The following is a 64,649-nucleotide window of genomic DNA, read 5'->3' as shown; positions in this document are numbered from 1 at the left end:
GACCTCACCACTCTTCAGACCTCATCCACCTGCTGCTACAGAGGCAGACCTCACCACTCTTCAGACCTCATCCACCTGCTGCTACAGAGGCAGACCTCACCACTCTTCCCCAGAGAGATTATCCCAGAGACTTCCCTCCCTAGTCCATTGAGCACTGGAGGGGAGATGTCACGTGCTCCCTATGGCCTGCTGACCTCTATGCTTTCTTGGTCAGAGATCACACCAGATTCTAGGCCTTTTAGCTATAGAACCCACCCTCATGGTCTCATGACTTTGTAAAACTCTATGTAATACACCTTAAGCTTTACGGTGCACTTGGAATTGGACTGATGGTTGCATGAAAACCTTTTCCCAAATTGCACTGTGTTTTCAGTGTCGTGACAGTGATACACTTGGTAGCAGCCTCCCCGAAGTCTGATCCAGGCTGATGACATCAATCTGCACTGGGTTTTCATTCTCATCCTGCAGGGACCCCCACAACAGGTGCCCAATGTGGGACACATGACCCTTGTGTAGGTAAGAAGAGTTTCCTTTAGAAATTAGGGGTCCTGATGGGTCTCATAAAAGTGGCTCAGCTTAATCTTGACTTAAGGTCAGAGAGTTCAAATGTACTATTGCTCTTTCAAGGTTAAACAACAGAATGTTTGGCCTAAGGTGTGGCTATTGTGTATCTTGCCTTGACAACAGGATATCTGGCCTAAAGTGTAACTAACAGATGTCTCATCTTGACAGCAGGATATTTGGTTTAAGGGTGTGGTTGCCAGATGTTTTGGGTGTCTGAGAAGGTAATTACACTTGCTTGTTCTTTGTATCTTGGTAAGGAAGTCTTTGCCCCTTTGGATTGGGGTATATAAGAGCTTCGAATAATAAATTTGGGCTGATTCTGGTATCCACCAGGTAACCTCCCGACTCTATCTCTTGTCTCTTGCTTATTTCTTTCCTCAATCCACACTCCCCTTCTCAGATATAGGCCAGACAAGACAGCTGGACCCAACAGAAAGATGCCCCTCAATGTGGGTTACTACAGGGTCCTGTCACTGATAAGGGGTCATGACCAATAAAAACCTGGGCTCTAGAACAACATTCATTCCCTTGTCTCATTATCCTTTTCACTGACCTGATACATGTATTTGTAGGAGTGAGTGGCACAAATGGTTTTAAGTGTTCAAAGCAATTCTTGATGACTTAGAACAAGGCAAACTGGCCTAATGGGTTGGGTTCTTTGGTGTCAACTTGAAGCATGTTCAAATCATCTGAGAAGAGGGAACCTCAATTGAGAAAATGTCCCTATATAATCTGGTTGTAAGCAGTATTGCCAGGTACTTTCTTAATTAGTTATAGGTGGAAATGGCCTAGTCCATTGTTGGGCCACCTCAAAGCCAGTGGTCCATTGTTGGGCCAACTCAAAGCCAGGTTCTATATGAAAGTAGGCTGTGCCAGCCATGGGGAGCAACACAGTAAGCAGCACCCTCTGTGGCCTCTACATCAGCTCCTGCCTCCAGGTTCCTATCCTGTCTGAGTTCCTGTCCTGACTTCCTTTGAGGATGAACAGTGATATGGAAGTGTGAAACCGAATAAACTGTTTCCTCCCCAACTGGTTTTTGGCATGGTGCTTCCTCGCAGCAAATGGAACCAAAATTATGCCATCTACTTGACACTTTGGTCTAAAAATAAATAAAAAAACATTTGTAGCAAATAAGAAAAACAGTTTTTAATGACTGAGAGACATTGGGGAAGAAAATACAGATTAGAGTAGTGACCTATATGCAAGAATGAAATTTTTAAAAGCAATAATGTGGTATTTTGACTGAGAATAGCCTCCATTAGCCATCAATGAGAGGAGTAGTATTATTAAAGAGGGATTAGGGGGTGTGGTGTTATTGGAGTAGGTGTGGTCTTGATGAAGCAAGTATATCACTAGGGGTAGACTTTGAGGTTTCAAGGGCCCAAGCCAAGCCCAGTGCCTTTCCCTCTACGGGCTATGTGTGGGTCTGGGTGTAGAACTATCAGTTACCATGTCTGCCTAGGTGCTGCTATGCTCCACACCATGATGGGAATAGAATAAAAGTCTCAAACTATAATTAAGTGCCTTCCTTTAAATACTTGCCCTAAGTAGTGGAGAGGCTACCTTAAATGCCCTTCCCCTTTAATGAGATTGGTGACTACCTTAAATGGCATCCTAGAGCCTTCATCCAGTAACTGATGGAAGCAGAAGCAGAGATTCACAGCCAAGCACTGAGCCGAACTCCTGGAATCCTGTTGTAGAGAGGAAGAAGTGATGAGCAAAGGGGTCAAGACCGTGCTGGAGACACCCACAGAAACAGCTGACCTGAGCAAGTGGGAGTTCATGGAACCCAGTATGACAGCTGGGGAACTTCATAAAACTCAACCAGGCCCCTTGAACGTGTGTATCAGCTGGCTTCCACATGGGTGCTGAGAATTGAACCTGGGTCCTCTGGGAAAAGCAGCCATCTTTCCAGAGCCCCTATTTGGATTTTTCAAGACAGGCTCTCTTGATATACCTATTATCATCCTAGAACTTATATCTGGGACAGACTGACCTCGAATTCAGAGAGATTCACCAGCCTCCCTCTCCCAAGTACTGGGATTACAAGAGTACAGCTCTACACACAGGAGTGATGTTATTTAAATGGTGTTTTTGAATCAGACAGTGAAAGAATAACATAAATCAAAACATGAAGCATCATATTTTAATGAACAATACTTCTTGAGATTTTCCAACGTATCCAACTGATAAATTTTATTCTATGTTCTCCATATTTTGGTTAATTTCTTTGCATTGTAAATTTCCTTCCTTTAAAACTTTTTAGGGGCTGGAGAGATGGCTCAGAGGTTAAGAGCACTGACTGCCCTTCCAGAGGTCCTGAGTTCAATTCCCAGCAACCACATGGTGTCTCACAACCATCTGTAATGAGACCTGGTGCCTCTTCTGGTGTGTAGGCAAACACCATGCAGGTAGAACACTGCATACATAATAAATAATAAAATATTTAAAAAAAAAACAAATGCATTTAGCCGGGCGTTGGTGGCGCACGCCTTTAATCCCAGCACTCGGGAGGCAGAGGCAGGCAGATCTCTGTAAATTTGAGACCAGCCTGGACTACCAAGGGAGTTCCAGGACAGCCTCCAAAGCCACAGAGAAACCCTGTCTCGAAAAAAACCAAAAAAAAAAAAAACTTTTTAACTGATGGGGTGTTGATGATGTACACCTTTAATCCCAGCACTTGGGAGGCAGAAGCAGGAATATCTCTTTGAGTTTGAGGTCAGCTTGGTCTACAGAATCACTTCCAGGACAGTCAGAGCTACTCAGTGGAAAAAAATTAATTGTGTGTAAACAACAGTACCTTGGGTTGCATGTGCCAGTCAGAGAACAACTTATAGCTCTCTATTCTCTAATTCCTTTTTCGTTAGTACTAGAGATCAAACGGTGGTAGTCAAGTTTGGCAATAAGTGCCCTTAACTGTTGAGGGAACTCACTGAACCTTATTTCTGTATGTGGTGGTGTGTGGTGTGCATACAAGCCAAGTGTAGTCATCAGAGAAAGACTTCTGTGAATAATGTGAGTCTTCCAGAGAGTGAATGCAGGTCATCCACCTCACAGCAACCACATTTACCCACTGATGAAACTCTTTGGCATTCATTTCAGAGAAAAAGTGAAGAACAAGTATTTAGTCCTCAGAATAAATTAAGATGATCCAAAAGTAGTGGATGACAGCACAGATGTAAATTTCATTTGAAAATACAGTTTACTATTAAAATGATCATGTGTTTCTGTATTCTTGGAATACAATATCTTTACAACTTGAAAAGGAGACAATATTCTACTAATTCTACTCATGCAATGGTGAGATAGCACAGTGGTAAAAATGTATGGACTGCAATGCTCATGTATTAGGTTCATGGGGATATTCATCAGTATGCAAAGACTTTACCACACTTATTACTTTCATTGAGTTTTTTATCAAGTTGTTCTTTCATGACTGTGAATATAATTTTATATGCATTGACTATGTTCATAGGGTTTTCCTACACTTAGAGTTCTTTCATTTATTTGAAGGTGATTGTTACATAAGATGTCTTCACTACATTGATTATATCCATAGTGTCTCTATCCAGTATGACTTCTTTCATGCCTCTGAAAATGACATTTGTATGCAAAGACTTTACCACATTGATTACATCCATAGGCTTCTCTCCAGTATGATTCTTTTATGCCTGTGAAGATGATTTGTTATGTTGCAAGGCTTTACAACATTGACTACATTCATAGGGTTTCTCTTCACTATGACTTCTTTCATGCCTGTGAAGACTGCTCTTGTATGTAAAGGCTTTATCACATTGACTACACTCATAGTGTTTCTCTCCAGTATGACTTCTTGCACGTCTGTGAAGATCACTTTTACATCCAAAGGCTCAACCACATTGATTACATCCATAGGGTTCCTCTCCAGAATTACTTCTTTTATGTATTTGAGGATCACTGGAACATGCAAAGGCCTTATCACATTGATTACATTCATCAAGATCCTGTTCATTACTGGTTGTGTTGTGTGTTTGAAGATACCTGTGAGTGCCCTTTAGTAGATGGCTCACACTTGTATCTTCCCATATGAGTTTTTTCACATCTTTGAAGAGAACTCAAAGTTTTACCACACTGGTTCCATGTATAACATTTTCTTATACTGTGAGACACACTATGTGTGCAAAGTGAACCAGAACAGTCAAATTTCCATAGTCCCTGTCCTCATAAGGCTTTTCTCCATCAAGAGTTCGTTGATTTGTTCCCACTGAAGTTGGAAAACCACTTAACTGTAAATTTGTACCACAGCCATCATGTCTTCTCGTAGTAAGGACTACTACATCCCTTCCAATTGTCCTGAGAGAGACAGAAGTACAATGCTTCTTTCCATATCACTTATGCTCAGATGACTTATATTCAGAGTGACAGATGATATTGTTGTTAAAATGTTTAGGTTTATCCAGTAAGGAGACACAGACCGCGACTCAACGATCCCACGTGGAGTTTATTGGTGGATGGGGAGGGAAAAGGGGTGAGAGGTAACCAACCCATGCAGAGCAGAGAGAGAGAGATAAGAGAGAGAGACAGAGTAAGAGCAAGAGAGGAAGAGAGCAAGAGAGTAAGAGAGCGTAAACGGGCAGGGGTCAGTCCTTTAAAGGGGTCCTTTGCACCTGCCTGGTTCTCACGGAACTCTGGGCTGGCCAGAGTGTTGCCTGAGTGCATCCTGCCAGGTAACAGGGCAGGCCAGCATAATGCCTGAACCTTTCATTCCCACCTTTATTTATGATTAAAAAGAGATGGGGGTGTTAGACGTGGCAGGTTCGGGATCAAGGACTCTGAGTTCTTAAGACTGCTTCCTGCTGACCTGGGGGCATCGAACATCTTTGGGGGAACCTGAGAAAGTTGGGGTGTTGACACGCTGGTTGTTCTATTGTAGTCCAGGCTGTATGGGAATGTCTGGCGCCTCTGTAGATCTGGCAAGATGTTAGCAGAGTAGAGAACAAAGTTAGGTTTAAAATTTTCTTTCTTAGGTCCTGGTATTTGAGGGGAAGATTGTAAGATGAGGGAGGGGGTTCCCGAGGGGTCCCAAGATGAGGGAAGGGAGTTCCAGGACCAGGGAGAGGTTGAATAATATTTGGAGTGAATCTGACCTGTTTGGATGGGTCCAATTTGGCTTTCTGGAACTGACAAGAATCCTTTGAGTTTGTGAAAACATAAGTATTAGACATATCAGCAGCATATTTGTATTAGAAAAGACTTGGCTGAAAGCATTAACATTTTAAAACTGACAGATATTTTTATTTATTTTTTTTTTTTTGGTTTTTTGAGACAGGGTTTCTCTGTATTGTTTTGGAGCCTGTCCTGGAACTCACTCGGTAGACCAGGCTGGTCTCGAACTCACAGTGATCCGCCTGTCTCTGCCTCCCGAGTGCTGGGATTAAAGGCGTGCGCCACCAACGCCCGGCTAAAACTGACAGATATTTTAGCACAATGAAAAGTACCTTAATTTTGAGCTTATAGTTATGATCATATAATGGTATAGTTGTTTAGCACTGTCGGAGTTATCAGAACTTTATTGATTAATGTTAAGACTATGAAAAGTAGTATAATGAAAGAGAGAAACCTGGAACATATTTTTTTAATGTCTCAACTTAATAGTCTTATATAGATAAACCTTAGAATACTCGTTCCTGAAATCTGTTTTATGACAGAGCTTTGCCTTGTCTGTTACTTTAAGTTGGCAAAGCTACCAGCCGTCAAAAGCATCAGAGTTCTTGAGAAGGATAAGATTTTACCTGAGATTGAATAATGAGAGACTTAGTAGCTGACTGCATGGACAACCATCCCCAAGGGCCTCCACAGTTGTTGAAATCAGAGGCTCCAAGAACCCCTGCCTTTTGTTGATAGTGAGACTTGTGGATTGGGACTTTTTAGGAAGACTTTCCTACCATTGACCCAAGCAACATGGAGAAAGTCGATTCCAGTGTCCTCTTGTTCACGGCCTGAAGAGTCCTTTGAAGCAGTTGAGGGGTTGCTCAGTGGCCAGCAATGCCACTTTTGTGGGCAGAGTTTCTTCAGTGTCCACCAGTTTTCTTGGAGGAAATGGGGGGGTGCCAGCAGCTGGCCTGTCTCTGTTATAAAAAGCTTTTAAGTAAAACATTTAAATGCCATGTTCTCTAGATCTCTGAGCATTTTGAGGACCATTTGTCTGTTTAGTATATCTTAGTAGACAGAATTTATCCTTAGTGACTTGTCTTAAGCACATAGATGGCTAGAGAATAGAATAGAAGCTTTACCTTTGTAACCAGCTTACAGGAAGGACTGAAATAGACCCTTATAACTTTAAATGTTTATCATCATTTAAAAGATATAACAATTTAGAAATGCTTGATATTTAGTATAGTTGAATTAAAGTTACCTAATTTTTTACACATATAGATACAGTAAACAGGATTGGGTAAAAGTGTTGACCCAAACTTGTAGTAAACAGATAGATTTAAAGAGACAGTGATGAGAAGGAAGATTTATTGTAGATAGAACAGTGAACCCTGGAAAGGCACAGTATTCCATAAACAAGCCATGTACAACAGGGCCAGTGAAAAATGAAATTAGAGACAAAAGTAAAAGCGCAAAAGGGACAAAAAGTAAATGAATTGTATCTGTCGGCAGGCTTTGCCGGCAGAAGCTGGCTGGTCTGAGTGGGCATGTCTACAGCTAGGTCACGCGGTAAACATGGCGGACTCAGTAAACACGTTTCCAAGCTAGGCCGCATGGTTTAGATCGCCAAGATGGCGGCCTCTATAGGCACATTTCCGTCTATCAGCAGAAGTGACCTTTTTTTCCACAAGTGAGGCAGAAAGATGTGTGACCACCGTAGGTCTAAGAAACAAATGAATGGCCCGTGCCATGGTATAAAACCCGAGAGACCCCTCGTGGGTCCAAGCAGTAAAAAATCCAAACCTCAAACCTCATTTGTGGGGAAAAAAATGAAAAACTCTCAGAATGTCCTGAGCAGACGCTAAACTGGGATCAACAGGAGAGAGGCAAAACAGAACACTCCCAGGTGGAAGGTGGTTCCCACCCCGAGGCAGGTTTAGCCACGATGGGAAGTGGCAGGAAGCCTCTGCGACTGGCGGGAGGTTTAGAATTGCAGGAGAGCACAAATCTCCAAGAAGACTTGTCAACCCGTAAGTTAAAAGATGACAGAAAGCTCACATTCTCACCTATGGCAGTGAGGTTCCAGTAGGTTTCCAGCATCACATCTTTGTTGAGATTCTCCTGGGAAGGATCCAGCAGTGCCCACACGTCATGAGTGAAGTTCACATGCACATCCTCACAGGTCACTGCATCCTAAAGCATCCCATAGATGTACATAATAGTGAGGGCGAGAATGGCGTCAGCAGGTAAGACTCCCATGAGCAAAGTGTTCCACCATCCCCAACACTGCAAGACCCACTGAACCCCCCACCAAAATTCACAGAACCCATCATCCCCCCCTCCCGCCAATCATCGCCCATGGCATCAGAGGCCCCCAGAGGCATAGACTCCACCTGCACCAATTGGAGGAAGAGTTGAGTGATCTCCCAGCTGTATAGCCCTGGTCTCTAGGCCCTAGACCAAGCCCCTCCCTGACCCAGCACAGCCCCAGAAGATAGTCAGCTGGTAAGATTCCTACGGACGGGTTGCTCCACCACCCCCACCAACCAATGGACCCTGTATACTACAAGTCGGACTCCTCCCCTTAAACTCATGGAACCTATCATCCTCCCCCTGGCCAATCATCCCCCGTAGTATCAGCAGCCCCTGGAGGCACAGAAATCACCGGCACTGATTCAAGGAAGAGTGGACCCAGAGGCACAGAACCACCTTCCCCAATCGCAGGAAGAATCAACACCTGTACCAATAATTACCCAAGCCCAGATGTGTAGATGACAGTATAAGAATACAATCAACAACATAAAGAGCAATAAGGCACCATCAGAAACTAGTGCTTCTACAACAGCAAGACCTGAACATCTCAGCGCAGATGTAGCAAAAGAAAACAACCTGGGCTGGAGAGATGGCTCAGGTTAAGAGCACTGGCTGCTCTTCCAGAGGTCCTGAGTTCAATTCCCAGCAACCACATGCTGGCTCACAACCGTCTGTAATGAGATCTGGTGTCCTCTTCTGGCCTGCAGGCATACATGAAGTGCTGTATACATAATAAATAAAATCTTTTTAAAAAAAAGGAAAACAACCTTAAAAATAGCTTTATGAAGATGATAGAGGCCCTTAAAAAGGAAATGAGAAATTCCATTAAAGAAACCAATAAAAACAGAAACAAACAATTGGAAGAAATCAATAAATCCCTTAAAGAAAGTCAAGTGAGGACTGTCCTTACTCGGTTTGATTGTCTAAAGTTTCTTCTGACATTCAATGCAATCTCCTGAGTGTGACATCTTGTAGTATCAGATACAAATTATAACTACCCAACACACAGTGATACAAAATGTACATTTCCCTTTCTTATTATGGAAATATTAGATGTAGGGCAAATGCCAAATCCTACAGCTCTCTGTCAGACACCTGGGGCTTCAGTTTCTAAGAGCTTACCTGGCTCGTTCTCACTGCAACTTCTCACACATTTCTCTCCTTGGCTATGTCTACTTCCTACATGCAGTCTTCCAAGGCAGTTGTTTCAAAGCATGGGAATCTCAATATGTTATTGCCTCAAAATAGAACTGAGGTTTTATCTCGTGACTTCATGCAAGGAAGTCGCAGTCTCTTCACTGGGACCCACAAGCTCTAGACCCAATCTAAGGCTGCAGGTTTCTATTATCATTGAGACAGGGTGTTCTGCTGTGTGACCCATTACCAGGCCCTACTCCTGGCACACCCTCAAGTCCTATTTGAATCTAAACTCACTGCCATCGATTCAGTGACTCTCTTGCATATGACACAGGTGCTCATCCATGACTGTATAGACTTGAAAGACGAAACCAGGTACATGGAAACTGCAGCAGGACCATTAACTGAAAAAGTTAGGACCCACACCACATACCTTAGGCCAGAGAACAGATCAATCTAACCTAGGGTCTCAGGTGGGGAAATGAAAATCTTCCACCACACACACAGACAGTCTCTATGCTTCGACTGTCAGGGATGTCCACAGTATGATCTACAGAGAAAGAGGGACTCTCACCACTGGGAAAAAAAACACTGAAAAATCTTGGCCCTCCTAGAGGTTAAATGGCTTCCCCTACAAATTGCTGTCCTCCACTGCTGGGCTTCTGACTTGGCTGCCCACCAAACCAGTGGGGCCTCTTGAAATTCTGCCAAAAACCAGTGGAGCCTACTGATAATCTGGCTAACACGGGGGGGGAGCAATAGATAAATAGATACTCTGAAAATATACCAGGATCTTCAACTGACGAGAATGTTGGTAACTAACCTTCACATGTGACTCATATGGGATCCACAAAGCTTTCTGAATTGTTAAGACCAAGGTATATTATACCTACACTGGACAGCCTAGCAAGGGATGTGTCAGCCAGATTCCAGGCTTGTACTCAAGCGAATCCAAAACAGAGAGCCTGTACACAGCAAAGTGTCCAAATGACAGAACAAGGCCCCCAGAAACTCTGGAGGAAAAAAATGACTTCATCAAGATCCGCCCTGCTTGCTACTTTTTATAGATACCAGTACTTGCTAGTTTTTTTTCCTTTGAAATACTTTTTTATTATACATTTAAATTAGACACAAGCTTGCTTCCCATGTCAGTCCCAGCTCCCTCTCCCTCCCCTCCATGCCCACTCCCTCCCCCCAATCCCCCCAGGTCCCCACCCAATCCCCACTCCATTCCCCAGGGATGATAAGGCCCTCCATGGGGGATCTCTAGAGTCTGTCATTTTGTTCCGGGGAAGGCCCAGGCCCTCCCCCAAGTGTCCAGATTAAGAGAGCATCCCTCATTGTGGGATGGCTCCCCAAAGTTCATTAGTGTGCCAGGGATAAATACTGATTTACTACCCAAAGCCCCATAGATTGCTTAGGTCTCTTCACTGACACTCACATTCAGGGGGTCTTGATCAGTCCCTTGCTGGCTTCTCAGCCATCAGTCTGGGGTCCAAGATCTCCCCCTTGTTCAGGTCAGCTGTTTCTGTGGGTTTCACCAGCTCAGTCTTGACCCCTTTGCTCATCACTCCTCCCTCTCTGTCACTGGGTTCGAGGAGTTCAGTTCTGGGTTTAGCTGTGGGTGTCTGCCTCTGCTTCTGTCTGTCACTGGATGGAGGTTCTAAGATAGTATATAAGATAGTCGTCAAAATCATTATCAGGGAGGGGCATTTAAGGTCGTCTCTCCACTATTGCATAGTTTGCCAGTTGGTGTCATCCTTGTAGATCTCTGGAAATCTCACTAGTGCCAGATTGCCCCTCAAACCTAGAATGATTTCCTCTATTATGGTATCTCTCATCCTGCTCTCCTCTATTCTTCCCCCAACTCAACCTTCCTGCTCCCCCATGTCCTCCTCTCCCCTCCTCTTCTCCCCCTCTCTTTTTCCTGGTTCCCTCTCCCCTCCCCCTCATGCTCCCAATCTGCTCAGGAGATCTTACCTCATTCCACCTTCTCTGGGGTATCACGCATATCTCTCTTAAGGTCCTTTCTGTTTCCCAGACAATCTGGCAGTGGGATTGAAGGCTGGCACTCCCCTGATTCATGTCTAAAATCCATATATGAGTGAGTACATACCATGTTTCTCTTTTTGTGACTGGGTTACCTCACTCAGGATGGTTTCTTCTAGTGCCATCCATTTACCTGCGAATTTCAAGATTCCATTGTTTTTACGCGTTGAGTAGTACTCCATTGTGTAAATGTACCCCATTTTCTCTATCTACTCTTCAGTTGAGGGACATCTAGGTTGCTTCCAGGTTCTGGCTATTACAAACAGTGCTGCTATAAACATAGTGGAACAGATGTCCTTGTTGTATGAATGTGCATCTTTTTGCCTAACAGTGGAATTCCTGGGTTTTGCAGTAGACTGATTCCCATTTTCCTGAGGAATATCCTACTGATTTCCATAGTGGCTGTACAAGTTGGCACTCCCACCAGCAGTAGAGGAGTGTTCCCCTTTCTCCACATCCTCTCCAGCATAAATTGTCATTGGTGTTTTTGATTTTAGCTATTCTGACAGGAGTAAGATAGTATCTAAGAGTTGTTTTGATTTGCATTTCCCTGATTTCTAGGGATGTTGAGCACTTTCTTAAGCATCTCTCTCAGCCATTTTAGTCTCCTCTATTGAGAATTCTCTATTTAGTTCTGTAGACCACTTTTTAATTGGACCCTTTGGTGCTTTGGAGACTTGCTTCTTGAGTTCTTTGTAAATTTTGGAGATCAGCCCTCTGTCAGATGTGGGATTAATGAGTATCTTTTCCCATTCTGTGGACTGCCTTTTTGTCTTGTTGACTGTGTCCTTTGCCTTGCAGAAGCTTCTCAGTTTCAGGAGCCCATTTATTAATTATCAATCTCAGTGTCTGTGCTACTGGTGTTATGTTCAGGAAGCAATCTCCTGTACCAATTCGTTCAAGGGTGCCTCCCACTTTCTCTTCTAAGAGGTTCAGTGTGGCTGGATTTATGTTGAGGTCTTTAATCCATTGGACTTAAGTTTTGTGCATGGCGATAGACATGGATTGATCTATCTGCAGTCTTCTACATGTCAGCCTCCAGTTATGTCAGCACCATTTGTTGAAGATGCTTTCTTTTTCTATTGTATAATTTTAGCTTCTTTGTCAAAAACCAAGTGTTCATACATGTGTGGGTTAATATCAGGGTTTTCAATTCGATTCCATTGGTCTACCTGTCTATTTTTGTGCCAATACCAAGCTGTTTTCAACACTATAGCTCTATAAAAGAGCTTGAAGTCAGCGATGGTGATACCTTCCAATGTTGCCTTGTTGAACAGGGTTGTTTTGGCTATCCTGGGTCTTTTGTTTTTCTATATGAAGTTGAGATTTGTTCTTTCAAGGTCTATGAAGAATTGTACTTGCTAGATTTTCTAGATACCCATTCCTGGTTAGTAAAACTGCTCCCCACCCAGAGTAAAACATGTCAAGTAGTTGCTTTTAAAGCTCTCCCAGAAACTGGTCACATGATTTGGGCTCCCCCCAGCAATGAGGGCCAACAATGGCCTGGCTTTCATAGCTAAAAATCTCTCAATTAATAGCCAAAGCTTCACATGTCAATTGAAAACTTCATTGTGCATACAGACCTCAGAGTTCTGGCCAGATAAAAGAATAAACAGGACATTTAAAAAAAACGTTAACAAAAGTCTCATTAGAGTCTACCAAAGAATGAATAGGCTTCCTGGCTTGCTTTTACTTCTGCACCTCATATAAGGAGGGATTCACCCATCTATGAGATTATGTTTGAAAAGCTTCCCCACTGCTTCCCAGGCCCAGAGACCAGCAGGTTGCAGAACAGTCTAATCATTGCTTTCTCAAGTCACTCCAGCCCTCCAATATGGCTATTCACTGAACTGTCCCAGAGAACCAGATGACCTCCAAATCCAACAAGACTTTCCCCCTGTTTCAGTCCAATGATACTGTCTGGGTCAAGAGTAACCAAGAGGGCACTGGAAGTACCTTAAAAAGTGATTCTCTCAACTCCTGTGGTCATGAAGAGAGCTGGCATTGCATCATGGACCCACCACATCAGGGCAAGAAAGCAAAAGCCAAAGATGATGCCAAATGGACTATCTCTGGATTAAGGACCCACTAAAATTAGGGTCACTGGATCTCAGAGATTTCCACTCTCCGTCCCTCTACCTCCTCCTGAGTCTTACACTGGGTATGAATATAGAGTCATGCTCCAACCCTCACTGCCCTGACGCCTGGACCGGGGAACCAAGAAAGACAGACAGAGGGAAGGTATTACCTAATGTAACTACATAAAAAACTACTGGCTGTGTAGCCCTGGTTGCCCTGGAACTTGCTCCATAGACCAGGCTGTCCTCGAACTCAGAAATCTGCCTGCCTCTGCATCCCAAGTGCTGGGATTAAGAGCATGCACCACCACCACCAACTTAACTTTTCTAACAAATTGAACTCAAAAGTCTTCAGACAGCAAACATGAAGTCACAAATCTGTCTGATTACAGTCTGGGTCATACTCAATTGGGATAAAATGGGGTCAAGCAACATCTTGTGTTTGGGGACTGAGGACAAGGTGAAAGACATAGATGACAACAATTGGCTTCAACAGTTACAATCAACGTGGTGAACATTTGTGTGGACTCAACGGTCTCTGGTTGGGTCATGGAATTCCTTCCTCTGTTCCTAAGCTGTGTGGGGCCATAGGCACCATCTCCTCCCATATTCATGCGAACCTAATTAGCCTAATTAGAGTGTCTTTTTTAAAAGGGTGTAACAGTGCACATTTAACCTTGGAGAAGTGGGCATCCCACTGGGATTTATGCCTGGCGGAGGATGGACTTGCCCTAGCAGGGAGCTGGACTAACCTTTAGAACGAAAGCAACCATGTGGCCATAGTGACCAGGGCTCTGAGAGCAAATCGGCTTTCCCAGGAGACAGTAAAAACATCGTGTGCGGGCGCCCTGCCCAATGCAAGGATGTTTCCACACAAGCGCTATACCTCCCCATGCTCCGCACAGCGTATCCAGCATAGCGAAGTCATTCGGAGGTCCTGTTTCTGCCTGGGACTTGTAGAGACCTCAGGGGACCAAACTTGGAATCACTCCGGCCACCAAGTCCCCGATTCCCACAGCCCCGGGAGGACCCACACTGGCTCCAGCGGCTCTTCTCCGAGTGGCGGACTGCGAGCTTCCGAGCTCACCATGCTCTCTTCACAGCTCCCAGCAGCGGGTCACAGCGCAGCACACGGAAGGAAGGACGGTTTCCTTCAGGACCGGAGGGGGTGGGTGAGGGACTGTCGCCTGCTGCAGGGTGGACTGACCAGCTGATTGCCTGCAGGCCCTGATTGTCTAGTGACTCCTAAGTGACAGGGGCAGCTCCATTAGGAGCAGAGTACTGTGAAGGGACACAGCCCAGTGCTTCCCAGGCCTGGCGTGCACCCCAGACACAGAACTGCCCCAGGATAGCAGAGATTGGTGGTGCAGCAGAATTTGTGCCTGCGCTGCAGAGTCAGCCCTGCACTTTTCCTGCACTCACTAAACAATTCTGTGTGTTCTCGTGTGTGTTCGCGCACGTCTCAATGGTCCAAACTCAGAATTTTAAAAAGAAAAGTAAATATAATAGATTAAAAAAAGGACCGAAACTAAAGCAATCCAGCAGATTAGCTAACTAGTGTTGCTACAACTACTGACCACAGCAGAACTCCTCCACTGCCCACTGCCCGTGCGACAAAAACAAGCATCTATTCACAGGCCACCTCCCACCACGTTATCAAGGCGTCACTGCACAGCTCCTGGGGGGTGGGGGTCGACACAAGAACAAATGAGCAGGTTTTCACGGAACTTCCTATCTCTTAGGCACTTTCTTTTGGGTTAAACAAATAACTCTAAGTTGGCAAAGAAAAGAGAAACAAAAAAGGACAGAAAGCAAGGAAATTTGTAATGAGTAAGAATCCTGACTGCAGGAAGGGTCGTCCATGCACACCTTAGCAGGGTGCACCATGGGCCGTCTCTGCGGTTTGCACTTTGCCTGGGGCCTGCGCAGGCAGTGCCTACGGGGCGCATGATTGAAAACGGATTCTGTTCTACTGTCGTCTGCTCAGTACTGAGCTCTTTGGTGACAAAATCACACTCTGCTCTGAGGACATTATGCTTCGGCGGGTTGGGTACAAACCATGGAGGGTGAGAGACGGACAAGCCATGCAAGCAGAGCTCATGTGAAGAGTTTGGGGGGGATTTGGAGCGCAGAGCGGCCCTCCTCGGAAGAGAGAGGGAGGAAGCAAGGAGGGGAGAAGGGGAGGGAAGGAGGGACAAGTACAGAAAGGCAGAGCTAGAGGGGGGGGCAGGGGAGAGGAAGAGGAAGAAGAGAGGGAGAAAGGACAGCATCCCGCCTGCCCTTTTAAAGGGACCAGGTGCAATGCGTGTGCACAGAGACCACACTAGAGGTCAGCGTACTGGGCATGTGTGCTCTGCCAGGTCTCCAGGGTCATTCCTTCGCCCCCAAGTCCACAGTCCACGTTGTGACATCCCGGTCTGGAATCTGTGACGGTGCTGAAGCAGCAGCCAGCAGCAGTGGCAATGGGATGAAGAATCCCCGCCCACGGCTTCACTGATGCTCCCCTGCTTTGGGAGGAATGTTGTCCCGTGTCCTGCCTGCAGGCCTTCCACTGAGCATTCTTGAAAGCCACACTCACTCGTGACTGGCGTGCTCAGTCTGCCTCACTCTGTGATTTCTGGCTCGGGTAATGTAGTTTCCCAGGGCTCCTCATTTCTATCTGGACACGGAAAACAGCAGGTGGAGTCACGTGCTAATCCTGATTACAGAATGGCTGGATGTGGGGAGCACAGAGGTCCTGGTACTCACAGAGAAGCAGTAAGAGAACAAGAAATGTTCTGCTCAATGGAAGAGATACTAACCAAATACCCCCATTCCATCCAGAAGGCTGAGAGGATGAAGATATATACCATGGGAGCCTCTTTAAATAAAATAAATCTTTGGATAAATTTCAGCCACTGTGCAATCATATACCATGAAACTCTGCCCATTCACACACGTTAACACCAAGATGCTAAAAAATTTAGATAAGTAACATATGATTGAAATTAGGTATTTTGACAAATAAGATTTGTTTCATAAACAAGGTATATTTGATAGTCAAGATTTATAAACTCCTAAGGTCTACTCCGTTCATAGCAATATTTCTCTAACCCCCTCTTTGCTCACTTTAAGCTTTACCTATTGGGATAAACTGCAAATCAAAATGACTCAGAGATGCCATCTTACACCAGTGAAAATGGCTAAGATCAAAAACGCTGATTGAAAGACCCTTCAGTCTTTCTCTCAGGACCCTCGCCCCAAAGACCACCAGGGAGCCGAAGTTCGTTGCAAAACACAAGAGGATTTTTATTAAGCCAGCACGCCAGGGTTCAGCAGCCTTGGGAAGGAGTGAACCCAGAGCAGAAATTACAGCAAGTTTTTAAAGCCCGAAACCACAAATGGGGTGGTGGGGGTACAAAGGGAGTTTGGAAGTTGGTGTCAGACCTTCATGAATTGCATATGCTTGTGGCTGTCTGGCTGACTGGCTCGTTATCTGTCTTAGGCAACATCTGTGCCCTGGCTGAACTTTGTGACCGACCTGGAACCCTGAGATCTGGGGAAGGTTCCCAAGTCCTTGAGTACTGAGTGAGGTCTGGGAAATATTTTCAAGTCCTTAAGGACCACCAGGGGAGGATGTCTATCTTTAAGTACAGCTGCTCACGTCTGAGGACGGGCCATCTTAGTAATTTTTTCAGCCATTGTGGGGGGCTCTTCATTATGACAGCGTATACTGGAATAAGGCAAACACTCCTCCACTATTGGTGAGAGTGCAAACTTGCACAGAAACTTTGGAAATCAATATGGTGGTATTGCAGGTAATTGGAAATCAATCTACCACAAGACCCAACAATACCACTGCTGGGCATATACACAAAGGATGCACAATCGTACCACAAGGACACATGCTCCACTATGTTCATAGCAGCATTATTTGTAATATCCAGAACCTGGAAACAACCTAGATGCCCCTCAACCAAAGAATGGATAAAGAAAATGTGGTACATCTACACAATGGAGTACTACCCAGCTATAAAAAACAATAACATCATGAAATTCACAGGCAAATGGATGGAACTAGAAAAAACATCCTGAGTGAGGTACCCAGACTCAGAAAGACAAACATGGGATGTACTCACACATAAGTGGACATGAGACCTAGAGAAAAGGATTGCCAGACTACAGTCCACAACCCCAGGGAAGCTAGGGAGGACCCTAAGACAGACACATGGAGGGTCCCAGGAAAAGGAAATAGTTAAGATCTCCTGGGTAAACTGGGAAGGAGAGTAGAAGGGAGGGGATGGGTGATGGGAACATAAGGGTTTGAGATCCCCGAGTTGGAGGAAGGATGGAAAGGGTGAGCAATGAAAGAGACATCTTGATAGAGGAAGCCATTATGGGGTTAGAGAGAAACCAGGCGTTAGGGAAACTCTCAAGAATCCATAGGATGACCCTAACTAAGACTTCTACACATAGTGGAGAGGGTGTCTGAATGGACCTTCCCCTTTAATCAGATTAGTGACCACCCTAACTCCCATCATAGAATCATCATCCAGTAACTGACAGAAGCAGATGCAGTGACCCACAGCCAAGCACTGGGCTGAGCTACTGTAGTTCAGCTGAAGAGAGGGAGGAGGGGTCATATGAGCAAGAGGGGGTCAAGACCGTGATGGGGAAAGTCACAGAGACAGCTGACCCAAGCTAGTGGGAGCTCATGGACCATGGACTGACAGCTGGGGATCGTGCATAAGACCAAACTAAGCCCTCTGAATGTGGATGACAGTTATGTGACTTGATCTTTTGGGAGGTGGGGGGGGGTCTGGCAGTAGGACCAGGACTTATCCTGGGTGTATGAATTGACTTTTTGGAGCCCATTCCCTATGCCTTGCTCAGCCTTGCTCCAGGAGGAAGGGGCTTAGTCCTGCTTCATCTTGATATTCTAGACTTCGTTGACTCCCCAAGAGAGACCCCACCCCCTCTGAGGAATGGATGAAGGATGGAATGGGGCAAGATGGGGAAACAGGAGAAGGAGAGAGAGGGGGCACTAGGGATAATATGTAAAAATTAAATTTTTAAATAAAAAAGACAAAAACGTACTTTTTAAATTTATATTTTTACACCATAACAAAGAACTAATAATAACAACTTAAACAGGCTTAAGGTGGATTTAAAAAATAGGAGTAAAAGGAAATCAAGAAAGTTTTTAAAATATTTCTTCTCAATAATATGATGCCAAAAAATGCAAACACAATTGTATGTGTCTTAAATCTCCTGAGAGGCCAACAAAAGTTAAGCCAAAAAAATTGCAATCAATAAAATAAGATTATTTTTGAAGTTATTCATCAAAACTTAATTTTGTCGACTACACCAGCTCACAAGTGGACAATGGACTGATTTTTAAACAAGTCCCTATGCGTTTGCAACTCCCCAGTGAGGAAATTCATCCCGTTGTCTAATTCCCCTTCTCACTGACCTGTGTTCCTGTATTCTCAACACTGAGAGGCTCAGGCAGTTTTAGGTGTTCAAACAATTCTCAATGGCATATGGCAAGGCAAGTCTGTCTAATGGATTGGGGTTTTGCGTGTCAATTTGATACAAGCTGAAATCATCTAAGATAAGAAAATCATGCCTGTATATAGCCGGGCACGCCTTTAATCTCGGCACTCGGAGGCAGAGGCAGGCGGATCTCTGTGAGTTCGAGGCCAGCCTCCAAAGCCACAGAGAAACCCTGTCTCAACCCCCCCAAAAAAAGTCTGTATATGGTGGGGTTGTAAGCTGAATTGTAAGGCGTTTCATAATTAGTGATCGGTTGGGAAAGGCTCAGTCCATTGTGATTTTGGCCATCCCAGGGCCAGGGGTCCTGGGGTCTATAAGAAAGCAGCTGGGCAGGCCATGGGGAGCGATACAGTAAGCAGCCCCCTCCATGGCCTCTGCACCAGCTCTCTCCTACATGTCCGGGCCCTAGTTGAGTTCCTATTCTGACTTCCTTTGATAAGGAGCAGTAATATGGAGGTATACGCCAAACAAACTGTTTCCTCCCCAGCTTACCATTGGCTACTGGGTTTCATTGCCGCAAAAGAAACCATACTTACAGCTCCCGGCAGTGGGTTGCAGAGCTGCACAGTGAGCCCCAAGAGCCCCCCTCAACCAGAGAGCCCAGACTACAGCATGACAAAACTGCCCTCCACATTCTGACAGTCAGGTCGGACTGGGGGTTCTGATTGGCTAGTGAGGCCTGAGTGACAGGCGCGGCTTCCTTAGAGACTAGAGTGCTGCAAACACACATCGCTTCCCCCCAGGACAGAGCTCTCCCTGACCTGCAGTGGTTGGCGTTGTGCTAGCTCGTGCCCCTGGCCTCCAGAAGGCAGCCCTGCAGTTTTCCTGCACTCAGTGGACACTTCAGCTTCCTCCTCCTGAGTGCACCGTCTCTAGCATGCGCAGGCTACCCACCGGCTTCACAGTGGCAAGGGCACATCCAGTCCTTCCAGGTGAGTATTTCTGTTTCCTTTCTTGTTTTGAGACAAGGTTTCTGTGTGTAACAGCTCTGGCTGTCTAGGAACTCACAGACCTGCATCTGTCTCCCAAATGCTACAGGTGTGTGCCACACCCACCCAGTTTCATCCGGGACAAATGTAAACTACCTGATTGATACTCAAGAGTCACAGGCAATTTCAATAAGGCCCACCACGGATTGTCCACACCTCTCTCAGCTACACACTGATAGCCAAAAACGTGAACGCTTTCCCAGCCTTCTGCGGTGGAAGAGGCATATCAAGCCAGATTTGGGAGGTGGCGGGAGATCATCAAAACTTTAAACCAGTTGATCTACGACACAAAACACCAGCAATTATGTTTTTGTTTTGTTTCAGTTTTACTAAATATCAGTCATTCAATGTTAACAATAAAGGCTCAGGAGCCAGATGCTGGGGTGAAAGCCTCCTAGCTCAGAGAGGCAGAGAAAGCACCCAGCTGATCTTCCTTCTCCCCCTCCCTCCCCCCAAAAAGCACTAGCTCCCCTCCTGCAGTGTCCCCACTGAAAATGTCAAACAGAGCCCCTCATTCCCACCTTCTGTGCAGCTCTACCCATCCTGGTGGCTCCCTCTTCCTCTCTTTGGTTTTTTCTTCTTCATTTCCTGTCAAATAGTTGCTTGCTTTGTGTCTTGACCTACGGTTGGCTTTATTTAATACTGTTGACAATAAGCGGAAAGCTCTTGGATTAAAGGTGTGTGCTATACACATCACAACCATTAAAGGGTTTTTCCAGTAAATAATGCAATCTCAAGGTTCACAGTGTGATCAAACTACTCCACAACATTTCCCCATTTTGTCTAAGTAAAAACAAAAGGTTTTAAACTCTAACACAGTGAAACTATTTTCAGTAATAAAACTATTTCTGCCAAGCTTCCCACAGGGTCCAGCTCTGATGATTTTGGCAGTCTTAGGAATAAGTACTTTTGAGTTCAAAATTCTAATAAAATGTTTGTATCCGTCTCCTATGAACTCAGCAATTTGAAAGTCCTGAGCAATTTGTAGCTGAAGCTGATCTTTGGGTGGTGTTTGTCAGCTTAGTGGCAGTGCTAACCAGGTAAAACACAGAGATCAACTCTAAGGTGTCTGCTGTTAGTGCAGGGCACCGTGGCAGAAGAGGGATGGGGCAGTTTTGCCTAATGGTTAAGGTTACCACAATCCAGGTAGATTTGTCCTAACAGGGCCCCATAATCTTCTTAAAGACCTCAAAGGTTGCTGTTAGGAATGTTAATGTTTAATTTTAGAAAGCAAAATATTTTAAATGCCGTATTCAGCAGATCTCCAAAAGGTCTGAGGTATGCAAACTTAGTTCCTAGTTACCCACTTCAGGCTCACACCCAAAAACGCATTCATGAAGCTAGACGAAGCTTATTCTAGAATGAGTTAGTGCTCTGTGATGGCATAACAATCTTACAGATCTTGAGATAATATTTAGACTTAAGAGAAGTTTTAGAGAGTCAAGTGAAATCCAAAGGTTATGAAATTAGTGGCAAAAGAATAGTTTCTTAAGCTTGGTTTTTCCTCTGTCCCCATACCAGTGACTTTTCTGACATGAGACAGAGATTTTTGGATTTCCTTTAAGAAGAATGATGACTTCAGAGGAGAGCCACATTCCAATTCCAAAGCCAGCTTTTAATAAATTGAATTGGGGCCACATAAAGTTCATTTCAAACTTGTGTCTGTAGAGGGCAGCAGAGACAAGCATTTGGGAATCCACCAGGGGCCGGGCAGCCTCAGGGAGGGAAGAAAGGGACCGACGGTCCGGTCTATCCACCCCCAGCCCACATTGTGTGGCTGTCCTGTGGGAAGGAGCAGCCAATCAGGTAAGACGGTGGCCTGGGTGCCCCCGCTACTCTGGGGCTCCGCTTTTTCATGGGACATCTTTTCTACAGATGTTTCACTTGTCTAGTGGCCTCCGGTTTCCTTAGTTGGATGCTTTTATTCTCCTGGAAAGATAAAAGCAAAACCGTGCCCCAAATTTAACTCTGCAGAGTTCCTTTGTCAGCAGGCTATAGCTTTCCTAGGGCAAAACGGTTTGAGGCAGCAGAAAAAAAGTATCTGTCAAACTTTTAAATATTTTTTTTGAAATTTTGAAACTGAATATGACTTTATGTGGATAAATATACCCATATTCCCCTTCTCTTTATATATAAATCCAAGATTTAAGTGTATTTATTTTTAGATCACAAAGGACATTCTGTTGTTGGATTTTTCTTTTGGCCACCAGATCACAAAAACCAACATGGAGACTTATTGCTAATTATGAAAGCTTGGCCTATAGCTTAGGCTTGTTTCTAACGAGCTCTTATAACATATTAGCCCATTTTTATTCATGTGCGTGCTTTCATCACGTGACTTTCGACCTCTCCTCCTGCATGTCTTCCTCCCTTTCCTCCTGGCTGGTGACTCTGCCTTTCTTCTTCCCCAAGACCTCTGTCCCCGGAAGTCCTGCCTAACCACCTTCTGTCAAGCTAATTGTCATTCAGCTCTTTATTAAACTAATCACAGTGACACATCTTCACATGGTATAAAGGAATAGTCCACAACAACATTCTCTTTGAATTTCAGCCTGCCTTTTGCAAGTAGCTTTTAAATTGAAAACGCTGTAATTTTTATGTGCCTGCCTCTGTCTCATCTCCCAAGTGTTGGGATTAAAGGTGTGAATCACCACCTAGCTATGGATTTCTTATACTAGTTAGTTATTCTCATAGGGTTGTCCTGGTTTAATTTGATTCTCCATTTTCCCTTATATTTTAGTGTTAGGTGTAAACTTGAAAGTTTTTCAAGTGTGTAATCTATCATTCTTGCTGATTTGTTCTGAATTTGTTCTCTGACAAACTTTAATATTCTTGCCTTAACTAAACATAATGCCAACTTACCCACTATTTCACTATTTTGAGACGTTTTGCTTGTCTTGATTGTATGAGATTCATGAAATGCCGTGTTTTTGCTAAGTCTTGCCATCTCCGTTCATGCCTCCCATGACCAGATACTTTGCTGCTTATCTGCCGCTTAGTGGTTTTCCATTTTGACTGCCGTTGCCCTTCACCATGAACTTGAAAAGACGCGGATTTCCCTTTGCCTCCCCTGCTTGCCTTGTATCCAGTAGCGGGGCACTGACTTTGTGGTCCCTCCCTCGTCACTGGCCACTCCATCCTAGATCCAGAGGCCACCACTTTCCATTCGTTTTGGTTCCATCAATGGTTGATGAGCCAAATGTAATCAGTCCCTGATCCCCAGAGTCAAATAGTTGCCTCTCTTTGGGGAGGGGTGAGCACTTTAGGCAACTGAGCTATTTCCTCAGTAAGGGAAAGGCACAGACCCCTTTGCTACCACATCTGGATCACAAAGGAATTCAAGTAGGTTCCGGAACCCCCCCACCCCCGTGTGCTTCCCAATGGCAAAAAGTTTCCTAGTCTGTCCCATGTTGGTCTACATTCATTAGTTCAATGTCAACCTTCGCTACACCTTCTGTGTCCTCCAAAAGGCTGGGATCCTTTTGAACTATCTCTAGTAAAAACATTGTTTCTAGGAATGCCTTGTCTACAGTCTCTTTTCAAATCACCTTGCTTACCACAATTAAAACATCTGACATTTCAATTTTTATCTAGAAAACATTTCCCCTGTCAGAGTAGCATCATAAACTCATAAACCTGAGGTCCAGCACTGACAGTGTTTCCAAGCCACTCATTTGTTAGTGCTGATCTTGCGGTTAAATGCGGCACCCGTGCCACAAGCAAGTCCAAGGTATCAGGAGAAGAAAGGCAAGATGTCCAGCTGTTTGTACTAAGAGAATTCATTAGTTGCCTTTATTGCCAGGAGTGTGTGTGTGTGTCTTTATTGCAAGTGCTAAGCGGTCTCTCTCTTGGAGGGAGCAGCTTAATATACAGGCTTACAGCACAGTGGAAAAACCCCAGGTGGAAGAGAGGTGTTTTCCTCCTGCTAGATGTTGATGTCAGAGGGTCAAGGCCGGAGCAGGAAGCCAGGACTAGAAAACAGGATGCACTTGGACTGGAAAACAAGTTACACAGAGACCCCGTGGAGCTGGGGCCCAACAGTTAAAGGCCTAATAACACATTTGAATTCTGAATTAGCATTTTCAAAACCTAAAGGTTCGATTAGTGTTTATCTGATAACACCCAGCTCATGATAGACAGGCAGCTCATGGTGCACGGCAAACTGGCAAAAAAAAAAAAAAAAAAAACCACGCAGGGTCAAAATGTTCAGTTTCCACAAAGGCCCGTGGCAGGCCAAGAGCTGTCTCTAGAGGAGAGAAGGGCTGTGTGTCAATGGTGACAGAGCCTCACACCAACATCCCAAAACTCTCTTCTTTCTTACAGGGTTCCAGCAAAGGCTCCTAAGAGCATCCACTGGCACATCAAGTACCATCCAGTCTGCTGGTCCAACTCACAGGGAAGCCGGCAGCACAGCAGCCTGGATGTGTTAAAGAGCCTCCTGCTACAGGCAGGACTCGAACAAAGTTGCAGCTCTCCAAGCCACTTGGTATGTGGGCCGGAATTACACACCCCAGAGAGAAATGTGCTGTCTCCAGAATCCAAACATGCCCACTAAAGATTGTTTATTTTCTGGCTGGGGGAGGGGCCAGGTGCCATTGTTCGTCCTACACCTTAGAAGGAATATTTCTGCATCTCGCATATCACTGAAATCCAAGATTTTCAATGGGGCAGAAGGCCCTTGAATTTAGGTTGGCCTTATATCCCATTCTGATGGGCACATGTGTTACCAATGAATTCAAACTGGTTGCTACCTCTTGCTCACATGGTCCAATCAACATAATGCTATCCAAATAGTTCAACACTGTACTACTTTGTGGAAGAGACAGGCAATCGAGATGCCTTCTAAGGCAGGGAGGGAGAAGCAATAAATTATTGATGTAAAACTGTGAAGGAACAGTCCACTTCCATCTCACCTTCTATGGCTTTAAGTAGATTGATTGTTGCATAATTAGACACTAAACATTTTGATTTTCCTGAAATTGAGATGGAAATAACGATTAAAGTTCATGAGGCCAGGAAGGAATTGGTAAATGAAGTTAGTTTCCCTACCATATCTAAATCCTCATCAAAATGGAGAGAATCCAAGATTAGATTGATTAGTAAATGACTCATCCCATGCTTTGGGGTCGTTTTCAGAAAATGGATGATATGTATCGAAAGGAGGCCCCAGTGAGGGAGAGGGGGAGCTGTCACGCGCATCCATGTCAGGTGGGCCCTGGGAGAACTTAGCTGATAAGTGAGACACGCTAAAGTCTCATGCAGTGCTGCACCAGCGCCACAAGCAAGTCCAGGGTATCAGGAAGAGACAAGACATCCATTTGTTTGTACTAAGAGAATACATGTGCTGCCTTTATTGCCAGGAGAATGTGTGTGTGTGTGTCTTCATTACAAGTGCTAAGAGGTCTCTCCCTTGTAGGAGGGAGGAGCTTTTTATACAAGTTTACAGCACAGTGGAAAAAACCCAGGTAGAAGAGATCGTTGTTTTCCTCCTGCTGGATGTTGATGTCAGAGGGTCAAGGCCAGGGCAGTAAGCCAGGACTAGAAAACAGAAAGCACTTGGACTGGAAAACAAGTTGCACTTGTAGGCTGACCAGCAACTCACAGAGACCCCATGGGGCTGGGGCCCAACAATGCAGTAGCCAACTTTATTCAGAGCTCCATGAAAATTATATTCCGAAGGCAAATGCAGATTACCTGAGTAAAGTTCAAGTGTGTTCAGACCATATATAATGACGGAAACAGTCCACAGGAGGCAAAAGGGTTTCTTCATGACTAAGAACAACACTCTGCTGTGCAAAGGCTTTACCACATTGAATCATTTCCAGGATGAATTGTTTCATGCCTGTAGTCTTCCCAGGCATGAATACATCCGTGTTTCTCTCCAGAATAACGTATCTGAAGGCAACTGGGACATGCAAAGGCTTTATCACACTGATGATAGTCATACTTTTCTCTCTAGCTTGAGTTCTATGTACTTGATGAAGACGGTGATATGCCAAGGCTTTTGGATTATACTCATAGGGTTTTCCTTCCAAATGAGTTCTTTGGTGTACTTTCAAAGAGGAATCAGATCCAAGGCTTTATCACATTGATCACATTCATAGAGATCCTCTTCCTTACTGGTTGTGTTGTGTATTTGAAGATGCCTGTAGTGATTAAAGCCTTTAGTTATTATTTTCTCTGCCCACGTGAATGTTTTCACATCTTTGAAGAGAACTTGAAGAACTCAGAATCTGACCACATTGATTACAATTATAACATTTTCTTTACTGTGAGTCAAACTACATGTACACAGCGAACCAGGAGAGAGAGCTGAATTTCCATATTCTGGTACTCACAAGGTTTTTCTCCTGTGAGAGCTTCTTGATGTATTCCCACAGAAGCTGTAAAAACAATTACTTGTAAACTTGTATCACAGTCATCATGTCTTCTCATGGTGGGGACATCTCCCATTTTTCCTGAGAGAGACTGAAGTCCAATGCTTCTTTCAATATTCCTTATGCTCACAGGGCTTATATCCAGAGTGACAGATGACATACCTGGTAGAGCAAGATAACAAACAAAAAGGTTTCACATTGCATTCACACAGTCAAACATTTCGTGTCTCATACAGATGTGGTATACAGATTCAGGTTTCTACACCATGTTGTCTCTCATAAAGTGCTCCTCTCACTAAACGGTGGTAAGTCACTCACTACAAGTGTATGAGGAACACTAGCTTTAATATGGAATATTTGCTTATAAACGGTCTTGGACATACAGCAATCACCTCATCAATGTGTACACCTTACATGATAATTGAATGGCATGACTCTAAGTGGATGGATAGTTCTACAACATATGTCTCACATGGCTATGATTAAAATTGTGACATTATGGCATTGTTTCCTTGTCTTGTCCTTACAGGAATGCTTTACAAATGGTGATCAGCTACCTGACATTGAAGTACATGGTACTGTGAGAATTTAATAATTATCACAAACCTATGCTTATTTACACCATTGATTTTCATTCAAAGTTGAGGGTACATTTAACATTTCTTCAGACATACATATGTATCAGCTCACACATGAAAATTACCTTCCATTTCTTCTGGACCTCTGACAATGTTCTTCAATATTATGGTCTTCCCATTTGTAGCCTAAAATACAGCACCACAAAAATGTATGTGACATATTACTGGAAATTAGACACAATTGAAATTACTGTCTCTCATGAATCTAACCAAGCCTGATTTGTTCACCAGATTCTTCCCCTTTCATATTCAAGATCACAGAAGAGCACCAATGTCCAAGAAAAGCGTGTCCCCTTAAGTTAAAAGGTGACAGAAAGCTCACATTCTCACCTATGGAAGTGAGGTTCCAGTATGTCTCCAGCATCACATCTTTGTAGAGACTCTTCTGGGAAGGATCCAGCAGTGCCCACTCGTCATGAGTGAAGTTCACATGCACATCCTCACAGGTCACTGCATCCTAAAATGCCCATATGTTCATAATTGAAATGGTGAGACTGACTGACATGCAGATGTACACTTCACTGAGATTATAATTACATAACTCTGTGACATGGGTCAGTAAATATCAAATGCAGTCACCAACTCATTTTAAAAGAAAACAGAAAAAGGGGATGACACCTTCCATTCCTGTGTGGAATGCCTAGTAATATATACAGAGAGACATGCAAACAGAGTAACACTATTTAGTATACATCAGCAAAATTCTATTGAAATTATCAACGTCATAAAAAGACGGACAATATGGATGTGGTGGTGTGCAGCGTTGATCCCAGACCTCAGGAGGCAGGGACAATAACCACACAGCAGAGGCAATGCTGGGCTGTTTTGAGATTTCCTCTGTCAGAGGAGTTAATCCAAAACTCTTTGCTTCAGCCATGTTCTTTACCAAAATATAATGGGCTGAAGAGGTGGCTTAAAGGTTAAGAGCACTGGCTGCTCTTCTAAAGGTCCTGAGTTCAATTCCCAGCAACCACATGGTGGCTCACAACCATCTGCAATGAGATCTGGTGACCTTTTCTGGCCTGCAGGCATACATGCAGACAGAATACTGTATACATAATAAATAAATAAATAAATAAACCTTTTAACATAATATAACTGCCTCTGGGAGTACAGGTGTGCACCTCTGCACCTGGCAAATTAGCTCTGCTTACTTATTGTGTTCCATATGGTGTGTGTGTGTGTGTGTGTGTTTGTGTGTGTGTGTGTGTGTGTGTGGCTGCTTTGCACACAACTTGTATTCTCCTCTAAAACCACTTAAACTATGCCCCCACAGTTCAAGTCACACCTGAGCACTGTCTTCCCTGCTCTTACCATGATGGCCCATTGAGCAGCTCTTAGAACATTCCATTGCTTTCCCAACTCCAAGTCCCCAGTCCACACTCCTCCAAACAGAAACCTGGTCAGGCCAGTCACAGTGATAGCCCAGTCCCTGCCACAATGTCTCTATCAGCTATGGCTTTATTGTTGGGAAGAGATACGATGACCACAGCAATTATTATAAAGGAAAACACTTAATTCTAACATCTGATGATAATGGTTTACTCCACTGTCATCATGGGAAGAAGCATGGCGGCAAAGAGGCAGACAGGGTGCTGGAGAAGGAGCTGAGAGGTCCACATCTTGGTCAGCAGGCAGCAGAAGGACACTGAGGCTCACTAGGCCTAGCTTTGAGTGAGACCCCAAAGGCCACCTCCAGAGGACACATATACTCCAACAAGACCACACCTCCTGATAGTGCCCCTCCCCATAGGCCAAGCATAGGAATGCATGGGTCAATGAGGACCATTCCTATTCCAACCCCATCAGGGCTACCTTTAATCAATGACTGCCCAGTGCTTTAGAGGAGGTCTGAAACATGCAACCCAAAAGGAGACAAATTAGAAAGTCACCTGTTACATCACTCCCAGAAGTTAAACCTTGCTGAGGTGTCTTCTGTTTGGACACAGCAGAGGTCAGATGACAGAGGTCCACTGTCTGGGGACCATGTGCTATGTCACTCTCTTGAGGTGTATGAATATGTGATGGCCACCCTGGTTGTTTTTATCGTATGTCTGTATCTCTGTGTATGTGTCTCTACATGTCTTTCTATGTGTTTCTATCAGCTTTGTTTCTCTGTATTGACCCGTGACTTTCTCTGCTGTGAAACCCTCCTCCACCCAAGTCCTGTGTTCCCTCCAAATCCTTTTGGCTCTACCAGGTCATCCAAAGATGAAAAACCCCTCCACTTGACCAGTCCAGGAGCACAAGCACGTCCTTGTATTGTGGCTTGACTCCTGCTCTCATTCATTGCTGGTCCCCATGAGGAGGGGAGAAGGTGCCGGGCCTCTAGGCCTGAACCCCACAGCCATCTAAGAAAAATGCACAGGGTGGGGAAACCAGTTCCCCAGGTGAGCACCCCCTCCTTTTCCTGCCTGCTCTAAGCAGTTCCAGGAAAGAAGAAAACTCCTCCTGGGCTGAACCAAAATGAAAACTGAAAGTTCCACTACTTTCTCTTTCATAATTTGCATCTCTTTTTCAACCAGGGATCTCTAAAGTCCATCCTTCTCTTTGAAAAAAGTAAAAACACTACCAGTAGGCTGGGCAAGGGAATCGCTGCCAGGAAACACAGCCTGGGAAGAACACATATTTATTCCCTATAGATTTGGCAACAGGCCAGCCTGAATCTAGCTTGTGTCAAGTCTACCAAATCTGATCAGCATACCTTCTGAGTCATCTCCCAAACCCCAAAGACAGATCATTAAGCAAACCTCCACGCTCTTTTTTTTTTTTTTTTTTTTGGTTTTTCGAGACAGGGTTTCTCTGTGGTTTTGGAGGCTGTCCTGGAACTAGCTCTTGTAGACCAGGCTGGCCTCGAACTCACAGAGATCCACCTGCCTCTGCCTCCCGAGTGCTGGGATTAAAGGCGTGCGCCACCAACGCCCGGCGGAACACAATAAGTAAGCAGAGCTAATTTGCCAGGTGCAGAGGTGCACACCTGTACTCCCAAAGGCAGAGGCAGGCAGATCTCTGAGTTCCAGGCCAGCCTGGTCTACAGACAAAGTTCCAAGGCTACCCAGAGAAACCCTGTCTTGAAAAATAAGAACCATATTCACATATCTCTTATGCATCACCATGGATAAAATAGCCAGAAATACACAGAAATGTGATAAGTATCTGGAGCCAAAACTATACATTTTTAATTAAAAGAATCAAGGAACTAAAAAAAAAAAGAGAAAAATTCTAGGATTGTAGACAGGAAGCCTCAATATTATTTCAGTACAGAATTTGACCTATAGAGTCAGGTCAATAAAAAAAATCTAACAATTTTTCCTAACAACAACAGAAAAATGATGACAAATGTCATCAACACGGGCTAGAGAGATGGCTCAGAGGTTAAGAGCACTGTTTTTCTAGAGATCTTGAGTTCAATTCCCAGCGACCACATGGTGAGTTTCAACCATCAAAATGAGATCCTGGCCTGCAGGCATGCATGCACACAGATCACTGTATACTAAATAAATAAATCTTTAAAAATAAAAGTCATCAACACAAGATTGAGTATATAGCACACACAGTCACATCCATTTGACGTCAAAACTTTGCCCACAACTGCAGTAAAGACTGTACTGTCTGGGAAACAACACAGACATCAGCAGAACATGAGAGCAAACTTAGAAACGAAAACACAATTAATACAGAGTCAATTGTGACACAGGAGGCCAGGAAACGCGGGGAGTCTGGCCCACCCGGGCATCTCCGTGAAAATGTGTTAATGACACAGACTTTACGCCCTGCACAGAATTAACTGCGGAGGCAGCCTACACCTGAATGTCCAGTGACAGCTACAGAGCTTCTAGAAGACCTGAGAGTGACCAGGGCTCTGCGAGTTAGCAAATGTGCCTCCCCTAGTGACAGCAAGAACAGCGCGTACACGCCCTCACCCTGCACTCTGCCGTGAGCAACAAGGAAGTTTCCACTCGAGAGTTCACGCCTCCCATGCCCTGCGCAGGCGCACCCCGGGACGAGGGGGTACGCTGGTTCGCGCCTAGATCCCGGAAATGGCGTGGCCCTCGTGTGACCTGGCTGTGTCCGGTGACCCCGGGAGGATGCCACACCGGCTCCCGCGCCTGCTCCCCGCGTTGGGGGCGGCGGCGGTGGCCGCTCGCTCACCGTGGCGGATTCCGAGCTCGCCCCGCTGTCCTCGCAGCTGCTGGCCCCTGCTCACAGCGCAGCACAGGGAACACTAGAGTCTCCCGCAGGCCGGGAGCCGCCCGAGCCTGCGGCATGGCGCACCAGGGCCCCATTCCGACTGACTGGCCATCTGGAGGTCGTGATTGGTCAGTGATGCCTGAGGGACAGCAGTGAAGAAAGAGATGCCTCTCTGTAGTTCCCAACTCTCCCAGATGGGCCGAGATTGGCACTGAGCTTTGCCTCTGGACTGCATGCAAAGTCGTCCCTGAGCCTTCCCAATACTCGGTAGGCGATTTTCGACCTATGCACAGGATCTCTAGCATAGGAAGATCGTTAAACAGTGTTCAGTGGAGGGATCCCCCTGCCTCACAACTGGAAGAGCGTCCAAACAATGTTCAGTGGAGGGATCCCCCGCCTCACAACTGGAAGAGCGTCCAGCCCACCCAGGTCAAATGTAAGCCACCTGATCGACATTCACCAGGCCCCAGAAATTTCAATAAGGCACACTGCTATTCAAAGCACTAACACTTGCCCAGCTTTCTGTGGTTCCACGAGCCTTTAATGCCAGCACTTGGGAGATGGAGACAGGACGTGGAAACGTTAAAGCAGTTTGGTCTATGATCTGAAACACCAGAATGAGAAGACAAAGGTAGAAAGTTATGTAGTAGATACTGCATAAGCTGATGTCTCATGCTGAGCGAGCTTATTAAGTGCAACTCTGACACACTATTCTTGGGGGGGGGGAGCCACACAGAGTCAGCAGAAATGTAATTCAGCAATGCTGGCAAGAACACAGGAGGCCTCAGGCTGAGCACATGATGGCCTTGGGGCTGATAACCACAGTCCCTCAGGATAAGGAGTCTGGTCCCCCTAATCCCTTCAAGACACTGGCTCAAATACCAGAACCGACTTTGCCAAGTCTGCCCTTAGGCCAACACACAGAATTAGTGTTCCCTTGGGTACTTTTATCGGAGCCTCAGAAAAGGCCCACCTCCAACCGAAACAAACACACGCATGAAAATGGAAAATTGCTTTTGTGGAGGAGTTTTATCCTGTGTCCTGTTTGCTGACAGGCCTTCCACTGAAGTTTTTTGGTTGGTTGGTTGCTTATTTGGTTTGGTTTTTGAAGACAGGGTTCCTCTGTTTAGTCCTTGTGTAACAGTCCTGGCTGCCTTGGAACTCACTTTGTAGACCAGGTTGGTTTTGAACTCAGAGATCTGCCTGCCTCCGTCTCCCGAGTGCTGGGACTAAAGGTGTGAGCCACCACTGCCCAGCCCACTGAGCATTCTTGAAAGCCACACTCACACGTGACTGGTGTGCTCAGTCTGCCTCACTCTGTGATTTCTGGCTCAGGTAATGTAGTTTCCCAGGGCTCCTCATTTCTACTGGACACGGACAACAGCAGGTGGAGTCACGTGCTAACCCTGATTATGGAATGGCTGGATGTGGGGGCACAGGTGTAGCAGACTTTCTTTCGGGCCACCAACCAGCTCCCAGATCACGACATGGAGACATTAGTTGTGAATGCGGGCGTCTCCCTCCCTTTCTGCCTCATTGCTTCTCCTCTGGTTCTCTCAGCCTGTGCCCCCACCGACTCACTGCAGGGACAAGGACATGCAGGGCATTTTCAGCCACGTCCTGAAGATGCAGCACTTGCAGGTTCAGGGTGGCTGAGGACACAGCTCAGCTGTTCAGTCTCCATGCTTCCCCTCCGCAAGCTGAAGCCTCAGGGACCACCTTCCCCAGGCTCCAGAGTAATGAACAGGACTCATCATGCACCGGTGCCCAGCCTGGGACCTTCCTGTCGTGGTCAGGGTTTCTATTGCTGCAACAAGACACCATGACCAAAAAGCAATCTGGGGAGCAAAGGCTTTATTTGGTTTATACTTCCAGATCATACTCCATCATTGGGAAGTCAGGACAGGGACACACACAGGGCAGGAACCGATGCAGAGGTCATAGGTCATGGAGGGTGTTGCTTACTGCCTGTGGTTTGCACTTATCCACACACATGATTATAATTACATAATTTCCTACCTTCCCTTGCTTTTTTGCTTTGCTTGTGTGTGTGAGTGTGTGTGTGTGTTTTAAAGATTTATTTTTTTATTTATTACATATACAGTGTTCTGCCTACATGCCAGAAGAGGGCACCAGATTAAATTGTAGACGGTTGTGAGCCAGCATGTGGTTGCTGGGAATTGAACTCAGGACCTCTGGAAGAGCAGCCAGTTCTCTTAACCTCTGAGCCATCTCTCCAGCCCACTTTGTTTTGTTTTTCCGAGACAGAGTTTCTCTGTATCGCTTTGGAGGCTGTCCTGGAACTCACTCTGTAGACCATGCTGGCCTCGAACTCACAGAGATCCACCTGCCTTGCCTCCCGAATGCTGGGATTAAAAGTGTTTGACACCAATACCCAACTTCAACCTGCTTTCTTATAGAACCCTGAACCACATGCCCAGGGATGGCACCATCCACAGTGGGCTGGACCCTCCCCCCATTGGTCACTAATTGAGAAATCCCTTACAGTTGGAGCTCAAGGAGACATTTCCTCAGCTGAGGCTCCTTCCTCTGATGACTCTGGCTTGTGTCAGGTTGACGTACAAAGCCAGCCAGTACAACTGACCCCTTGTCAGCTTGACACACAAGCACATCACAACTAATCCACAACTTTTCCTTTCTTATTAATCCCCAAAATCTCATATTAAAAACATAAATAACTTTAGAAGTCCACAGTCTTTACACATTTAAACACATTAAAATCTCAGGCTCAGCCAGGCAGTGGTGGCGCACGCCTTTAATCCCAGCACTCGGAAGGCAGAGGCAGGTGGATCTTTGTGAGTTCGAGGCCAGGCTGGACCAACAGCCTCCAAAACAATACAGAGAAACCCTGTTTCGTAAAAACCAAAAAAAAAAAAAAATCTCAGGCTCTTTAAGATAGCCAATCTCTAAAAATCCAAAGTCTTTTAAAATTCAGAGTCTCTCAACTGTGGGCTCCAGTAAAATACGTTCTTACTTCAGGAGGGAAAATCAGGGGACAGTCACAATCAAAGCAAATCCCAGCCGTCCAATGCCTGGGATCCACCCACGATCTTCTGGATTCCTCCAAGGGCTTGGGTCACTTCACCAGCTCCACAGCACACGCAGCTTGTCTTCTAGGATCCAGCTGGCTCTACTCCACTGCTGTTACTGTCCTTGGTGGTCATCCCATGGATGGTACTGGCATCTCCAAAATGCTGGTCTGCCACAGCTGGGCTGAACTTTCACCAATAACTCTCCCATGGTGCCAACTCTCAAATTCTTTGGATGACCCCTTCAGTCCTGGGCCTTCAACTGTTTTTGAGGCAGGCAGCACCTTCACAAATGGCCTTTCCCAACGCCAAGTCCCAGCTGCTCTCCATGACACCCTCATGACTTCAAAACAAGCACCACCTGGGTGACGCTTACACATTGCTGATTCCTGCTGCCAGCTCGAGCCACCTCTGGAACACAGCTTCCCAGTGCTCTCAAGAAGCTTTCCCCAGATGATGTCATCTCACTGATGCTGGTCTCTTATTTTTTAAAGATTTATTTATTTGTACAGTATTTATTTATTTATACAGTATTCTGCCTGCATTCATGTCTGCAGGCCAGAAGAGGGCGCCCGATCTCATTCCAGATGGTTGTGAGGCACCATGTGGTTGCTGGGAATTGAACTCAGGACCTCTGGAAGAGTAGTCAGTGCTCTTAACCTCTGAGCCATTTCTCCAGCCCGCTAGTCTCTTCTTAATCATTTCTAATTTCTTAGCTTCAGCTGGCCAGCAAACAAGTATCCCAAAAAGCAAAGCTTCACTTTAGTAGTCTGGTCACTTGTTAATCACAACTGATTCTTCAGTCCCAGCTAACCAGAACCACAGAATCTTAGCTCAAAATAACAAATGGCCCAACAGAGTCTTTAATATTCCTCTGAAACTTCACAAGCCAGGCTTTCATCCTCTGTACTGCTCTCTACATTTTAAAGATACATTTATTTATTATGTATTATGTATGCCTGCACATCAGAAGAGGGTACCAGATCTCATTATAGATGGTGATGAACCACCATGCAGTTGCTGGGAATTGAACTCAGGACCTCTGGGAAGTGCAGCCAGTGCTCTTGACCTCTGAGCCAGCTCTCTGGCCTGCTCTCAACATTCTTATAAGCTCTCACAGAACATCCCACAGAACTTTAAGTTCCAAAATCCTTCCACAATCCTCTCTAAAACAGGGTCAGGTTTGTCACAGCAATACGCCACAATCCTGGTACTAACTTGGCTTAGTTAGGGTTTCTATTGCTGGAACAAAACGCCATGGCCAAAAAGCAATTTGGAGAGAAAGGGTTTGTTTGGCTTACACTTCCAGATCTTAGTTCACCATTGGAGGAAGTAAGGACAGGAACTCACACAGGGCAGGGTCCTGGAGGCAAGAGCTGGTGCAGAGGTCACGGAGGGCGCTGCTCACTGGCTTGTTCTCCATGGCTTGCTCAGCTGCTCTCTTATAGAGCCCAGGACCAGCAGCCCAGGGATGGCACCACCCACCATGAACTGAACTCTTCCAAATTGATCAGTAATGGAGAAAATGCCTTCCTGCTGGATCTCATGGAGTTATTTCCTCAACTGAGGGCTCCTTCCTCTCTGATAACTCTAGCGCGTGTCAAATAGACACAAAGCCAGCCAGTACACTTACCCGTGATGCCCAGTTGACCCCATCCCTTCATGGCTCCCTACACTCTGGGCCTCTGATTCCCATCACTCTCCAAAGGCTGACAATGTTACAACCTCTGATATACCACCTACATGACAACTGTCCAACCAGGAATACACACTCACGGTGAGAGGGAAACAGCCAGTGTGGAACGCTGGGAGAGGGCAGGGGTGGGACTCAGAGGACAGTGTGAGCTTCTGGACCCAACACTCAGTTATGGCAATAAACAAGAGTGCAATGCAATACTTAAAGAAACCAGGGGATTGATTGTGACTCAGGGGTAGAGCCCCTGCCTAGAAAATCCCAGCGAGGGGCTTGGGTCCCACCAGTGTTTATTGTTTTTTTAAGTGAATAAATAAGCCCAGGCTGGTGTGTGGTGTGTGTGTGTGTGTGTAAATTGAATTCAGGGCCCTATGCCCTAATCTTCTATGCTCTCCTCTTTTTTCTGTTTTTCGTTTTGAGGTAGAGGTTTCCCAGCGTACCTCGGGCTGGAGTTAAAGTCACAGAAAGCCCCCTGTCTCAGCCTCCCGTGCTGGGATGATGGGTAGCAACAGTCATGCCTAGATTTATGTTTTTCTTCATCACTTCCTGGCAGGGCCCCTGCTCCAGTCTCTCCCCATTTCTGGGCAAATCCCCCCAATCCCCAGAAGGCTCTAGGTTCTCTTGGTCATGAAGGGAGGGGGTGTGGCCTGGAGTTCCCAGTGACTCCAGCCTGTCCTGGGGGTTTCCTTGGGTGTTCTGAGCAGCTGTCCTGCACAGTTCAGAGTGTCCTTGGGGTTGGGGACGATCTGGGAGTGGCAATTGCTCCTTGTTGTCTGGGGCCTGACACAGTTTTGGGGAGATTTGGGTGGTGAAAGGGCCACCACCCTGCACTGGGTCCAGACTCTGGGTCAATGTCCCCTGTGTGTTTCTGTCTCTCCCTATCTCTCGGTCTCTGTTTCTCTGTCTCTCTCCCTCCCTCCTCCCCCGGCATATCTGCCCTCCGCCTCATCCACCTTCCTGGGGCTTCCCCATCAGCCGGAAGTAAGGTCACCCAGTGACTTCTCCCTTTTGGGGCCCTCCCCCTGCCCCCACCTCAAGGCCTTTGACACTCACACACAGGCAGCTGGTGACAGAGTCAGGGCTCCAGTCGCCTCCTGCGCCAACACTGAGCACTGGACAGTCGTCCCCCAGGACCTGGCTCCCTGTGCCGGTCCCTAGCCCCGTGCCCCTCCTCCAGCAAGTCCTCAACGCTAGAGAACAGAACCCCAGACATGTCCCAGCGGTTCCTCCTGTCACTCGCTCTCTGGGCTAGCTGCTCCCATGGCAATGCAGGGACAGGTAGGTGGGCACACTGGGGACTGGGGTGCCTGGGCCAAGGGGACCAGCCCTTCACTTTGGGTCTCAGGTCATCTCTGGAATCGGGTGGGAACTCTCACCTATGCCGGTGGGGGCTGTTCCCATTCCGCTATCAGGATGGGGTCACTGAGGCACAGACAGGCAAAGCCTCATTTATCCAAGCAGAGCAAACCTTGAGTTTAGAGGTTTGTGGAGACACAGTTGACTCTCAGCAACCACGAAGTTTCACCTTTGTGACTCAACTGTGGGTCAGAAACTCTAGGAGATGCTGGGTGTTGATGGTGCACACCTGTCGGGCGGCACTCAGGAGGCTGAGGTAGGAACCTCAGGAGTTCAAGGTCATCTGCAGTTACACAGTGAGTTCAAGGCCAGCCTAGGCTACCTGAGACCCGCCTAAAAAGAAAAGAAGAAAAGGGGGGGGGGGGGTGATGAAAAAACTCAGTTTTCTCATCTAGAAAATGGGCTCAATTGAGGCCTTGGGGGGGTTGTAGCAGACTTGGGAGCTCAGGCTTGTATGCACAACAGAGACCTGCGAGGCGCCTGGAAATTCATGCCCCTGTCTCTCCGGCCCTAGCTGCTCTGAGCCAGTCCAGGGTACGATGCCGTGCCTCTCGGTACCCTGTGGCCGTGGACTGCTCCTGGACGCCATTGCGGGCTCCCAACGCCACGTCCTTCATCGCCACTTACAGGTCAGAGAATAGAGAGGGGCCAGGACGACACGGGGAGCCAACAGATTCCAGTGTCCTGCACACTCCGGGATCGGAGGCAGCCTGGGAGCGAGTGTGGGGTGTGGGTAATCTAGGGGGTTCTTCAGAATCCACACCCCCAGTGTCCCCCTGAGCATGTCCGGGTCCCACGGTCTGTTGTGAGTGGGCTGGGGCCCCTCGGACACCCAGATGCCCTTCTTTCCACGCAGGCTCGGTGTGGCCGCCCAGCAGCAGAGCCTGCCCTGCCTACAGCCGACGCCGCAGGCCACACAGTGCACCATCCCCGACGTGCACCTGTTCTCCACCGTGCCCTACGTGTTAAACGTCACCGCGGTGCATCCCGGCGGAGCCAGCAGCAGCCTCCTGGCCTTTGTGGCTGAGCGGATCAGTGAGTGTCCGTCCTCCCCCGCCCTCGCAGTCCCCCTGTCCTGCCGGGGTCCCCGCAGGGTCGCGCGTCCTCTACTCCAGCCTCACTGGCCTCCCCAACACCCCAGACTCCATCCTGCCCACAGCGTTTGCATGACTTAGTTCCTCAGCCTTCCTAGGTCACTTCTTGGGCATCAGCTCCTCGGTGAGCACCCCCCTCCCAAGTATATTATTAAACATTCGACAAGCTGAGGGTGGTGTACAGAGCTTTAATCCCAGAGGTAGGCAGATCTCTGGGAGTTCAAGGCCAGCCTGTTCTACAGAGTCAGTTCGGGGTTAGTGGGCTTCAAGAACCCCAAGATTCTGTCACTAGCAGAAAGGGAGAGGAACCGGGTGAAGGCCAGTGAAAGGCTACACTGCCCTCAAAGGGTTAAACAAGGGGTCTCCACGCGATCTGACAACTCCACTCCCAGGTAACGGCTCACCAGAAATAAAAATGTCCATCCCTCAAATCCTTGGCAGCCTTGTTCACAGCATCTAGAAGGGGGCAGCCCATGCCACCTGTCCTTGGATGGATGGACACACAGTGTCGATCTGCACAGAAGAACACCACGCAGCCCTGAACAATGAGGCTCTGGTGCCAACTACAGTGTGCAGGAGGGACCTTGGGGACACCGCTCAGACAGCAGCCCAGGCACAAACCACACAGCCAGGGATCCAGGACAGGGGAATCCAGAGTCAGAAGGAGATCTGTGGGTGCTGAGGGCCGGGGTCGGGTAGGGAGATGGCTCATGGGTATAGAGCTTTTTTTGGCACGAGGCAGTGTTCCAGAGGCAGGCAGAGAAATGGTAACACTCTGACGATGCACCCATGTCCCCCAGCAGTCAGGAAAGCCCTTCAGCCCACTCAGGACTTGCACTCTGAAACTTCTGTGAGCAGCGATGCCTGCTCCTTGGGCAGACGGGTGAATGAATGAGTGATGGTATGAATGGGTGAGTAAAAGACCACAAATGCATGAAAGGCGAGAGCCAATGTATGGTTGAATGAAGGAGGGAACCAGAGTCTGATGGATGAACGAACGGAGCCGATCCTAACCCCGCCCCTGCTTCCCGCAGTCAAGCCCGACCCCCCGGAACGTGTGCGCCTGCGAGCCGCGGGGCAGCAGCTGCAGGTGCTCTGGCATCCCCCTGCCTCCTGGCCCTTCCCGGACATCTTCTCTCTCAAGTACCGCGTCCGCTACCGGCGCCACGGGGCCTCTCACTTCCGCCAGGTGAGAGGGGGCTGGGAGAACGGATTCCCCTGGCATCCTCCAGCCTCCACCTCCCGCCTCTCTGTGGGAGCGCTGAGATCTCAACTCTGCAGCTGGCTTGCCCGAGTGCTGGGGTTTCCAACTCACAGCAAGCGCTTTACCCAGCAGGCGGCTCCCAAGCTCCTGGCACGTCAGTACATCGTGGTCCTACCCACCGCCTCCTCTCTTCCCGCAGGTGGGACCTATTGAAGCCACGACCTTCACCCTCAGGACCACAAAGCCCCACGCCAAGTACTGCGTCCAGGTGTCAGCCCAGGACCTCACGGACTATGGGAAACCAAGTGACTGGAGCCTCCCTGGGCAAGCGGAAGCCCTGAAGCGGGACTAGGTCCTTGATAGCAGACCCTGATGTGCTGGGATGCTTTAGCAACGTTGACCTCTCCTGACATCAATTTCCAAACCTGTGGGGATAGTATTTCTCCTTCCATCAGTGCAGGCTTTGTGAACTGTAAATGTGATTTGATTAGAAATTTTTTAACGAACAAGAATTCTTAGCCCGGCCTGGTGAAACCTACAGAGACAGCTGACCTGAACAAGAGGGAGCTCTTGGACCCCAGACTGATGGCTGAGAGGCCAGCATGGGACTTATCCAAACCCCCCCTGAATGTGGGTGTTAGTGAGGAGGCCTCGGCAATCTATGGGGCCTTGGGATCAATATTTATCCCTGGTGTACAAATGGACTTTGGGTGCCCATCCCGCAATGAGGGATGCTGTCTCAGCCTGAACACATGGGGAAGGGCCTAGGCTCTGCCCTGGATGAAATGACAGACTCTGGAGATCCCCCATGGAGGGCCTCACCCTCCCTGGGGAGTGGAGTGGGGATTGGGTAGGAGGCTGGGAGGGCTGGTGGGGGCTGGGGAGGAGGGGAGGGAGAGGGAGCTGGGATTGACATGTGAAGCAAGCTTGTTTCTAATTTAAATAAAAAGATTAAAATATATAAATAAATAATAATAATAAAGAATTCTTAGCCCAGCAGTAGTAGCACACACCTTTAATCCCAGCACTTGGGAGGCAAAGGCAGGCAGATCTCTGAGTTAGAGGCCAGCCTGGTCTACAGAGTGAGTTCCAGCACAGCCAGAACTACACAGAGAAACCCTGTGTAAAAAAAAACCAAACCAAACAAAGTTATTATTATGGGGAGGGTGGCATTTGAGACAGGACCTCTTTGTTTAGGCCTGGCTGTCCTACATCAGGCTGGTCTCAAACTCACAGACATCCTACTGTCTCAGTCTCTTGAGGGCTTGGATTAAAGACGTATGCCACCACCACCCGACAATAATGTTAACTATTTTTAAATTTTAAATATTTTAAGGATGTTCAGTGCCCACATCGGCCAGATGAGGGCGCCAGAGCCCTGAAGCTGGTGTGGCCGGTGCTCTGGAGCGTCCAGCCACCACCACTCCAGCCTCTTGTCCCCTGAGTAGCAACGTGGTGGGTTGTCTGTGTTCGACTACCCATGACCCCCAAACAAGGCTTTTATGAGGAAAAGAAATTGATGTGGCTCAGTGTTTTCAGGAGCTGGGAAGACCCAGCACGGTGTTTGTTTCCAGGAGGAATCATCGTGGTACAATGCCTAACAGGGGAAGGATCGGGAACACACGGTTGGGAGAAAGGGAGGGGATAAAGCAAGCTAGGTGTCAGGCCCAGGTTCCCATCACGGGCCCTGCATAAGGAAGGGGGGGAGTGAGTTACCAGTAGGTGAATGTTGGGACACACACACACACACACACACACACACACACACACACACCATAGCACCTGTTTCCCCAATTGAGAGCCAAACAGGATGCAGCCCAGCCTTGTCGAAATGAGGACAGAGGAAAAGAACAGTGGGAAGTTAAAAGCCAGCCTGGGAGACCCTACCTCAAAAGAATTAAGAGGAGGAGGCTTGGGGGCTGACTCAGGGGTGGAGTCCCAGGTGAGGGGGCTGGCGGCGGGGCTCAAAGGCAGGGGTTTGCCATAGTTTGTATGCACAAATAATAAATAAGCAAATGTAAAAGCCAGTCTAAGCCTGGCGTGGTGCACACGCTTTAATTCCACCACTCAAGAGGCAGAGGCAGGTGGATCACTGAGATTTCAAGGACAGCCTGGACTATGCGCTGAGTTCCTGTCTCACAAAAGAGAAAAAAAAAGAAAAAGAAAAAACACAAACCAACAACAAAACGTAATGAAAACCAGGCAGGTCACTGATTTCCAGCTACTCAAGAGACTTGCAGTATGATTGCTGCAAGCTTAAGGCCAACCTGGGCTACAGAAAGCTCCCCCTCTCTGGGCATTTTACAGAAAGGCTGTCTCAAGGTGAGAGGACTGGGTAGTGGCTCGGTGGTAGTGCCTGCCTGGCATGTGCAAAGACCCCGTGTTCAATCCCCAGCACCAGAAATGAAGGAACGAACCAACGAAGAAACAACAGAGCAGGGCATGGTGGCCACATCTTTAATCCCAGCACTCGGAAAGGCAGAGACGGGAGGATCTCTGTGAGTTCGTAACCAGCCTGGGATACATGGTGAGTTTCAGTACAGCCAGGGCTACCCAGTGAGACCCTGAAAAAACAACATCAATAGAACAGCAGTGCGGGACAAAATCTTATGGACTCCCGGCAGCGACCCAGAGGCTCCCGGAACCTTTATTTACTACCTCACCTACGGGCACTCAGGAAGGAAAAGAGAGAGCAAATGCGACCTTGATCGACAGAGATTGCAGCCAATGAGAATGCTAAAGCCCAGCAGACGACCAAGGAAGTGACGTCCAGAGAACCGCAGCGCCTGGTCGGGTAAACTCCGAGCGGACCTAAGCGAGCGGCTTCTTTGCTTGTGCGACGGGCAGGGAGCGAACATGTCGGAACGGAAAGTTCTAAACGTAAGTGCTCAGGGTCCAGATGTTTCTGCCGAGAGTGGGACATCCGAGGGCTCCGGGAGAGACTCGCTTCCTCCCAGTTATTTCCTTTCGGAATTTCTCCGCCACAGCGGGTTTCCGTGGGGCGGAGCTTCCCTTGTCTCTTGCCAATGACATTCTTAGGGGCGGGTTCGCTCATGTTTCCCTTCCGGCTTAGCAGACGTGTCATCAGGGCTTACGTCGCCTCATCCGATTGGTTTTTCTAAAGGAAACTCTCCAGTCGCTTTTTCTGGGGCGTTGGCGACCTTAGTTCGTCCCAGTTCTTGTTAAGCGAATATTGGCCGCGTTTTCTACATCGGTTTGAGTGACTGGGATGCAGGGACTCAGTTTCCTCTCCTGGAAAACCTGACTCTCCATTTCCTGGATGTGTGTGTGTCCGTTCTGTCTGTTCCGAGTCAGTGTCTCACTGCATAGCCCAGAATGGCCTCAGGTTCAGACCCACCTGCTTGAGCCTCCCCACTGCTGGGATTAGAGGCGTGTACCCTTAGCTGGGCTATATTCATCTTTAGAAGACTTACCAAGTTTTTTAATTTGTTACGTACACGGCATTCTGCCTGCATGTAGGTTTGCAGGCCAGAAGAGGGCACCAGATCCTATTGTAGATGGCTGTGAGCCACCGTGTGGTTGCTGGGGACGGAACCCGGGACCTCTGGAAGAGCAATCGGAGCTCTAAATCTCTGAGCCATCTCTCCAGCCCAGGCTTACCTATTTTTTTAAAATGATTTTATTTATTTATTATGTATACAGTATTCTGTCTGCATGCATCCCTGTAAGCCAGAAGGGGGCACCAGATCTCAGTACAGATGGTTGTGAGCTGAGAACGGAACCCTGGACCTCTGGAAGAGCAGTCAGTGCTCTCTTAACCTCTGAGCCATCTCTCCAGCACCAGGCTTACCTATTTTTTATTGTATGTTTTGCCTGCATGTGTGCAGCACCCAGCCTGACTGCAAACTCACTTCCTCTGCATCAGCCTGTCCTGGTGTGACAGGCACACACCACCATGCCAGCATCCTCCTGAAACCTTGGCAAAGCTCCAGTCAAGCAAGGGAGACATCCCCCTCCCCTCCCCCCTCCCAGGGGGTCCTGCCGCCAGCAGGTGTCCAAAGCAGAGTGCCTCCTCGCTGGTGGTCCACACAGTTTCTCTGGCTTTTCTGCAGGGGAGTTTGTCATTCTCCACCCCGCTGTCTCACACTCCCAGGTGCTGGGGATAGTGGGTGTGAGCATTGGCAGGATCTCCATAACCCAGAGTGGCTGTGCCTGTGTGTCTCACCCCAGCCTGCCAAGTACACAGAGAGGAGATTCGCTGGCCATGTTGTATCCTGGGATGGTGTCCGGGAGCCTGTGTGGTTCCCTAGTCCAGGATAGACCATCATCGACAATGCCTGGTTTATGTTGAGCTCCAGTTATCTCGTGAGCATCTAGAGTCTTACCATGTACTGAGCAGAAGGGGTCCACCCCCACTGCAAATCCGGGGCCTCTAGAACCTTACCTGCAGGGAAGGCATATAACAGCTCATGGGAGCAGCATGCACTCACTCTGTGATATGTCTGGGAGAAGGTTCTGGAAGTTTGTGCACTCCTCCCCATTTCAACTTCTCATGGTTGTTCTTCAAACAGCCCATGTCTGGAAAGGCATGAGCAGGATGAATCCTGGGCAGATCCCTGAAACTGGGGTATCTTGGGTCCTCCTGGCTCCCAGATCCCCTTTCTGCCCATTTGGGACCTGAGTACAGGAAAACAGCAGCACCCTCTTCCCCTACAGAAATACTACCCACCTGACTTCGATCCATCAAAGATCCCAAAACTCAAGCTACCCAAGGACCGGCAGTACGTGGTTCGGCTGATGGCCCCCTTCAACATGAGGTGAATCCCCAGGGGTGTGAGGCCAGGGCTGGAGTCTGTGGAGAAAGAGCCAACAAGGATGAAATCCCTGTCCCCGTGGAGTCCCCAGCCCCTTATCAGCAGGCCTCCATGGACAGTGAGAGTGACGCTTGGTCCTGCAGGCTTCTGTGGTGGCAGCCCTCCCCCCCCCGCCCCAGGGCCCTTGCACCAGCCTCTGGCCTCTGCCTGCAGTGCTCATGTCAGTGGCTCCTCTCCTCCTCACAGAGCCGCCTCCCGTCTCACCAGACAGGCTGCTAGCCTCCTCCATAAGCCTGCATCACACCCCTCCCCTGCTTTCCTGGGCTTCTCCAGCTTGGAATCAAACAGCCACTCACACTTGATCTTATGTGGGAATCACACTCCTGTTACTCACACCCTAGTGGCCACTGAGCATGGAGAGGCTGTCCATATTGACTGGTTGGTCATGTGTCGTGTTCACCCCTCCATCCGTACCTGCCGTAGTCACCGTGGACACCGGAACTCCTACAACAGAAAGCATTTAGCTGGTGCTGGGTTAGATGTAGAGACTTAGTCCTCTGTCACGGCGGGGAGCCGCGGCAGGCACGGTGCCAGGGAATAGTGGAAGCTGCCCCCTGATCCACGGGCAGAGAGAGACACTGGGCCAGCCCGACCCCAGAGACACACTTCCTCCAACAGGGCCACACCTCCTGATCCCTCTAACCCTCCCAAGTAGCACCCCGCCCTGGTGACTAAGCCTTGCAGTGTATGACCCTAGAGAGGCCATTCTTGTTGAGACCCCCACGCTCCTCCGACAAGCAGTTGTCAGATACCTGCCGTCGGCCCAGGACACACCCCAGCCTCAGACGCTCAGTCTAGAGTGGAGTGGGGATGCTGCCCATCCTCTGGCAGTCACACAAGGACACAGGCGGGGAAGTGTGAGGGTCTCGGCTGTGCGGTCTTCGGACCAAGCCAGAGGCGTTGGTCAGCACCGCAGGAAGGGAAGAGGGGCCAGGGCGCAGGGTCCTGCGGTCACCTGCTTGGGGTCTCAGAAGCCCATGTACCCAGGCAGGGCATCCTCCTGGAGATGCATATGCTGTGGTCAGTACAGAGTGCAGAGAGGCTCACACGCCTGCGCTGGCCGCAGGTGTAAGACGTGTGGAGAGTACATCTACAAGGGGAAGAAGTTCAATGCTCGCAAAGAAACGGTGCAGAACGAGGCCTACCTGGGCCTGCCCATCTTCCGCTTCTACATCAAGTGCACGCGCTGCTTGGCCGAGATCACCTTCAAGGTAGGGGCTGCCTCCACTCGCTCACAGCCTTTCCCTCTGGGGACAGCCACAGAGGGGCCGGGGAGGGCGCTTGCAGCAAGACCCCACACAGAAAAGCCTGTCCACCTGCGTGTGGGGCCTGAGGTGGCTGAATAGGCGAGGCTCTCAAGTATTACAGAGAGGAAGTCGCGCTGTGCTCCTGCTTCATTTGTTGTGATTAGTCAGTCTCCTGTAGCGCAGGCTGGCCTCGAACTCCTGTGTGACCAGAGTGGCCATGATCCTCCTGCCTCCACCTCTGGTGCTGGGGTGACAGGTGTGTGCTGCCACATCTGTCTAAAAGTCGTGATTTTCTTTCGTGTTTCTTGGGATGGAAGCCAGGGCTCTGCAGGCCTCTGGCGAAAACGAGAATTCGGGGAAAGACAGGAGAAGGGAAATTCTCTTCTCAGATCTGCACCATTAGAGGCTTTGGGTTTGGTCGGTTGGTTTTGTTGTTTTTTTCACTGTAAGCTTTTTTCCTGTGACTTCAAAATAAGAATTTTTTTTGAAGTGAACAAAACATAGCTTGAAGAAGTTACATTTTTATTTCACACGTGTATCTCTGGAATGTCTGTATGCCTGGTGCCCTTGAAAGCCAAAAGGGGCATCGGGTACCCTGGGCCTCGCATTAGAGGTGGTCATGGGCCGCCATGTGGGTGCTGGGACCTGAACCCTGGTCCTCCGCAAGAGCAGCCAGTGCTCTAACCCCTGAGCCATATCCTCATACGGTACCCCAGGCTAGCCTCATTCACTTCAGAGCTCCCTGACAGAGGAGCACCACATGGAGTCAACTGTGTAGCTGAGAAGCAGGCAGGTCTAATGTAATTCATAAGCAAGAAGACAAGGCTAGATGCGTGCACAGCCCGAGGCCTGACGTGAGGTCCAGGGTGCAGAGGGCACAGGGGGAGGACAAAGTCACGGACTTGAGGGGCAGTGAGCCCACGCCCAGTCAGGTGCTCTTTGGTGTGGCCACAATACTCCAGAGAGTGTGGCCCTTAGGAGGAAGGCCACAGCCACCAAAGGAGTAAGCGGAGACAGGAGCTGGCCCAGGGAATGGGGAAACGCACACGGGGACGCAGTCAGCAGCCTGGGGCCGTCGGTGAGTCTGTCCCTCCCCTCGCCTTGCAGACAGACCCCGAGAACACCGACTACACCATGGAGCACGGGGCCACGCGAAACTTCCAGGCTGAGAAGCTCCTGGAGGAGGAGGAAAAGCGCGTGCAGAAGGAGCGTGAGGACGAGGAGCTGAACAACCCCATGAAGGCGAGCCCCTGGCCGCAGCGCCTCCGCTCTGCACCCCTTCCCATTCCCCGCTCCTGACCCTCCCTCACGGAAGGATGTACCCCCTGGTCGCATGCTCCCCTCCTCCACCCATGCCCTTTGCCTGCCCCTGCCCACGCCCCCTCAACGCCCTGTGCCCCCAGGTCCTGGAGAACCGCACCAAAGACTCGAAGCTGGAGATGGAGGTGCTGGAGAACCTGCAGGAGCTGAAGGACCTGAACCAGCGGCAGGCGCACGTGGACTTCGAGGCCATGCTGCTGCAGCACCGCCTGTCACAGGAGCAGTGGCGACAGCAGCAGGAGGAGGAAGATGAGCGAGAGACCGCGTGAGCTGCCCGGGCCTTTCCGGATCTTCCCAGGGCTGCCCCCTGCTCGCCTCCCCTCCACCCGGAACCCCCTCCTGCCCTGTGCCCTTGTACAGCTGCCCGGACCCTCGGGATCCAGTGCTGCACAGCCGTGACTAGCTTTTCATTTGGGTCCCACGGCTGCGCGTTTAATTCAGGCTGGCCTCAGAATCACTGAGTAGCCAAGGATGGCCTTGAACTCCTGATCCTCCATGGTCCACGTCCCCAGAGCTGGGGTGGTAGTAGGCATGTGCCTATTGCACCCAGATTAGATTCACTCAATTATTTCTGTGGTGCTGGGTGTATACCTTAAGCCTCACGTGTGCCAGCCAAGCTCTCAGCCCCTGAACCACTGCCCTGAAAATTGTTAGCATTGCCCCCTGCTCCCCTGTTCCTCACCCTCTGACAGCAGGAAGAGGCAGCAGCCCCTCGATGCTGCAGCAGAGACCCCTGGGGACCATCCCTACAGCGAGTCCTCACTGTGTCTGTCCTCTAGGGCCTTGCTGGAGGAGGCTCGCCACCGCAGGCTTCTGGAGGATTCCGACTCAGAAGATGAAGCTCTGCCTTCCCGACCACGGGCAGCAGTGAGACCCAGCCCCACAGCCATCCTGGATGAGGTGAGCAGGGTCAGACTGCAGAGTGTGAGTGCCCAGGTTGAGCCGCACTAGAGACCATGAGCAGCAGGACTGACTTCATAACAGGACAGACAGCCCACAGTGTGGCTCAACACTGCTTCCTGCTTCTGCACCCGGGGAGGGAGTAGCTGGTGAAAAGTCCACCGAAGGCAGAGAGGCAGTCCAGGGCCTGCCCCACAGCACAGGCCCGGGGTTTACCCGATGCGCGCTAACCCACAGCACAGGCCCGGGGTTTACCCGATGCGCGCTAACCCAGATGCACTGGTCTAGGCGAGGTGACGGGCACCTTTAATCCCAGCACTTGGGAACAGAGGCAGGCGGATCTCTCACATGTGAGGTCTGCCCGGGCTACATAGCAAGAGCTGTTTCCAAAAATAGAGCCAGATGCAGCCCAGCAGGCCTGGGATCTGGCACCAGGAAGGCAGCGGTAGGAGAGTCCTGGGTTGTACTGAGTGGGATCTGCAAGCCACTGAGAGACAATGGTGCCTCAGAATCCATGGTGGGGGTCAACTGATGAAGACAGATGTTAGCCTCTGGCTTCCACACGGGCACATTGGACAGCTAAAAGCCCACAGGCTATTAAAGATGAAGAGGTGTCCCTGGGTCCTGTCAGGGTTCTGGGCGTGTCCAGGACTTTGCAGCTGCTCCAGCCCCTGCTGCTGAAGGTTCTAGTGCCTTCTAGCCTCTTCTGGCTGCATCCAGGTGTGAGTTGCCAGTGTCCACTCAGCTTTTGGGTCAGCAGACAGCCTCAGGCATGTGGCCTCCCTCCTACCCTGGTTGAGACAGGATCTCCTCTTGTGACAGCTGTGTGGACGAGGCCCAGTGACTCCCAGGGTTCTCTCGTCTCAAACTCCCATCTCCCATCAGTGCTGGGGTTATAGCCATGCGCTTCTGTGCCTAGCTCTTCATGGTGCTGGGGACTTGAACCCAAGTTCTTCAGACAGGCAAGCTAGCCCGCTGGACCCTCTTCCCGGCCCCTGTGGTCTTCCCATGTGGAACCCAGACTTGCTCGGGTTCTGGTTGTCTTGTTCTTTAAAGAAGGGTCGTCATACTCCACAGCCCATTCTGACCTCAGCCCCACAGCCCTCCTGCTGCAGCCTCCCATGGGCCAGGGTGACAGACAGATCTGCACATCACACCTCACTTCTTCACGCCCAGGGCCCTGGACAGTGCCGTACACCTGTCATCAGCGCATGGGGAGCCCAAGGCCAGCTTGGGCTGCAGGTTGAGCCCCTGCGGTGTGCTAGGAGCTGTTGGTGGCACTAGGGAGCTAGTGGTCAAAGAAACTGTTGTGGGCCTGGATATACTACAGTTCCTAAGACTGCACATGACTACACATAGGGCAGGTGCTTGAGATGGGTATTGAGGGATGGGTAGGAGCTCACAGGATGAGAAGCAGCAGGTGAGAAGTCTCAGATGCCACCTTGGGAGCCAGAGAGGAATGCAGAGCTATAGCAGACTTGGTATGCAAACTGGCTCCACAGAGCCGGGTCAGGGAAGTCAGAGAGCAGCAGTTGTCATGGTCTCCACAGGCCCCGAAGACCAAGAGGAAGGCAGAGGCGATGGGCATCAGGGCACAGCTGACTGGCTTGGTTGTGCCAAAGAAGGTGAAGACGGAAGCCAGTGGGGGCGCAGAGCAGGACTGGATGCCAACCTCAGGTGAGTCCCACAGCAGCCCAGGAGGCAGTGGTGCGCATGGCACTCTCTAGAAGCTTCATACAGTGGGTGGAGTGAGGCCGGTGACCAGAGTGGGGTTACGGCTCACCCAGCACTCAGCAGAGGGAGGCAAGAGGATCAGGGGCTCGGGGTTAGCCTCAGCTACATAAGGAATTTAAGGTCAGTCTGGACACATGAGACCCTGTCTTAAGAAAAAGGAGTCAGGCTATGATAGCAAATGCCCTTAATCCCTGTGAGTTCGAGACCAGCCTGATCCATAGATGGAGTTTCAGGATAGTCAGGGCTACACAGGGAAACCCTTTCTCAATGAAAAACAAAGAAAACAAAAAAAAAAAAGGAGCAAAGGTCTGGAATTGAAGTCACATGATAGCTATGATTGCCATGTGACTGGCCGTACAGTGTCAAGGGACCCCACATCGCTGTAGATGGTGTGCTGCCCATGTGACCACAGTGTCCTTTGTATGGTTTGCATAATTCACCCTATTTAGATAGGTTGACACACCTTTGACTTGGGGTTGTCACAGCCACTGTTAGCATTTGTCAGAGGCAGATCCTAAAGCTCAGAGAGGGTTACCTACTGCCTGAAGCCACACAGCAGGTCGGGTGTGGAGGCCCTTTGTACCCTTAGTCATGAAGGCACTTGGTCCTTGACACTGTCCTTGTGTCATGTGGACATCAACTGCCTAGGTGGGGTCTCCCGGGCCAGTATAGGACTGAGGTGACACTCCCCTGCCCTGCATCCCTGGACCACCTTGCCCTCCTCACAGGTGCCCCCGAGAGCAGGAAGGCGACCAACCTTGCACCCCAGAGACCTGGGGCCTCCTCCCTGAGCCAGCTGGGTGCCTATGGAGACAGCGAGGACAGTGACAGCTGAGCCCCTGTGGTGGCATCACAGACCCAAGAAGCCAGAGGAGGAGATGGGATCAAGGCAGGCACCCTCAGCAAACGCCTCGTGACTGTGTCTGCCACGGGTCTCCGCAGGGAGTGGAGAGCCAGAGTCTCTCAGCACAGGCGTCTCTGAACAGACAGCCTGGCCCATTCTGCAGCCTTTGAGTTATGGGAAGCCTGTTTGCCCTGTCCCTTCCTGCCACAGATCTGAACACTGTGTGACATGGGGCAAGGGCAGGGTCCCTGGGGACCATCTCCCAACAAGGCTCTACCCTCAACACAATAACACTGAGTGAAAAAGAAGAAAATCCATTGGTAACCATGTGTGCCATCCAGAGACCCTGTGCAACTGTATGACCAGAGCTTAACACTCCTGGGATTGCAGCCACACCCCAGCCTTGGGCCCGGGCCCTCAGCACAAGACCCTCATTCAGAATTTGGCGTTATATTAGTCTGTGCTCTGGTACTGTAAAAAAAAAAAAAAAAAAAAAAAAACTGCCAAGGCTGAGTCTGTTGTTTAGAACACAGTGAGCCTGGTACTGCTGGTGCTGGTGGAGAGCAGGCACATGTAGCCCAGGCTAGCCTCCACCTCCACCCCCAGTGCTCAGATTAGAAACATGAACCACCAAGTTGATCTTAAGCCTGAAATGTTCATGTTGCAGTCTGCCCTCCCCTGAATTCTTCCTTTGCACACCCCATATCCTCGCCCCCGCCCCAGGCAAGAGCAGGGACGCTCTGGGGTCTGGTTGGAGCCCTCTCTAGCTCTGCAGCTGTCACCATGTCCTCAGAAGTGTCAGGTCTAACTTGCTGTCTCCTCCATCAGATCCCTGGAGCCCCCTGGCGACAGAAGCTGCCAGGCCAGGGCTGACCCCACCACCTGTCCTGGCACCCAGTGAGACACTAGCTGGACCAGCTTGCCCATGGCCCTCTGCCAGCCTGCTGCTCACAAGCCTGTCCCTGTGCTGTGACACATGCTGGAGGCACGCTGTAATCCCGCTGTAAGGCCTCTTGGGGACCTTGAAAGTCAGTGACTTGCATCTTCCCTCAGGCTGTGGCCCAGAAGCAAGCGTGAACTTCCATCTGACTGGGCACCAGTGGAAATGTGCTCATGCCTCCTCCCTCAGCCTGTGGCCCAGGGAAGCAACTATACTTCATCTGACCGGGGGCCGCTGAAGGCAGAGTCATGCCTTCCCCATGGGTGCAGCCTCACAGACACACTGGACCAATGTACCACCCCTTGTGTCACACTTCTGCGCAGATCTGAGGTGCAGTCAGCGAGACCCCGTTAGTCTGTGTATTAGTAACACTTGTGTGCCACATGGTGGAACCTCACACAACTCCACCTCATGTCACTAACCTGCTGGAATGTGGAGCCAGTGAGAGGACCAGACCCGGAAGTCCACTGAGAAACTCCAAGTCTGCTAATACCCAGAACAAGCTGACAGAGACAGGACGATTCCCGGAGACTGGCAGGGAAATGGGGGGTGGGGGGATGTTCTGAACCAGAGTGCAGGTTACATGGCTTTTCTGATACACTGTGCAGGCCACTCGTGCCCTGATTCTTTCTGTTTTTGCTTGGGTTTAAGGTGCTGAATATGGGACCTAAGCGCCCCCCCAGTGTTGGGCTAATGCTCCCCTCTTAGCCACCTCCACCCCCAGCCCTTGGGTTGTACTTTTAAGAGGGCCAGCAGTAGGACATCAGGATCAGTGGGACACACTCGGGGGCTGCCCCTGCCCATCTTCCAAGTCATCCATCAGGATGTACCAGGGTGGCCACTGTGACCCCCATCCCCCATCAGAAAGTCAAGTCCCGGCTCTTTTCTCGGCCTTCCCTCCCTCACACACACCCACCTGGTCCCCTCCGGAGGCTCCGAATCGAGGGGAAGTCAAGCGCCGTTTGGTTCCGCCTCAGGGCCCCTGATTGCCATTCCTGCCACGCACCGTTATCCGTCCTTCATGCTGCGGACGAGGCTCGAGTGTGATGCCAACGGCTGCCCAACACACTCTGGAAGATTATCTGCACGCTCTGGGGGCTCTGCTGTGCCGAGATAGGAGCTGCGGGTGGTCAGGGAACACAGCCGACTCCGATGCTGTGCTCACTCTAAGCCTCAGTTTCCCCCACGTGTAAAGCAGGGCTCACAGAGGATGAGAGGATGAACGCTCATCCTGTGAGCAACCAGTGCCACCCTCGAGATGTCCCGGCACAAACTGACGGATGGGTGGCCTGAGTAACGCCCCACTCTCATAACCTCTCTGTGTGTGTCTCAGTTTCCCCAGCCGGAACGTCGCAGTGGGTAGTGCGCTTGCCTAGCTTGCTGGAAGCCCTGAATGTCATCCCTAGCACTGGGAGGCTTAGGCAGTTGGATCAAATGAGTTGGAGGCCAGCCTGGGAAACCTGAGACCCTTCAGCAGTAACTCTCGTCTGTCAATGCTTCTGGCTCTGTTTACCATCTGGGGACTAAGGCACAGAGACCCATGGCCGTGGCTCAGGCGACGCTGGCTGACTCCTGCCCTGCACTTGCCCTCCTTAGGGTCCCGCTTCCCAGCCTCCTCTCCAGCTCTTAGGGTCCCAGCCCGCTCCCCTCCCTCCCTCCGCGGACCCGCAGCTGCGGCCGCCTCCCGCCCCTCCCCCTCGCCTGCCACAAAGCGACGGACGCGGCGGTGACGGACGGCGCCTCCCGCCCCGCGCCACCGCCAGCCGCGACCCTGCGCGATGCTCGGGTCTCTCGCCCAATCCCCTCCCGGCCCCGGTCCCAAGGGCGACGCTGTCCCCGCGCCGGTGCCCTCTTCTTCCGAAGCCCTCCCGGGTCCGGGTCCCGCCGTCCCCGCCCCGAAGTGGCTGGAGGTCTGAGGTCTGCAGGTCTGTCCGCGGGGCGGGGGCGGGACCCGGTGGCACACGGTGTCCTCGCCCCTCCCACAGCCCCGAGAGCCCGGGCCGGGACCCTGGGGTTTATGTCCCTTTGTGCGGCGGCAGTAGGCGGTTCGGGAATTGGGGAGGTTAAGAGGTTGCGGGGGCGGGGGTTGTGGGGAATAAGGGACCCGGGAATTAGGGAAATGGGGAGGTTAAGCGATGGGGGTAAGGGATCCGGAGGTTAAGACATGTGGGGGTTAGGGATCCTAGAGTTAAGGGGTACGGGGCGGGGGGGTTAAGGGATCCGGGTGTTAAGGGAAGGGGAGGTTAAGAGATGGGGGTAAGGGATCCAGGTGAAGGGGTACGGGGGCGGGGTTTAAGGGATGGGAGGTTAAATGATATGGATGGGGAGGTTAAGAGATTGGAGAGTAAGGTATATGGGGGAGTCAAGAGATGGGGGTAAGGGGTGGGAGGTTAAGTGATCTGGGAGGTTAAGCGATGGGGGATTAAGGGATAAGGGGTTAAGGGATGGGGGCGGGTAAGAGATAAGGGGGTTAAGGGAATAGATGGGGATTTAAGGAATCAGCCCGGTGGGACCCTTGGGATCGGACACAGGGAGTACGACGCTCTGGGTGGCCCAGCCTCTGGCAACTTTATGCGTGGGGCTCCAGAGGACAGTGGCGCTGACACCATACTATGTCGCCTGCAACTCAGACCCGGAAAGTGCATGACTCCAGCGGCTGTGAGGTCACCACCTGCTGCCCCCTCCGCTCTGAGCTCAGCCTAGGAATCCTGACCTCCCCACCCCTCCTCTTCCCTCTCCTCTGTCCTCTCGATTCTTTCTACCCCTTTTGTCTCTCCCCTCCTCCCTCCCCCCAGGACAAGCTGCGGAGCGCGCATGGAAGCCCTGGTCTAACACCAGCCTATTTCGGGGACACCGATGGCCAAGTGGCTCCGGGACTATCTGAGCTTTGGTGGCCGGAGGCCCCCACCGCAGCCGCCCACCCCAGACTACACCGAGAGCGACATCCTAAGGGCTTACCGCGAGCAAAAGGACCTGGACTTCGAGGATCCCTACGAGGACTCCGATGGCCGCCCCGAGCCAGAGCACCCCGGTCCAGGCGACACCAAGTACGACTCTCCCAGGCACCGGCTGATCAAGGTGGAGGCTGCGGATATGGCCAGAGCCAAGGCCCTGCTGGGCAGCCCCGGGGAGGAGGTGCGTCCCCACCTCACGTTCCCTCCTCACATTCCTCCGCTCCCCACCTCAGAGGAATCTGGGAGCTTCTAGGCTAGTCGCCCTCTCCTAGAGCCATTCTCCATTCAGAAAGACCGAAAGTGAGCGCTGTTTTTGTTTTGTGTGAGACTCGGTGCAAAGTAGCCCAGGCTGGCCTCAGACTCACTACTTAGCTGGCTATGATCTTGAACTCCTGAGACTCCTGCTTCTACTTCCCAAGTGTGTGTCACAGGATTACAGGCGCGTTTCACACTAGAGTTTTATGCTGGGTATGATGGAAACTGGACCTGGTGCATGCTGGGACAAACCCTGCTTAGTTCTATGGCAGGGTTTCTCAGCCTGTTGGCCACACCCCTTCTGTGTCCAATGACCCTTTCACAGGGTCACCTAATACCATCGGAAAACACAGATATTAACTACAATTCATAACAGTAGCAAAACTACTGTAGTTATGTAGTAGCAGTGAAAATGATTCTATGGTTGGGGGTCACAACGTGAGAGACTCCATTGAAGGGTCAGAGCATCAGGAAGTTTAGAACCACTGCTCTATTGTTTTGGTTTTCAGACAAGTGCTCTCTGTGAAACCCAAGCTGACCTAAAACTTGTTACCCTCCTGCCCCTGAAACCTCTGGAAGAGGGGAACATGAGAGGAGGAAGGGTCACAGGGAGACAGACTGGAATTAAACTGACTCATACTCAGCAGCTGTGTGGCCCTGCCCAGGCCACTAACCTCTGGTTTTTCTTCCCTCGCCTGTAAAGCAGGCTTATCGGAGGGCTTATGGGCTGGTATTGGAAGGATACCAGTGGGCTCTGGGAACTGGGTTTGAATTCCCAAAACCCATTTAAAGGGCTGAGTGTGGTGATCTGTGCTTATAACAGCAGCGCTGGGAAGGTGGGTACAGGAGATTTCCAGGACTCCCTGGCCAGCCTAGCTCTGAGAGACGCGAGATGTCCAGCAAGTGCAGGCAGAGAGCACAGTGTCACACAACAGGGGCAGCCACAGCTAGCCTGAGTCTTTTCCAGCAGCCTCAAGAAGACACTGAGTACTCTGACCCTTTCGATGCCCAGCCTCAGCCGCCAGCCCCAGATGGTGGGTACATGGAGCCCTACGATGCCCGGGGCAGCTCGAGCGGTGAGTGCACAGGGCTGAGGATGAGGACACGGTCCTGTCCTACGGGGGGGGGAGGGTGACCAGTGTCTCCTCTACCCCAGAACGGCCAAGCAGAGCCGTCCAGCTGTACGATACTCCTTACGAAGAGGAGCAGGGTGCAGAGCCGGAAGATGGAGTGTCTTCCGGCCAGAGCAGACTACCCCTGGAGGATGAGAGGCCGGCGGATGAATACGACCAGCCTTGGGAATGGAAAAAAGATCACATCTCCAGGGCCTTCGCAGGTATGTGCAAGGCCAGGCCACTTGGAAGCCTCCTCTGACCACTGCCTCAGTTCTCAGTAACATCAATTCTCCCCCATAGAAAATGCCTTCCCCCCAACCCCATTCTGTGTAGTCTTGGGAAGAGATGTGGCTGTGACATCACACTGGACTTGGGGTCATTATAGGACCAACCCAATAGGGCAATTGTAGTCTAAATACTAGAACGCACTCCCTTGTGTGGAAGCTTGTGAATGGCAGCGAGGGGGTTTTAGGAGTTACCACGTGGTAGACTTGGAGTCAGACAGTTCCTTGCTAAATAGAGTAAAGGGGTAGCAGGACCAACCTAAAGACTATCAGATAACCCAGGTCAGGAAGGATGAGGCCATGATTTGGACCAGTGCTCGCCTTCCACTCTGTGGGTAGTCCTGCTCACAAACTGATTACAAACTTCCAACCCATCCCTATTGACCACACCCCTTGTGCTCTGACTTTGTCAGCCAAGGCACTTAGGGCACCTTCCATCGTGCCTAATTTCTGGGTGACCACACCCCTTCCTTTCTAAAGACCAATCACAGTTCCTGTGTCAATTCTGTCCTACCTTAGACTCCACCCCCATCTCCTAGGCTCTGAAAGGCTGCCCCAAACTAAGATCCCATTGGCTGGCTCCTGTCCCGCCCTCTAGGTAGGTGGGCCTTAGCCTCTCACCCTCCTCTCCCAGTACAGTTTGATGGTCCCGACTGGGAACGGACCCCAGGCTCGACCAAGGAACCCCGGAGACCGCAGCCTGCAGAGCGCGTAGATGCAGCCCTGGCCCTGGAGAAGCAGCCGTGAGTGCGTGGCCCCGGGGACCCAGGAACCACAAAGGAGCTGGGGGCTCATTCATTCACTCATTCATTCATTAGTTAGGGTCTCATGTAGCCCACGCTGGCCCCACTCACCATATCCAAGAGAATTGTCTAGCTGTGCCTTGGGGTTTGTCCCTGACCCCCAGGTGAGTGATATCAGCTGGAGGTGTCTGTCCCCACACCCAGGTGGTTTCATGGCCCCCTGAGCCGCATGGAGGCCGAGAACCTTTTGTCCCTCTGCAAGGAGGGCAGCTACCTAGTGCGACTCAGTGAGACCAGAGCTCAGGACTGCATCCTGTCCCTCAGGTGAGACCCAGCCTCAGGGCCAGTACCGGGATAGGGCTCCCAGGCCAGTGGGTGGGGATTTCTGGAAAGTGGGCAGGCTTTCGGGTGGCTAGATGGGGTTCCTGGGCCAGTGGTTAAATGGGTCCAACAGGAGTGAACTTGGAAGCCTAGCAAGAGATCGAAACCTCAGGGGGCAAAGGGAGCCAGGGTCCAAGGTTCTTTTGAATGGCCCTGTCCAAAATGTGAAGTGCAGCCCTGTGTGTGAAGGCAGAGTCTCAGAATGTTCTAGAAAGCACTTGAGTTTGCAGCTCCGGTTCCTTGAGATGCCTGAAGTGTGGGTTCAGGGTACCACCACATGGCCTGTCGTCCCAGCATGGGGGGGTTGAAAGAGGGGAGGGGGGCAGGAGGATCAGGAGTTCAAGTTCAGCCCCAGCTACTCATCCAATTTGAGGATATTCTAGGCCATATGAGACTCTCTTAATAAGAGCAGGGAAGGGGCCAAAGAGACAGTCCAGTGGTTAAGGGTGCTTGCTGCTCCTTGGGAGGACTTGGGTTCAGCCCCTACATCAAGCAGCTCACAACTCCTTGTAACCCCAGCTCCACGGAATACGAAGCTCTTTTCCAGCCACTATAAATACAGCCAGACACGGTGGGCATACCTTAAATCCCAGCACTCTGGAGGCAAAGGCAGGCGGATCTCAGTGAGTTTGAGGTCAGCCTGGTCTACAGAGTGAGTTCCAAGACAGCCAGAGGTGCTACACAGAGAAACCCTGTCTTGAAAAACAAAAATAGCCGGGCGGTGGTGGTGCGCGCCTTTAATCCCAGCACTCGGGAGGCAGAGGCAGGTAGATCTCTGTGAGTTCGAGGCCAGCCTGGTCTACAAGAGCGAGTTCCAGGACAGCCTCCAAAGCCACAGAGAAACCCTGTCTCGAAAAACCAAAAAAAGAAAGAAAGAAAGAAAGAAAAACAAAAATAAATAAAGTATAAATCTGGGCTGGTGCAGGTATACGTGCAGGCGGAACACTGTATACGTTTAAATAAATAAATAAATGCCCTTCCTGTATTCCAGGGCCCCCTCTATGAGCCGGGGCCCTGACACAGATGAACTCAATTCTAAAATGGGTCGGTGGGAGTCTGTGAGGGAGGGCCTTCTACAGAAGTGACACTCAGACTGCACAGGACGCCCTCTGGGCCAGGGTGAGCGGGGTGAGGCGTGGTGTAGCTGCAGAGCCCAGGCTGGTCTGGAACAACTCAGAGACCTGCCTGCCTCTGCCTCCCAGGTATTGGGATTAAATAAATAAATAATTTGTTTAACTTGTTTGTTTATTGTAAGGAGGAGGTCTCACTATGTAGCTTTGACTGGCCCAAAACTCACCGTGTAGAACAGGCTACTCTGGGATTTGTATCCATCTGCCGGCCTCTGCCTCTCAAGTGCTTCGATATTTCTTTTACTTTTGTGTGAGTGTTTTTTTTTTCCGAGACAGGGTTTCTCTGTGGCTTTGGAGGCTGTCCTGGAACTAACTCTTGTAGACCAGGCTGGCCTCGAACTCACAGAGATCCGCCTGCCTCTGCCTCCTGAGTGCTGGGATTAAAGGCGTGCGCCACCAACGCCCGGCTCTTTTACTTTTGTGCATGTGTGGGTGTCAAGGTCAGAGGACAGCTTTTGGGGTTCAGTTCTTGCCTTCCACTTTGTGGGTCCTGGGGAACTGAACTCAAGTCAACAAGCTTGGCTGGGAGCGCCTTTTACCTCTGGTCCAGAACTGAGCTTCAAAGGGAAAGACACCCTACAGAGCCATGGAGATCAGGAAGTCACTCGAGACTGTCAGTCCTGCAGAGAGGCTCTGAGTGGGACTGGAGTCCTAGCGCCTACATGCACCTGTGGGAAGGCGGCTGTGGAGAGATGGGGAGTTGAATGGGCCTTCGGGACTGATGCTCTCTCTGCCTTGACCCACAGGAGCAGCCAGGGTTCCATGCACCTGAAGTTCGCGCGGACTCGAGAGAACCAGGTGGTGCTGGGCCAGCACAGCGGGCCCTTCCCCAGCGTTCCCGAGCTGGTCCTGCATTACAGTGCCCGCCCACTGCCTGTGCAGGGCGCCGAGCATCTGGTGCTGCTTTACCCTGTCACCAGCAGCCAGAGCCCCTGAAGGACGCTGCACACTGGCTGTCAAGCCAGACAGGGGACAGGGGGACTCACGACTCAGACTCCCTCCAAGCCAAATCTACTGCCCTCTGGGAGGTTCCAGGGCCCGCTCTCAGTGACCAGGACAAACCTGTGAGTGGGCTTTGCCAAGGGGGGGGGGCGCTTGTTGCCAGGTCTGAGGGGTTTAATCCCAGGAACCCACACGGCGGCAGCAGAGAGCAGACACTGCAAGTTGTCCTCTGATTAACACACAAGGCACACGCTATAAATAAATAAATAAATAAATATAATAAAAACGAATTCTAAAACCTTGTCATTCCCTGTTGTTCTTTCGGGGCTGTGGGGAGAGATCAGGTGACCACTCAGACCTTGGATTGTTCCCAAAGCCATAGGTATGAATGACAAAGCCTTTGTCACAGGGACCCAGCTGGGTTTAGAAGCTAAATGTCCCCAGAGGCAGGGACAGCTCCGCCTCATCCCAGCCTACAGCTGGGCCTCTGGCCTCCCAGGGAAATCCACAGGAGTGGGGGAGGGGAGGCAGAAGCAGCCCTTGTCACTTCAAAGTGACAATTGGATAGGGACAGGACCATGGTACATGCCAGTAGCTCTGACCCTCAGCTCAACCCCCCCTCCCAAGAAGCCATGCTGTGGAGGAAGGGATCATCCAGGCCTGAGTGTGGAATCTCTGCTCACTGGACACATGAAAGCCAGGGTAGGGCCGGACATGGTGGCGCACACCTTTAATCTCAGCACTCGGGAGGCAGAGGCAGGCGGATCTCTGTGAGTTCTGAAAGACCCCCAGAGTGGGGAGACCCTCACTCAAGCCTCGGGATAAGCCGACGCCCCAACAATTCAAGAGAGACCTTCTTGCTGCAAGCACACAAGGTTTATTCAGGGAACCAGTGCACTGGGGCCCAGCTCATGACCCTCTCAGGGGCAGAGGAGATAGATCCCTAGTAGCTGCAGTCGGGGGTCTTTAAAAGGGAAAAACCGAATCGGGGAGTTAGGCAAACATCATAAAGGATGAGAAGTTAAATGATAGCTTATGTCTTAACAGGAAGGTTATCTCAAGCAAGCATTCTTTAGGCATTGTAGTTAAACATTGAGCAGGAATGTGGTGAACTAGTTCCTGGATCAGGGAGGGTTATCTTTTAAGTTTATCTTGAGGTCTCCGGTTTCTCAGGAGAGGGCAGAAGGGCAAGTCACTCTGTGATGGGCTAGTCACTAGGGGTCTAAAAATGTTGAGTTGGGATCTCTCAGTTCGAGGCTAGCCTGCTCTACAGAGCGAGTTCCAGAGCAGCCAGGAAAAATCAAATGTGGATCAGACTCTTCCAGTCAAAGTGTGATGCCAGACCATCTCCAGGGACCCTGGACCCCACAAGGGACTCTTCATTATTGGTAGCACCCCAGCCAACACGGCCACAGGCTTGAGCTTTGGGTCTTTAGACAGCCTTGTTAGAGCAGAGATTGGCTGTGCAGGCTTGTCACGACAGCTACTGGGGAGGTTGAGGTTCCAGGCCAGCCTCAGCAACATAAGAGGAATTTGTCTCAAAGTAAAGAGGAAAAACAACTAGGGATGAGAATCAATAGAGACTGCCTAGAATTCCCCGGTGATGGTTTTGGGGCGTGTCTGGGTGGAGCCCTGCCTAGAATCTTCCCGTGAGGATGTGGGTGTAATTGTGGAGTAAATCACTTGCATAGCACGGTTGAGGTCCTGGGTTCCGGGCACAGTACTGAAAGGATCCTTTATTGACAGTCCCTGAATCATGTCATTGATGTCAGTCAGCCTGTAGCTGTAGGACGCCCCTCCCTTTGTAGAAACGGTGCCACCCTCACAGAGTGCCCAGGTCCAACTTTGTCCAGGTTCTCAGGGGTCTCCAATGCCTGTTTTGACTTTGAGGATCCCTCTCGGCATGTGGCCTGCCCCTACCTCCTGGGGCTTGCAGGAGACACATGGTGGACAGAGACAGGGTGGCCAGGCCTGGGGCTGGAGCTGGGTTTGGAGACCGGAAGTTGCTGGCGTGGGGCAGGTTTGGGGAAGGTGGTGGAATAGATAGCCTGGGCTCTCTGGTTTCTGGCTGTGCCGATCTCCTTAGACCGGGCCCAAGGCCTGTATGGAGTCTCCCGCGGCCGGTAGAGGACATTGCTGTAGAAAGAATTTCCTGGGGGCACTTGACATAAATCAAAGGTGACAGTAAATTAAGAGTGGCCAGAGCTGTCTTGGCACGGGCGAGGGGTCAGCCTTCCCTACTACGCTGCCTCCTGCCCCGCCCCTACCCCCATCCCTACCCCCACCCCCACCCGCACCCCCGGCTCCCTTGGCAGGGTGATGCAGTTCCTATGTCTGCCACACGGGGGAGGTAGCACCAAGTACCGATATGCCTTTAGCACCCTTGAGACTCACCTGGGCAGGTGCTCTCACCTGAGCCCTCCCGTCGACACCTGCGGAGACCCCACGACACAGCACCCAGCACCACCAAGGCTGCCACCACACACCCAGCCACCAGAAGCACCAACAGGAGCCCTGGGTGGGAAGACAGAGGAGACTGTGCCAGGGAGGGGCACACAGGGAGGGGTACACGGGGCGGGGCAGGTGGGTGTAGGGGAAGGGCTCACCCGAAGGCCGGGAGGTCTCCTTCAGCTGGAGGCCACCTGCAGGGAAGAGGTTCCTGTCTCAGGAGGAGGTCCACTGTGGAACCCAAACACCTGCAGCCACTCTCCTCCCTGCCTCGGGATATTGAACCTGCCTGTGCGCTATCAGTGGGGTGTAGCTTCGAACTAGGAATGCTTCTTGAGACCCTCCCTCCTCCAAACGACTTCTGCCCCCAACCCCTCACTCTACCTCTCATCCACACCCCAAATCGTAACCTAAAGCACGCTAAATGCCATCGCTCTCAGTTCATTCTGCCGAGACTGGGAAGCCGACGACTGTGCGTGGCAGCCTTGGCGATGGATGGGGCGGAGCTCAAGCCCTGCTCACACAGCCACTCAATGAGCATTGGGGCCCGGAGTCCAGGCCGGGATGACGCTAGGACTGCAATCAAGGGTTTCATGACTTAGAGAAGATGGGTCGCCCCCAAATCCTCCTCTTGAAGCCGCTGATATGGGCAGGGGTCCCTGGAGGCTGTTGGTGGGGTAGAGAAGCCCCCTGGGTGCGGCTGCTCCCCACCCCCCACAGCCTGCTAAGTGGCTACTCCTCAGGCGATGAGTCACAGAGCCAGAACACAGTTCCTGCAATGGCAGCATGTCGCTGCTAGCTGTGAAGAGCACGCCGGTGACGGAGGCTAACGCAACACAGACTGACCGGGATCACTGGGGTCCCACAAGTCACTGCCATGACAGAAGGGGGGGTGTATGCCCTGTTCCAGCGCAACCAAGCTAAACATGGCGTCGTTTCCTTTGTTTTGTTTGAGACGGTAAGGCCCAGGCCAGTGTTGAACTCTTGGCAATCCTCCTGTCTCAGCTTCCTGTGAGAGCAGTAGGATAACAGGCAAGTGCTCCTGTCACATCCCACTGAAGCTCACCCTCCAGAATGTCAGGATGACAGGAGTATGCCACCACACCTGGTTCTTCTGGTACATATTAATGTTGAGTTAGGCTCTCCCTCTGTAGCCCAGACTAGCCTCTCAAGTGCCAGGACAACAGGTCTGCCAATTTTTTTTTTTTTTTTTGGTTTTTCGAGACAGGGTTTCTCTGTGGCTTTGGAGGCTGTCCTGGAACTTCCTCTGTAGACCAGGCTGGCCTCGAACTCACAGAGATCCGCCTGCCTCTGCCTCCTGAGTGCTGGGATTAAAGGCGTGCGCTACCAACACCCGGCGTCTGCCAATTTTTAATTGACTATTTTTTATGTTTGAGTATGTGTGCGTGCAGTGCCAACAGTGGCAGAAGGGAGCCATAGGGTCCCGGGAGCTAGAGTGACAAGGGACTTGAGCCACCACCATGTGGGTACTAGGAACCGAACCCGCCCGGGTACTTTGTAAGAGAGGCAGGTGCTCTAACCACTGAACTGCCTCTCCAGCCCTTGCACAGCTTTTTGAGACAGGATCTCGTGTAGCCCAGGCTGGCCTTGAACTCCTTACCCTCCTGCCTCAAAACTAGATTTGAGCCTGGCGTTCTCCTGCCTCAGCTTCCCAAGTGTTGGTGTCACGAGTGTGCTGTGAGCAATTTTACACTCAGCTAGGACCTGAGATTCAGGAGTCTGGGAGTTCTAGAGCCTTCTCTATGCAAACACCCCTTCATCCCCATTCATACCTGCCTCCACCAGGACCTTGGTCCCGTTGCCCTCGACCTCTTGCAATTTGGGGATCTCCAGGGTGGCCCGGCACACGTAGTCCCCGCTGTCGTTGAGGTTCACACGGCCCAGCCGCAGGCTGAAGTTTGCGGGCGGCCACCAGGACAGCTGTCCCCGAGACCCGCAGCCCCCGGGGTTGAGGCTGCCGTTGGAGAGGAACAGGTGGCAGAAAACAACCCTGTCCCGGACCCACTCCACACGCAGCCTCTGCCAGGCCTGACTCTGCTTCACCCCACAGAACAGCAACAGCTCCTGGCCTCGGGTCGCCCTCACCAACGGGGGCCACTGCTGCACACTCAGACTCACAGCTTCCTGCAGGCCTGGGAGAGACACAGTGTCACCGAGGCTAGCCACCCCGTGAGGGCCCGAGTTTGAGCCCCTAGAGCCTCTGAAGAAGATGGAGCATGGTGGTGCCATCCTGTGCACAGAGGGGACACAGGGGACACAGAGCCTAGAGGATCCATGAGCTCTCTGTCAGTTGCTCCCACACACAAGCCTCAGACCAACAAGAGACTGGATCTCAGAAAGTCAGTGGAGACAGACTGAGGAAGGTTCTGGGGGTGAACATCAGGCCTCTGTGTGCACACAGATACACACATACACGTACTCACACGCACACACACATACACAACAGTCACACACACACACTCACTCATACACATACACATAGTGGGAACCTGACCCCTCAAAGCAAGATCCTTTCTCAAAGAGTGTGTGGCCCGGAGGCTGGGATTCCGGTCCCTGAGGGCTGGTGTTTAGGACGTGGTTTGGGTTGCTCTGAAGACGCTGTAAGGGCCAAGGTAGTTCTGATGGGGACCAGACAGCACAGGCAGGCAAGACAGTAGGAGGGGTACACGACGTGGGGACCCCCAGGTACTCACCCCAGAGCTGCAGCAGGATGAACACCCAGTCGGAAGCCCCCATCCCTGAACCACCGGGCCCCAAGGCTCACCCTGAATCACTGGGGTGACCCAGCCCACACACACACTCTTCCTGTCACAGCATCCACCCCCCCACCCCGGCTGAGGTGACACCGGGGGTGGGGAAACACAGAGAACAGCAGACATCCTGTGTTTCAGGCTGTGGGGGAGAAGGGGGTCCAGTTCTTTCCACCCTGCCTCTCAGTTTTCCCCAAAGCATCTTACTACATCAAAATAAGACGTGTGGGCGGTGGTGGCACACGACTTCGGTTCCAGCACTCAGGTGGCAGGTGGATCTCTGTGAGTCTGGTCTGCAGAGCGAGTTCCAGAACTGGTGCTCCAAAGAGAAACTCTGTCTCGAGAAAAAGAATTTTAAAAAGGGAGTATGCATCCATCTGCGGGTGTGGAGCTGGGTTCTTGGG

General features: G+C 50.1%; 5 protein-coding genes across 9 annotated transcripts; 3 read left to right on the top strand and 2 right to left on the bottom strand.

The window, feature by feature from the left end:
• Positions 1-26,875: 26,875 nt before the first annotated feature.
• Positions 26,876-30,847, bottom strand: LOC121136788 (zinc finger protein 431-like). The gene is made up of 3 exons (XM_040738053.1): positions 30,738-30,847; positions 27,145-27,271; positions 26,876-26,940 (listed from the first exon to the last, which is right to left on the bottom strand). Exons 1-3 carry the CDS (start codon positions 30,792-30,794, stop codon positions 26,876-26,878), a joined length of 249 nt encoding a protein of 82 aa, XP_040593987.1. The 5' UTR covers positions 30,795-30,847.
• A 43-nt stretch (positions 30,848-30,890) lies between these two features.
• Ebi3 (Epstein-Barr virus induced 3) lies at positions 30,891-40,055 on the top strand. 2 transcript variants are annotated; one of them, XM_040738052.1, is made up of 5 exons: positions 30,891-31,441; positions 37,619-37,733; positions 37,961-38,139; positions 39,233-39,387; positions 39,602-40,055. In XM_040738052.1, exons 1-5 carry the CDS (start codon positions 31,291-31,293, stop codon positions 39,752-39,754), a joined length of 753 nt encoding a protein of 250 aa, XP_040593986.1. In that variant the 5' UTR covers positions 30,891-31,290; the 3' UTR covers positions 39,755-40,055. The 2 variants fall into 2 exon arrangements, with proteins under 2 accessions (XP_040593986.1, XP_005081450.1); XM_005081393.4 differs by lacking the exon at positions 30,891-31,441 and adding an exon at positions 36,548-37,026.
• Positions 40,056-42,076: 2,021 nt separating this feature from the next.
• On the top strand, positions 42,077-50,590 carry Yju2 (YJU2 splicing factor homolog). The gene is made up of 8 exons (XM_005081392.4): positions 42,077-42,282; positions 44,080-44,180; positions 45,304-45,448; positions 46,592-46,726; positions 46,888-47,069; positions 47,584-47,704; positions 49,255-49,381; positions 50,167-50,590. Exons 1-8 carry the CDS (start codon positions 42,259-42,261, stop codon positions 50,271-50,273), a joined length of 942 nt encoding a protein of 313 aa, XP_005081449.1. The 5' UTR covers positions 42,077-42,258; the 3' UTR covers positions 50,274-50,590.
• A 2,244-nt stretch (positions 50,591-52,834) lies between these two features.
• Shd (Src homology 2 domain containing transforming protein D) lies at positions 52,835-59,324 on the top strand. 4 transcript variants are annotated; one of them, XM_005081391.4, is made up of 7 exons: positions 52,835-53,147; positions 54,018-54,357; positions 55,402-55,507; positions 55,588-55,767; positions 56,465-56,573; positions 56,778-56,897; positions 58,831-59,324. In XM_005081391.4, the coding sequence occupies exons 2-7, from the start codon at positions 54,079-54,081 to the stop codon at positions 59,018-59,020; spliced, it is 984 nt and encodes a 327-aa protein (XP_005081448.1). In that variant the 5' UTR covers positions 52,835-53,147; positions 54,018-54,078; the 3' UTR covers positions 59,021-59,324. The 4 variants fall into 4 exon arrangements, with proteins under 4 accessions (XP_005081448.1, XP_012976926.1, XP_012976928.1 ...); XM_013121472.3 differs by having other exon boundaries at positions 55,399-55,507; XM_013121474.3 differs by lacking the exon at positions 56,778-56,897 and having other exon boundaries at positions 55,399-55,507.
• Positions 59,325-60,209: 885 nt separating this feature from the next.
• Positions 60,210-64,432, bottom strand: Tmigd2 (transmembrane and immunoglobulin domain containing 2). The gene is made up of 6 exons (XM_021233722.2): positions 64,189-64,432; positions 63,268-63,627; positions 61,633-61,668; positions 61,421-61,540; positions 60,947-61,187; positions 60,210-60,563 (listed from the first exon to the last, which is right to left on the bottom strand). The coding sequence occupies exons 1-6, from the start codon at positions 64,229-64,231 to the stop codon at positions 60,338-60,340; spliced, it is 1,026 nt and encodes a 341-aa protein (XP_021089381.1). The 5' UTR covers positions 64,232-64,432; the 3' UTR covers positions 60,210-60,337.
• Between the last annotated feature and the right edge of the window lie 217 nt (positions 64,433-64,649).

Source organism: Mesocricetus auratus, unplaced genomic scaffold, assembly GCF_017639785.1.
Source record: "Mesocricetus auratus isolate SY011 unplaced genomic scaffold, BCM_Maur_2.0 Super-Scaffold_100676, whole genome shotgun sequence".
In the NCBI taxonomy this organism is placed as follows: Eukaryota; Metazoa; Chordata; class Mammalia; order Rodentia; family Cricetidae; genus Mesocricetus; species Mesocricetus auratus.
Note: the sequence above shows the minus strand (reverse complement) of the source record. Positions and strands in the feature narration are given on the sequence as shown.

Coding starts and splice junctions, on each gene's coding strand:
- LOC121136788 (XM_040738053.1), bottom strand. CDS start 30,794: ATGGGAGGCGTGAACTCTCGAGTGGAAACTTCCTTGTTGCTCACGGCA. Junction 27,272..30,737: donor TGCTCACGGCAGAGTGCAGG/GTGAGGGCGTGT, acceptor TGGGCATTTTAG/GATGCAGTGACCTGTGAGGA. Junction 26,941..27,144: donor CTGGAACCTCACTTCCATAG/GTGAGAATGTGA, acceptor GCTGTATTTTAG/GCTACAAATGGGAAGACCAT.
- Ebi3 (XM_040738052.1), top strand. CDS start 31,291: ATGCACAGGATCTCTAGCATAGGAAGATCGTTAAACAGTGTTCAGTGG. Junction 31,442..37,618: donor CCAGCCCACCCAGGTCAAAT/GTAAGCCACCTG, acceptor CTCCGGCCCTAG/CTGCTCTGAGCCAGTCCAGG. Junction 39,388..39,601: donor GGGCCTCTCACTTCCGCCAG/GTGAGAGGGGGC, acceptor CTCTTCCCGCAG/GTGGGACCTATTGAAGCCAC.
- Yju2 (XM_005081392.4), top strand. CDS start 42,259: ATGTCGGAACGGAAAGTTCTAAAC. Junction 42,283..44,079: donor CGGAACGGAAAGTTCTAAAC/GTAAGTGCTCAG, acceptor CTTCCCCTACAG/AAATACTACCCACCTGACTT. Junction 46,727..46,887: donor AGCTGAACAACCCCATGAAG/GCGAGCCCCTGG, acceptor CTGTGCCCCCAG/GTCCTGGAGAACCGCACCAA.
- Shd (XM_013121472.3), top strand. CDS start 54,079: ATGGCCAAGTGGCTCCGGGACTATCTGAGCTTTGGTGGCCGGAGGCCC. Junction 54,358..55,398: donor TGGGCAGCCCCGGGGAGGAG/GTGCGTCCCCAC, acceptor AGTCTTTTCCAG/CAGCCTCAAGAAGACACTGA. Junction 56,898..58,830: donor GACTGCATCCTGTCCCTCAG/GTGAGACCCAGC, acceptor CTTGACCCACAG/GAGCAGCCAGGGTTCCATGC.
- Tmigd2 (XM_021233722.2), bottom strand. CDS start 64,231: ATGGGGGCTTCCGACTGGGTGTTCATCCTGCTGCAGCTCTGGG. Junction 63,628..64,188: donor CATCCTGCTGCAGCTCTGGG/GTGAGTACCTGG, acceptor TGTCTCTCCCAG/GCCTGCAGGAAGCTGTGAGT. Junction 61,188..61,420: donor AGGTGAGAGCACCTGCCCAG/GTGAGTCTCAAG, acceptor ATTTATGTCAAG/TGCCCCCAGGAAATTCTTTC.